Source organism: Triticum urartu, chromosome 2, assembly GCF_003073215.2.
Source record: "Triticum urartu cultivar G1812 chromosome 2, Tu2.1, whole genome shotgun sequence".
Lineage (NCBI taxonomy): Eukaryota > Viridiplantae > Streptophyta > Magnoliopsida > Poales > Poaceae > Triticum > Triticum urartu.
This window is the reverse complement of record NC_053023.1, coordinates 297,280,867-297,352,955: the sequence shown is the minus strand read 5'-3', so window position 1 is coordinate 297,352,955 and position 72,089 is coordinate 297,280,867. Positions and strand designations below refer to the sequence as shown.

The window sequence follows — 72,089 nt, the reverse complement described above, 5'->3', positions numbered from 1 at the left end:
TACTCTCCATAAGACCCATATGATCTCTTTTATTTTCTTTTTATTTCTTCTCTTTTCTTTTATTCCCTCAAGATCATAGCAAGATAATCAAGCCCTGGACTCAAAACTAATCTTTATTATATATAGCTCACGAACTCGATTACATAGAAGGATCATAAAGCAAAACTCACAACTAGATAATACTAAGAACTTTTATTCTACTAGATCAAAATATTATCAAAAGGATCGAACTAAGAAAAGCGGTAAAGATAAAAGTGACGGTGATACGATACCGGGGCACTCCCCCAAGCTTGGCAGTTGCCAAGGGGTGTGCCCATACCAGATGCTCAATTCTTCTTTGTTGGTGGAGAGGGTGGAGTTTTTGATGGTGTAGTATTCTTCCTTAATTTGCGCTTGAGGACAGAATTTTGATCCCTCAGGTCATCAATCTCCTGCTCTAGGCTTAATATCCTTTTGCATAATTCCTGCTTGTTTTCCTGCAAGAGGCGAAAAGGGATAAACTTGATCTTAAGTTTCTTTGCTCTATCAGGGAGGCTTGACTTTTTGAACTCCACATGCATGTCCCCAGGTTGAGGTAATGGGACTTCATCTTCATCTGAGCTCGTCTCTTCCTTTCCCTTGGGCTCATAGTCCTCTTCTTCTTCCGTGGTCCAACCACGATGCTCCACATCCCCATAGACTTTGGGATCTGCAAGGTAATCAGCCACATAGCTCTCTCCTTTCGAATCCTGGGACGACATGTTGCTCAAATCTGCAGCAGGACAACTCGAAACAAAGACAGGAGATATCTGCGTGATAAGGGAGTCAAAACCTCCGGGAGATTATATAATGAATTTTTACCAACCCAAATATGTGTTATGTAAGAAAACGGAGTCCGGAAAGCACACAGGTGCCCACGAGGTAGGGGGGCGCACCTAGGGGGTAGGGCGCGCCCTCCACCCTCGTGGAGGCCTCGTGTCCTTCTCGGACTGCTTCTTATTTTTCTATTTTTCTAAATATTCCAAAACGGATGAAAATTGCCATTAGAACTGTTTTGGAGTCGGTTTACTTACCGTACCACATACCTATTCCTTTTCGGAGTCCGAAACATTCCCGAAAGTGTCCCTTATGTATTCCTCCGGGGTTACGGTTTCAATAACATTGGTTTCAACATTTATAGGATTACCTGAGATATAATGTTTAATTCTTTGACCGTTCACCACCTTCGGATTTGTGCCTTCGAAGTTGTTCATTTTTATGGCACCGGAATGATAGACCTCCTCGATAACGTAAGGACCTTCCCATTTAGAGAGAAGTTTTCCTGCAAAAAATCTTAAACGAGAGTTGTATAATAATACATAATCACCTACATTAAACTGACGTTTTTGTATTTTTTTGTCATGCCATCTTTTAACTTTTTCTTTAAATAATTTGGCATTCTCATAGGCTTGGGTTCTCCATTCATCAAGTCAGCTAATATCAAATAACCTCTTCTCTCCGGCATGTTTGAAATCATAATTGACCTCTTTAATAGCCCAATAAGCCTTATGTTCTAGTTTGAGAGGTAAGTGACATGCTTTTCCATAAACCATTTTATACGGAGACATACCGATAGGATTTTTATATGCAGTTCTATAGGCCCATAATGCATCATCAAGTTTCTTGGACCAATTCTTTCTAGTTCTATTAACAGTCTTTTGCAAAATTAATTTGAGTTCTCTATTACTTAATTCTACTTGACCACTAGACTGAGGGTGATAAGGATATGCAATTCTATGATTAACATCATACTTAGCAAGCATTTTATGGAAAGCACCATGAATAAAATGTGAACCACCATCAGTCATTAAATATCTAGGGACTCCAAACCTTGGAAAAATAACTTCTTTAAGCATCTTAATAGAGGTGTTATGATCAGCACTACTAGTTGGAATAGCTTCTACCCACTTAGTAACGTAATCAATAGCAACTAAAATATGTGTATATCCATTGGAGGCAGGAAAAGTTCCCATATAATCAAAGCCCAAAACATCAAATTGTTCAATAACAAGTGAATAATTCATAGGCATTTCTTGACGTCTACTAATATTACCAATTCTTCGACATTCATCACAACACAAGACAAACTTACGGGCATCCTTGAAGAGAGTAGGCCAATAAAAACCGGATTGCAATACCTTATGTGCAGTTCTATCTCCAGCGTGGTGTCCTCCATAAGTTTCAGAGTGACACTTGCGTAGGATATGTTCCTGTTCATGCTCAGGTACACAACATCTAATAACACCATCTACTCCTTCTTTATAAAGATGTGGGTCATCCCAAAAGTAATGTCTCAAATCATAGAAGAACTTTTTCTTTTGCTGGTATGTGAAACTAGGTGGTATAAATTTAGCAACAATGTAATTAGCATAATCAGCATACCATGGAGTAGTATGAGAAGCATTTATGACATTTAATTGTTCATCGGGAAAGCTATCATCAATAGGTAGCGGGTCATCAAGCACATTTTCTAACCTAGAAAAGTTGTCTGCAACGGGGTTCTCAGCTCCCTTTCTATCAATAATATGCAAATCAAATTCTTGTAGCAAGAGAAACCATCTAACAAGTCTAGGTTTAGCATCTTGCTTTTCCATAAGATATTTAATAGCAGCATGATCCGTGTGAATAGTTACTTTAGCATCAACAATATAAGGTCTGAACTTATCACAAGCAAATACAACCGCTAAGAATTCTTTTTCAGTAGTAGCATAATTTCTCTGAGCATTGTCTAGAGTTTTACTAGCATATTGAATAACATTTAATTTATATCAACTCTTTGCCCTAGAACAACACCTACAGGATAATCACTAGCATCACACATAATTTCAAAGGGTAAATTCCAGTTAGGTGGCTGAACAATCGATGTAGAGATCAATGCTTTCTTAAGTATTTCAAATGCTTCTACGCAATCATCATAATAAACAAATGGTGTATCTTTTTGCAATAAATTAGTCAGAGGCCAAGAAATTTTTGAGAAGTCCTTAGTTAACCTCCTATAAAAACCGGCATGACCGAGGAAACTTCTTATACCTTTGATGTCCTTGGGCACGACATCTTTTCAATAGCATCAACCTTGGCTTTATCAACTTCAATACCTCTTTCAGAAAATTTATGCCCCAAGACAATACCTTCATTAACCATAAAGTGGCACTTTTCCCAATTCAAGACAAGATTAGTTTCTTCACATCTCTGCAAAACTCGATAAAGATTGCTTAAGCAATCATCACAAGATGATCCATAGATGGAAAATTCGTCCATGAAAACCTCACAAATCTTTTCACAAAAGTTAGAGAGTATAGCCATCATGCATCTTTGAAAGGTAGTAGGTGCATTACATAAACCAAAAGGCATACGTCTATAAGCAAAAGTACCAAAAGGGCAAGTAAAAGTAGTCTTTGATTAATCATTGGCTGACACAGGTATTTGAGAGAAACCAGAATAACCATCCAGAAAGCAAAAATGTGTAATTTTGGATAATATTTCTAGCATTTGATCGATAAAAGGTAAGGGGTAATGATCTTTTTTAGTAGCTTTATTTAATTTGCAGAAATCAATTACCATCCTATAACCTGTAATAATTCTTTGCGGGATCAACTCGTCTTTATCATTAGGAACGACAGTAATACCTCCCTTCTTAGGGACACAATGGACATGACTTACCCACTGACTATCAGCAATGGAATAAATTATACCTGCCTCAAGAAGCTTTAGTATTTCCTTCCTTACTACTTCCTTCATCTTAGGATTCAGCCGTTGTTGATGATCATGAACTGGTTTGGCATCTTCCTCCAAATTTATTTTGTGTTGACACAAACTGGGACTAATGCCCTTAAGATCATCAAGAGTATATCCAATAGCACCACGGTGCTTCTTCAAAGTTTTCAATAATCTTTCTTCTTCATGCTCTGAAAATTTAGCACTAATAATAACATGATATATCTTTTTCTCATCAAGATAAGCATATTTAAGAGTATCAGGTAAAGGTTTAAGCTCAAACACGGGATCACCCTTGGGTGGAGGAGGATCCCCTAGGATTTCAACAGGCAAATTGTGTTTCAGGATGGGTTCCTGTTTAAAGAATACTTCATTTATTTCCCTTCTTTTATTCATAAACATATCATTTTCATGGTCCAGCAAATATTGTTCTAAAGGATCGCTAGGAGGTACGGCAATAGAAGCAAGACCAATAATTTCATCTTTACTAGGCAATTCCTCTTCACGGTGTTGTCTATTAAATTTAGAGGAATTAAATTCATGATACATATCACCTAAACCAATAGTAACAACATCATTTTTGCAATCTATCTTAGCATTAACTGTGTTCAAGAAGGGTCTACCAAATATAATGGGACAAAAGCTATCTTGTGGGAACCAAGAACAAGAAAATCAGCAAGATATTTAGTTTTCCCACACAAGACTTCAACATCTCTAACAATTCCCATTGGTGAAATAGTATCTCTATTGGCAAGTTTAATTGTGACATCAATATCTTCTATCTCAGCAGGTGCAATATCATGCATAATTTCTTTGTATAAGTCTTAAGGTATTGCACTAGCACTAGCACCCATATCACATAAGTCTTAAGGTCTGTTTTTATCTTTAGCACAAGGTTTAGCAATTCTAGCAGTCTCATCAAGGAAATGGATAACATGCCCATCAATATTATTAGACAAGAGATCTTTAACAATAGCAATATTAGGTTCAACTTTAATTTGCTCAGGAGGTGTATAAGTTCTAATATTGCTTTTACGAACCAGAGTTGAAGCTTTAGCATGATCCTGTATCCTAACAGGGAAAGGTGGTTTCTCAATATAAGAGGTTGGAACAATAGGATCATTATAAGTGACAGTCTTTTCTTCAACTTTAATAGGTGCAGCTACTTTTACTTCTATGGGAGGATGATATTTAAACTTCTCCCTAGGGAGATCAACATGAGTAGCAAAAGATTCATAGAAAGAAGCTACTATCTCAGAGTCAAGTCCATATTTAGTGCTAAATTTACAGAAAACATCGGTATCCATAAAAGATTTAACAGAATCAAACTTAGGTGTCATACCTGACTACTTACCCTTGTCGAGGTCCCAATCTTCAGAGTTGCGTTTAATTCTTTCCAATAAATCCCATTTGAATTCATTAGTCTTTGTCATAAAAGAGCCAACACAAGAAGTATCGAGCATGGTGCGATTGTTATTAGAAAGCCGAGCACATAAATTTTAAATAATCATTTCTCTCGAGAGCTCATGATTGGGGCATGAAGATAACATTGATTTAAGCCTCCCCGAAGCTTGAGCAATGCTTTCTCCTTCGTGAGGCCAAAAATTATATATATAATTGCGATCACGATGAACAAGATGCATAGGATAAAACTTCTGATGAAATTCCAATTTCAATCGTTTGTAGTTCCATATCATCACATAGCCTATACCATGTCGATGCATCTCCCTTCAAAGATAAAGGGAAGACCTTCTTCTTAATAACATCTCTGGGCACACCTGCAACCTTAAATAATCCACAAACTTCATCCACATATATTAGGTGCTCATCAGGATGCTTTGTTCCATCTCCTGCAAAAGGATTAGCTAGTAGTTTTTCTAACATACCCGAAGGAATTTTGAAGCAGACATTTTCATTCTCAGTAGGTTCAGTAGGTTTAGGAGCAACTCTTTGCTCTACTGGTCGGGGTGAAGATACCCCGAACAAGCCCCTCAGATGATTACTTTCCATAGTAATAGGACTGAACGGCGGACTCAAAGGGGAACTCCTTGCCGAAGTCCATATCTAGCAGGCTCACCCCTCGGATAGCCATTGGAGTCTCTTCGAGTGAACGAGTGTGTAGGCGGCGGCAACAGTTCGTTTTTCAGCTCTTGGGGAACTGGATTCAACAGTAAGCTGAGTGTGTACAGGCGACAACAGTTACTACCCCTCCCTCGTCTGCTGCACGCCCGGCAGAAGATGCACCCTCAGCCACACGTCGGTTCACAAGCGGGTCTGTATTGGTACTGTAATAACAGGAGTTAGTGGTCACTTTACTTAAATTTAATTAGCTTTAATAGAAATTTATACTTAAACAAAGAAATGCATTAGCTCATTCTATCAGTGCCACGGGATCAACATGCACAACAATTAGAATTATTATTCTCAGGACGCACACGATCTGCACATTTGTCGCACTTACACAAAGATAATACTACCAAGTTTGAACTGTTTGTTATGGTTGTTGTCCTCTGCATCATCATGCCGTGTTTCCCAGCTTGCAAAATTCAGAACCAACAAATAAGATCCAAATAATAAGTACAACAAAGATGCCTACACATCTCATTAATTCCCAGCTTGCAAGATTCAGAACCAACAAATAAGATCCAAATAATAAGTACAACAAATATGCCTACACATCTCATTGATTCCCAGCTTGCAAGATTCAGAACCAACAAATAAGATTCAAATAATAAGTACAACAAAGATGCCTACACATCTCACTGATTCCCAGCTTGCAAGATTCAGAACCAACCCATTAGAGCCTTTTGATAAAATGAATATCGGGATTAAATCCATCTTTGCTAGCCATGTCATACAATCGAAGAACTTGGCGAATGCTCTTGACCGTCACAACATCTGTAGTTGAGTATTCCTGTTTGCACAACATGTTTGCATAGCACAAACAAGGAGACAGGAGAGCATGATTTCGCTTTAATAGCGGCCTCCTTGAACTCAACCTCCAGCTCTACTTGGATGAGGTCTTCCTGGAGTTCCATGATTCAATTCATGCACCTTTTTCTGCAGTTCACCTGAAATGAAGCAAAGATTGCATCATTCAGCTAGCAAGAAGTACTTGCTCTTGTGAGATGGTAGGTTCTTCTTTAGTAGTTGCACTAAAATTGAGGAACATTAAGGTTGGCTGTTCGGCTCATGTAAGGTGCAACTATAATTTTCTTATCCTTTTATGCAGTTCCACCAAAATAAAGTGCCATTGTGGTGACAGTGACGGCTCCATCGTGCAAAGGCTAATAAAATGTAGCACGAGATTACCAGCAGAACTTGACAGAGATTTTGGAAACTCCAATCACCATTTTGTGCAGTTCCACCAAAATTGAGAGATGTTGCCCACATGACATTTTAGTTGAACTCTACAAGACACTCATTCCAAAAAAAGTGTTTTGTGTAGTTCAGCAAAAGGTCACAATAGCAACAAGGTGAAATGGATATCCCTATCTGCACAAAAAGATAGAATGTAAACAGTTGCTGGTGAATAAGAATATACGAAACATATACAAAATGAAAAGAAGCATTTTAATTATGTTCATGGAAATCACGCAAGGACAGTAGAAATTTTAAAACGTCAGCAATGCTTCATGTTACCAGAAGCATTATGATCAACAATGAGATTCCTCAAATATGGGATTACTTTAATGGTGGCATTGCTTGTTTACCAAACACAATAAATCAACAACAGCTAAAGAGTTGGTTTAAGGGCATGGGACCATGGGGACACTAGGACACTCAGCAGCGTAAAGGAGCAACTTATCATATTGGGGAAAACAACAGGAGTGCCATTTGTAACACAGTTTAATTGCATCTTATCACTGGAGGAATTAGATTAACAATAACATTGGTTGGACATGTCCCTAAGGTAACAGGGTGATCGCTTCATTTTACTTGCGCCCTTACATTAACAACAACAAAAGGTTGGTATATGGACATGCGACAGTGGATGCATCAGCACAATGTACCTACAAGGAGGCATAAAGTGGTGATGCCGAATTTGTTCATGCTATGTGAGGGCAGCAAATCTAATCTTGGAGACCTTGTACTATGTGAGGGCAGCAAATCTAATCTTGGGGACCTTTTACTATGTGAGGGCAGCAAATCGAATCTTGGAGACCTTTTACTATGTGAGGGCAGCAAATCTAATCCCGGAGACCTTTTACTATGTGAGGGCAGCAAATCTAATCCTGAGACCTTTTACTATGTAAGGGCAGCAAATCTAATCATGAGACCTTTTACTATGTGAGGGAAGCAAATCTAATCCTGGAGACCTTTTACTATGTGAGGGCAGCAAATCTAATCCTGGACATACTCTGTTGACTTGTCCACCAGCCGCCACTTTCTATCCTTTTTTCAACCAATAATAGATCTGTTCCTTATCCACTTTGTACTGCGTTTTCCCATTATTTCCCTTTTCAACCAAGAGACCGGTTCGGTATCCGGTCTGTACTACTTTCACCATATTATTTCCTCTTTGAATCAAGTCCTATATTCATGCTACAACTTTCCCCCTTTCTCCGTTGTTTGAACAAAGCCCTAGATTCGAATGCATGAAGTAGCTTTACCTCTAATAATACTAAAAATATAGGTGGCTTTGGAAGAGCTGATGGGAGTAGAAAAAGATGCACATGCAGACACATGGGGAGTTGGGGCAGTAGAGCAAGGCCGCTTTCGAAGAACTTATACCTGAGGGTCGCCGGGATGTCGGCGGCGGCAAGTCGGATCTGCGGACAATACGGCAGGGAGGAAGAAGGGTCGGAGGACCTCCCAAGCCGGCGCTGTGTCGGAGAGAACGACACGGGCAGAGGATCGGGCCCCTCTGGCAGCTGTGGGTTTCCTCCCTCGATGACAATGATCACGTGAATGATGCCTGCGGTCGCCAGCACCGTTTGGGAACGTTGCGTGGTGCGGGGCCGGCGCCTTGGATGATTTGGCACAGCCGACTGCCGCTCGCGTCGATCGCCTCCATAGGTGCTTGTGGCTTCTGGTCACATGGTCTTGGAGTGGAGTGGGCAGTGTTGAGCAGAGACTAAGGAGTAGATGGATTGGAGCAGTGGGGCTATACTAGCAAGTAGTTGTACGTATGTAATGCCCCAGATGTAACTTTCCCTATTTGTACTCCAACTCTTGCCGTTTCCGGCGTTAAGTTATATTTATTTCTCGGGTTCAGGTCTTTGTCTCCGTGTGTTGTTTTCGTTTTCATGCATCTCATATCATGTCATCATGTGCATTGCATTTGCATACATGTTCATCTCATGCATTCGAGCATTTTCCCCGTTGTCCGTTTTGCATTCCGGCGCTTCGTTCTCCTCCGGTGGCCATTTCTAGCTTTCTTTCATGTGTGGGGATTAAACATTTCCGTATTGGACCGAGACTTGCCAAGCGGCCTTGGTTTACTACCGGTAGACCGCCTGTCAAGTTTTGTATCATTTGGACTTCGTTTGATACTCCAACGGTTAACCGAGGGACCGAAAAGGCCTCGTGTGTGTTGCAGCCCAACACCCCTCAAATTTGGCCCAAAACCCACCAAACTCTGCTCCATGTCCTAGAGCATTCGATCACGATCGCGTGGCCGAAAACCGCACCTCATTTGGACTCTCCTAGCTCTACTTATGCCTATATATACCCCCTCCATTTTCGGATCTCGTCTTCCCCCTCGAAACCCTAGTTCTAAAAAAAAAGAAGATCCTCGCACCGACGGACACGTCCGCCCCCGGCCGGACGCGTCCGCCCGCCGCCGCTATCCAGTCAGCCGCCGCCACGTGTCCCTGGGGGACCGCATCGCCGCCGCCACCGACGCGGGCCCGCAGGCCCAGCGCCGGCCCCTTCCTCCTCCACCCGGGCCCGCGGCCATCTCCCCACGCCGCCTTCGTCTTCCCCGCGACCGGCCGCCGCCCGTCGCCGACCACCGCACCACCGTGCCCCAACGCCGGAGCCCGCCGCCCGACCACCTAATCCGGCAGCCGCAGACGCCAGCGCCCCGCGCCACCTTCCCTCGGGGCCCGGTCGCCCCTCGCCGCCCCGCGCCGCCCCGGGCCGGCACCACCTCGCCGCCACCGGACCCGGCCGCCTCGGCCACCACCTCGCCGGAGCCGGTTCAAGCTCGCCGGAGCACCTCGGTTCGCGCGCCCGATGAACAGTGCCCGTTCCAGATCTGAGATCGAAAATTCCTAGGGTTCACTTTTTCCCTCTCCCCCGTAAGTTTTTATGCCTACTTTGACCGCCCGTAACTTTGCATCCGTAGCTCCTATTTGGGCATTTAATATATCAAAATGTTCGCCTCGATGAGTACATCATTTCATTCCATTGCATCATTTTCATTTGAGTTCATCTTGATGCCCAAAATGCTATTAGAAGGAGGCTTCGTGAGTTAATTGTCAGATCTGCTAGTTCATCTTAGACTTTTGTCATTTTTGCCATGATTATTGTGTGCATGCTATGCCTGTGAGTCCTTCATATGTTTTGTTAAGGATTTTGTCTTCTTTTCAGAGGTGCAACCGATGCATTTTTAGGATGTGTGTGGTGACTTGTGCAAGCTTGCAAAGTGAGGCACCCGGGAAATCTGTTTTCAGGGACTTAGTTGTTTTCTCTGTCTGGGATATTTTAGTTCATGATGCCATATGTTCAGCTTGTTTCCTAATGATCCGTGCCTCTTTTGAAGATGATCAGTAAGGGACTTTTGTTATCATGTTATTCTCTATCCATCAATGTCTTTGTTCGCAATTATGGAGCGCCATAGCTTGAGTCAATCGAGCTCTACTTTTGCTTCATGGTGAATCTGGGCAGATCGTCAACTCGTTTGCGATTTTACCGGCGTTGTTGTAGTTGATCCGTGCATGCTATGCCATTGTTCTTGCCATGTCTAGCTTGTATTTTGTGCCTTCTTAATGGATGTATGTCTTCCTTGCCATGACTTGCACCGTGGTGAGTGCATCAAGCTCGTTTACATGCCTTCGTGAGTTATATTTCAGCATGTCTCAGTTTTCACTGAGTCTGAAAACTGATTGTGTTTTAGCTATGTTCGTGTGCCCGTTACAATATTTTGTGAATCCTTTTGGCCCCAGGTCACTTTGGGTCTTTTGTTAATCTTGTTGAGTAGCTCCAGGCCAAGTTCTTGCTTGTCTTAATCAGGTCATCTATCATGTTGTTTTGCTGCTCCGAAGAGGGCTTCGTGATCTGAAATTTCAGACTAGTGTTAATTTCACAAAGTCTGGAATCTGTTTTGCATTTGCGTTTTTGCCATGCTTGTTTGAACGTCTTAATGGATGAATTGGCCGTGGCTCAGTGCTAGTCTTTTGTTAAGCATCTTGTGTGCATCCCTGCCATGTATTTTGTTCTCATGATTGGTGGCTGTAGCATGTTCATTTCGTTGCGTTTAGATGCCTACTTGCTGTAAATCGCAGACCGGTGTCATTTCTTAAAACGCTTGCCATTTCCAAACCGTAACTCCGATTCCAATGATCTTTATATCGTTTTCAAGCGATTTCATCCCCTCTATCCAGTGGCACCCTTGGAATTCCATGTTGAGGCCAGATTCATGCATTTCCTGTGATATCTTGTATTTTGCATCCCGCATCGCATCTCGCATAGCATATCATCATTTCATCATATTGCTTGGTCTTGCACGTGGTTGATTGTATCCTTGTAGTTTGTTTGTCTTGTTTGGGTAGAGCCGGGAGACGAGTTCCCTACCGAGGATCCCGTTGAGTTTGCTTGTGAGGATCTAGTCAACTCTGACAACTTTGCAGGCAAGATGATCATACCCTCGAAATCACTACTATCTTTGCTATGCTAGTTTGCTCGCTCTTGCTATGCCAATGCTACGATGCCTACCTTTTGCTTGTCAGCCTCCTAATTTCCATGTCAACCTCTAACCCACCATATCCTAGCAAACCGTTGATTGGCTATGTTACCGCTTTGCTCAGCCCCTCTTATAGCGTTGCTAGTTGCAGGTGAAGATTGGAGGCCGTTCCTTGTTGGAACATCATTTATTTACTTGTTGGGGATATCATTATATTGCCATGTTATCTTAATGCATCTATATACTTGGTAAAGGGTGGAAGGCTCGGCCTCTCGCCTAGTGTTTTGTTCCACTCTTGCCGCCCTAGTTTCCGTCATATCGGTGTTATGTTCCCGGATTTTGCGTTCCTTACACGGTTGGGTTATAATGGGAACCCCTTGATAGTTCGCCTTGATTAAAGCTTTTCCAGCAATGCCCAACATTGGTCTTACCATTTGCCACCTAGCCTTTTCTTTCCCTTGGGTTCTGCAGACTCAAGGGTCATCTTATTTTAAACCCCCGGCCAGTGCTCCTCTGAGTGTTGGTCCAAACGAGAGCACCGTGCGGGGCCGTCCCTTGGAAACTTGGGTTACGTTGGCTCCCGTATGCTTAGCTTATCCGGTGTGCCCTGAGAACAAGATATGTGCAGCTCCTATCGGGATTTGTCGGCACAGCGGGTGGTCTTGCTGGTCTTGTTTTACCATTGTCGAGATGTCTTGTAACCGGGATTCCAAGTCTGATCGGGTCGTCCGGGGAGAAGGAATATCCTTCGTTGACCGTGAGAGCTTGTGATGGGCTAAGTTGGGACACCCCTGCAGGGTTTTGAACTTTCAAAAGCCGTGCCCGCGGTTATGGGCAGATGGGAATTTTTTAATATCCAGTTGAAGAAAACCTGACACTTAACTTAATTTAAAATGAAACAACCGTGTGTGTAGTCGTGATGGTCTCTTTTCGGCGGAGTCCGGGAAGAGAACACGGTCTCGTGTTATGCTTGAACGTAAGCAGTTTCAGGATCACTTCTTGATCTTTATTGTTTCTCGGCCGTGCTTTGCTTCTCTTCTCGCTCTCATTTGCGCAAGTTAGCCACCGTATATGCTAGTGCTTGCTGCAGATCCATCTCACTACCTTTTCCTACCCATAAGCTTAAATAGTCTTGATCGCGAGGGTGTGAGATTGCTGAGCCCCCGTGACTCACAGATTACTTCCAAAACCAGATGCAGGTGCCGACGATGCCAGTGCAGGGGACGCGACCGAACTCAAGTGGGAGTTCGACGTGGATTCAGGACGTTACTATGTGTCTTTTCTGGACGATCAGTAGTGGAGCCTAGTTTGGATGATCAGGGATCTATGCATTTGGGGTTGTCTTTATTTTGGTTCCGTAGTCGGACCTTGATTGTATTCTTGATGATGTAATGCTATATTTATGTATTTTGTGATGTGGCGATTGTAAGCCAACTCTTTATCTCTTTCTTATTCAGTACATGGGATGTGTAAAGATTTCCCCTCTTGCGACATGCCTACTATGCGGTCATGCTCCGACACGTGGGAGATATAGCCGCATCGTGGGTGTTACAAGTTTGTAATTAGAGCCTTCCCCGACTAAGGATCCCCCTGCTTGATCGAATCACTGGCGTTGGTGAGTCTAGAAAAATATTTTGAGTCTTATAGGATTATATATATCAGAGAGTACGATTCTTTTTACTCCTCAGTCCCTTCATCGCTCTGGCAAGGCTTCCTTACATAGAGTTTTGACTTTTCTCTTCTCAAATTTCACGAAAAAAATTAGGATCACGCGGGTATCTTGGAATCATTCCGATGGTTTTGTGACGAGAACATTGTTCTTGGTGCCTCCTAACATTTAGGGGTTGTGGCAGTGTCCCGGGGAGTTGAGCTCCGAGGTGTTGTCATCACAATTTTATCGTTGCAGTTCTAGAATACCTGAGTTCGCCGACATCGAAAATCTCCTTTATGCAGTTGTTGGTGTGATAACCTCGACGCCACCCAGTACTAGGGCGGGAGTTCGGGAGTATTGCCATAACTCGTATAATGGATGCTTTTCGAAGGTTGAGGTAAATAATTTCCGAGGGTTTCTTGGTTATGTGTTGAAGGATGGATACAACTAGATGTAGGATTTGCTAGTTTTGGGTGAGATATTATGCTTCCCCTGTATCCCCAGCACGTGATTGCATAACTGGAAATTTCGGGAGTTACATAGGTCGGAATTCTTATAGCTCTAGTATTTCTTCCCGCAGATATTTGGTTTGTGATTGGGTAATCCTTACCAATTATTTGCTCATATCCGTACCTTGTTGCATTATTCATCTACCTCTATCTAAGTGGCTTCTCAATTTATGGAAGTGTGATGATTTAGTTTGGATTTCATTCCTTCATTCTTGTTCGGATGTTAAGGCTATATGTTGCAATTTTGATCCATTGATTCAGCTTGAATATATGTCTTTCAAGATGCTAACGGATTTCAACCTCTTCAGGATGGCTCCTCCAACGCGTCAGAATCCGGAACCTCCACCACCACCTCCACCTCCAGAGGCATGGCAAGCTCTCATGGCCGCCACCAACGCCAACACACAGATGCTTTTGCAACTCTTGCAAGAGTGCAACCAAGGAAATCAAGGCCAAGGAAACAATCAAGCTCAGTTTGCTACCCTCAACCAGTTCCTCGCAAACCAGCCGAAGTCCTTCAGTAACCGTGTCGAGGCCACAGATGCTGACGATTGGCTCGTGGATATCCGCAAACATTTTGAGTGTAGCAATGTCAGGCCTGAGGACTTTCTCAAGTTTGCTTCGTTCCAACTCAAAGACCAAGCTGCTGAGTGGTATCAACAATACAAAGATTCTAGAGGAGGTCGTGCGATTACTTGGGATGATTTCCGCCGGGACCTCAAAGCTCACCACATTCCTCAAAGTGTTGCTGAGAGTAAGCGCGAGGAGTTCCGCAATCTGAAGAAAGGTAGTATGTCTGTTTACCAATACAACATCCTGTTCCAGAGGCTCGCTCGCTTCGCCAAACAAGACGTCCCTGATGAGAAGAGCATGATTTATCAATTCAGAGGTGGCCTCAGAGAAGATCTGCAACTAGCTCTCGTGCTTTTTGAGCCGACCAAGTATGATGATTTCTACTACATGCACTAAAGCAAGAAGCTGCTCAGATCAAGTGCGATGCTTCCAAGAAGAGAGTCAGGGATGCAACTCCTTCTACTTCTTCAACTCAAGTGGCAGCTAAGCAGCAAAAGTTTTGGTTGCCTCCTCCTCCATTCCGTCAGCCTTACCACCAGAAGATTAAAGGTGGCAATGGATCTTACCATCCACCCAACCCAGGCTATCAGAACAAAGCTCCGCCTCATGCCCCATGGTTAAGTGCTCCTTATCACCGTCCGCTCTTAGAGGTTACGTGCAACAAGTGTCAGCAGAAAGGGCACTATGCGAACAAATGCTTCAACCAAAGGCGCCTTCCGCCTCCTCCTCCTGTGAGATCTGCTAGCAATGCAGTGGTCAAGTATAATCCCAAGTTTGCAAAGGTCAACATGATGAACGCAGCTCAGGCAGAGGACTCTTCAGAAGTGATCATGGGTAACTTTCCAGTTAACTCTACTCCTGCAAAAGTCCTTTTTTATACTGGTGCATCGCATTATTTCATGTCAAGATCGTTTGTTTCAAAGCGTGACATCGTTTCGGAAATGTTGGGTAAACCCATGGCAGGGGTTTCTCCGGCCAGGTCTATGAGGCTACCACGATGATCCCGAATGTTTCTATCGAGGTGGGTGATTGCAAATTTCTCTCTTCTCCGGTGGTTCTTGGTAACTCGGATATTGATCTTATTCTCGGAATGGATTGGCTTTCTAAGCACAAGGCTCAGCTTGATTGTGCTGCCAGGCAGATTCAATTGACACACTCGTCGGAGGATGTGATCATCTATGCAGCTCGTGATGATACCATTCGACTGTTTTCTCTCAATGAGAAGGGCGAGTTGAATGCCATCTCTCAGATTCCAGTCGTTTGTGAATATCAAGACGTCTTTCCAGAAGAGCTTCCAGGAATGCCTCCTCACCGGCCAGTTGAATTCGTCATCGATCTTGAGCCTGGCACGGAACCTGTTTGCAAACGTCCTTACAAGCTTGGACCAGAAGAGTTGAAGGAGCTGAAGAAACAACTCGATGAACAAGAGCGTATGGGTCTGATCCAACCGTGTTCTTCTCCATCGGGTTGTGGTGTTCTTTTTGTCAAGAAGAACGATGGCACGGACCGACTTTGTGTCGACTACCGCCCATTGAACAAGAAGACCATAAAGAACAAGTACCCACTTCCCAACATCAACGAGCTTTTTGAACAACTCAAAGGTGCTCAAGTATTCTCCAAGCTTGACCTCCGTATGGGTTATCATCAGATTTGCATTCGTGAACAAGATATCCCCGAGACAGCATTCAGAACAAGCTTTGGTTCCTATGAATACACTGTCATGTCTTTTGGCCTCGCCAACGCTCCTCCGACGTTCTCTCGCATGATGAACTTCATCTTCAACGCCTACACCAATGACTTCGTTTTGGTCTATCTCAACGACATTCTGGTTTTCTCCAAGAACAAGGAAGATCATGCCAAGCACTTGCGTTTGGTTCTCGATAAGCTCAGGGAACATCAGTTCTACGCCAAGTTCTCCAAGTGTGAATTTTGGCTCGATGAGGTTCTTTATCTTGGTCATATCATCTCTGCCAAGGGCATTTCCGTGAATCCCGAGAAGGTTTCCGCAATTGTGAATTGGGAACCTCCTCAGAATGTGAAGAAACTCCGCAGTTTTCTCGGTCTCGCAAGCTATTGCTGAAGATTCGTTGAAAACTTTTCTAAGATCGCGAAGCCTCTCTCAAATCTTCTTCAGAAGCACGTCAAGTATGTTTGGTCTCCGGAGTGTGATATTGCTTTCAACACTTTGAAAGAGAAATTGATCACTGCTCCAGTTCTGACTCCACCTGATGAATCCAAGCCGTACGAGGTCTTTTGTGATGCCTCTCTCCAAGGTCTTGGCGCCGTTTTGATGCAAGAGAAGAAAGTGGTTGCTTATACATCTCGCCAGTTGAAGCCTAATGAGAAGAACTACCCCACTCATGATCTCGAGTTGGCGGCAGTTGTGCATGCTCTTTTGACTTGGAGACATCTTCTATTGGGAAGAAAAGTGGACATTTTCACTGATCACAAGAGTCTCAAGTACATCTTCACTCAGCCTAATCTCAACCTAAGGAAAACTCGATGGGTTGAAATGATTCAAGAATATAATCCGAGTATCGAGTATACTCCAGGCAAGGCTAATGTGATTGCTGACGCTTTGAGCAGAAAGGCCTACTGCAATAGTCTGATTCTCAAGCCTTATCAACCCGAGCTTTGTGAAGCTTTCCGCAAACTTAATCTGCAAGTTGTTGCTCAAGGTTTCCTCGCCAACCTTCAAGTCTCTCCTACCTTAGAAGACCAGATTCGCCAAGCCCAGCTTCTTGATGCTATGGTGAAAAAGGTGAAGATTGGGATTGCCAAGAGTCAGTCCAAGTACAAGTGCTACCGCCTTGATGACAAGGACACTCTCTTCTTCGAGGATCGTATTGTTGTGCCCAAAGGTGAACTTCGTAAAGTGATCATGAACGAGGCTCACAATTCTCTCCTCTCCATCCACCCTGGGAGCATGAAGATGTATCAGGACCTTAAGAAAGCATATTGGTGGACTCGAATGAAGCGCGAGATCGCTCAATTCGTGAATGAATGTGATGTCTGTAGAAGAGTGAAGGCAGAACACCAAAGGCCAGCTGGTCTCCTCCAACCTCTTGCCATTCCAGAATGGAAGTTTGACCACATTGAAATGGACTTCGTGACTGGGTTTCCAAAGTCCAAGCGTGGCAATGATGCTATATTTGTTGTCATCGACAAGCTCACCAAAGTGGCTCACTTTCTGCCTATCAAAGAGTCGATCGCTGCAGCTCAATTGGCGGAACTCTATACCTCTCGCATTGTCTCTCTGCACGGTATTCCTCAAGTGATCTCTTCAGACCGTGGCAGCATCTTTACCTCGAAGTTTTGGGATTCTTTTCAGAAGGCCATGGGCACTAACATCCGCTTCAGCACTGCTTTCCATCCTCAAACAAGCGGTCAAGTCGAGTGTGTCAACCAGATTCTTGAAGATATGCTCAGGGCTTGTGTGATCTCCTTCGGCATGAAGTGGGAGGATTGTCTTCCTTATGCTGAATTCTCATACAACAACAGTTTTCAAGCAAGTTCGGGCAAGGCCCCTTTTGAAATCCTGTATGGCAGGAAGTGTCGTACCCCTATCAACTGGTCTGAAACCGGTGAACGTCAGCTGCTGGGTAATGACTTAATCACAGAAGCAGAAGAAATGTGCAAAGTCATTCGTGATAACCTCAAAGCAGCCCAATCCCGCCAGAAGAGCTACTATGATAGTAAGCACCGTGATTTGGTTTTCGAGATTGGAGATCATGTTTACCTCCGTGTCTCTCCTATGAAAGGTACTCGTCGCTTCGGTATCAAAGGGAAGCTTGCCCCTAGATACGTGGGACCTTTCAAGATTGTCAGCAAGAGAGGCGACCTCGCCTATCAACTCGAGCTTCCTTCAAACTTTGCAAATGTTCATGATGTGTTCCACATCTCTCAGCTTCGGAAGTGCTTCAAGACTCCTGACCGCACCGTCAACTTCGAGGACATTGAGGTCCAAGAAGATCTCTCCTATCGTGAGCACCCAGTTGCTATTCTTGAAGAGACTGAACGCAAGACTCGCAACAAGTCAATCTAATTTCTCAAAGTCAAGTGGTCTCACCATTCCGACGGTGAAGCTACCTGGGAACGCGAGGATCACCTCCGTTCTGAGTACCCGGAGTTCTTTCAGTCCTAGATCTCGGGACGAGATCTTTTTGTAGTGGTGGAGTGTTGTAACGCCCCAGATGTAACTTTCCCTATTTGTACTCCAACTCTTGCCGTTTCCGGCGTTAAGTTATATTTATTTCTCGGGTTTGGGTCTTTGTCTCCGTGTGTTGTTTTCGTTTTCATGCATCTCATATCATGTCATCATGTGCATTACATTTGCATACGTCTTCATCTCATGCATTCGAGCATTTTCCCCGTTGTCTGTTTTGCATTCCGGCGCTTCGTTCTCCTCCGGTGGCCATTTCTAGCTTTCTTTCATGTGTGGGGATTAAACATTTCCGGATTGGCCCGAGACTTGCCAAGCGGCCTTGGTTTACTACCGGTAGACCGCCTGTCAAGTTTCGTATCATTTGGACTTCGTTTGATACTCCAACGGTTAACCGAGGGACCGAAAAGGCCTCGTGTGTGTTGCAGCCCAACACCCCTCAAATTTGGCCCAAAACCCACCAAACTCTGCTGCATGTCCTAGAGCGTTCGATCACGATCGTGTGGCCGAAAACCGCACCTCATTTGGACTCTCCTAGGTCTACTTATGCCTATATATACCCCCTCCATTTTCGGATCTCGTCTTCCCCCTCGAAACCCTAGTTCTAAAAAAAAGAAGATCCTCGCACCGACGGACACGTCCGCCCCCGGCCGGACGCGTCCGCCCGCCGCCGCTATCCAGTCAGCCGCAGCCACGTGTCCCTGGGGGACCGCATCGCCGCCGCCACCGACGCGGGCCCGTAGGCCCAGCGCCGGCCCCCTTCCTCCTCCACCCGGGCCCGAGGCCATCTCCCCGCGCCGCCTTCGTCTTCCCCGCGACCGGCCGCCGCCCGTCGCCGACCACCGCACCACCGCGTCCCAACGCCGGAGCCCGCCGCCCGACCACCTAATCCGGCAGCCACCGACGCCGGCGCCCCGCGCCACCTTCCCTCGGGGCCCGGTCGCCCCTCGCCGCCCCGCGCCGCCCCGGGCCGGCGCCACCTCGCCGCCACCGGACCCGGCCGCCTCGGCCACCACCTCGCCGGAGCCGGTTCGAGCTCGCTGGAGCACCTCGGTTCGCGCGCCCGATGAACAGTGCCCGTTCCAGATCTGAGATCCAAAATTCCTAGGGTTCACTTTTTCCCTCTCCCCCCTAAGTTTTTATGCCTACTTTTACCGCCTGTAACTTTGCATCCATAGCTCCGATTTCGGCGTTTAATATTTCAAAATGTTCGCCTCGACGAGTACATCATTTCATTCCATTGCTTCATTTTCATTTGAGTTCATCTTGATGCTCAAAATGCTGTTAGAAGGAGGCTTCGTGAGTTAATTGTCAGATCTGCTAGTTCATCTTAGACTTTTGTCATTTTTGCCATGATTATTGTGTGCATGCTATGCCTGTGAGTCCTTCATATGTTTTGTTAAGGATTTTGTCTTATTTCCATATGTGCAACCCATGCATTTTTAGGATGTGTGTGGTGACTTGTGCAAGCTTGCAAAGTGAGGCACCCGGGAAATCTGTTTTCAGGGACTTAGTTCTTTTCACTAAGTCTGGGATATTTTAGTTCATGATGCCATATGTTCAGCTTGTTTCCTAATGATCCGTGCCTCTTTTGAGGATGATCAGTAAGGGACTTTTGTTATTCATGTTATTCTCTATCCATCCATGTCTTTGTTCGCAATTATGGAGCACCATAGCTTGACTCAATCTTGCTCTACTTTTGCTTCGTGGTGAATCTGGGCAGATCGTCAACTCATTTGCGATTTTGCCGGCGTTGTTGTAGTTGACCCGTGCACGCTATGCCATTGTTCTTGCCATTTCTAGCTTGTATTTTGTGCCTTCTTAATGGATGTATGCCTGCCTTGCCATTACTTGCACCGTGGTGAGTGCATCAAGCTCGTTTACATGCCTTCGTGAGTTATATTTCAGCATGTCTCAGTTTTCACTAAGTCTGAAAACTGATTGTGTTTTAGCTATGTTCGTGTGCCCGTTACTATATTTTGTGAACCCTTTTGGCCCCAGATCACTTCGGGTATTTTGTTAAGCTTGTTGAGTAGCTCCAGGCCATGTTCTTATTTGTCTTAATCAGGTCATGTATCATGTTGTTTTGCTGCTCCGAAGAGGGCTTCGTGATCTGAAATTTCAGACTAGTGTTAATTTCACAAAGTCTGGAATCTGTTTTGCATTTGCGTTTTTACCATGCTTGTTTGAACCTCTTAATGGATGAATTGGCCGTGGCTCAGTGCTAGTCTTTTGTTAAGCATCTTGTGTGAATCGCTGCCATGTATTTTTTTGTCATGATTGGTGGCTGTAGCATGTTCATTTCGTTGCGTTTAGATGCCTACTTGCTGTAAATCGCAGACCGGTGTCATATCTTAAAACGCTTGCCATTTCCAAACCGTAACTCCGATTCCAATGATCTTTATATCGTTTTCAAGCGATTTCATCCCCTCTATCCAGTGGCACCCTTGGAATTCCAAGTTGAGGCCAGGTTCATGCATTTCCTGTCATATCTTGCATTTTGCATCCCGCATCGCATCCCGCATAGCATATCATCATTTCATCAGATTGCTTGGTCTTGCACGTGGTTTATTGTATCCTTGTTGTTTGTTTGTCTTGTTTGGGTAGAGCCAGGAGACGAGTTCGCTACCGAGGAGCCCATTGAGTTTGCTTGTGAGGATCCAGTCAACTCTGACAACTTCGCAGGCAAGATGATCATACCCTCGAAATCACTACTATCTTTGCTATGCTAGTTTGCTCGCTCTTGCTATGCCAATGCTACGATGCCTACCTTTTGCTTGTCAGCCTCCTAATTGCCATGTCAACCTCTAACCCACCATGTCCTAGCAAACCGTTGATTGGCTATGTTACCGCTTTGCTCAGCCCCTCTTATAGCGTTGCTAGTTGCAGGTGAAGATTGGAGGCCGTTCCTTGTTGGAACATCATTTATTTACACTTTGGGGATATGGGGATATCATTATATTGCTATGTTATCTTAATGCATCTATACACTTGGTGAAGGGTGGAAGGCTCGGCCTCTCGCCTAGTGTTTTGTTCCACTCTTGCCGCCCTAGTTTCCGTCATATCGGTGTTATGTTCCCGGATGTTGCGTTCCTTACCGGTTGGGTTATAATGGAAACCCCTTGATATTTCGCCTTGATTAAAGCTTTTCCAGCAATGCCCAACCTTGGTTTTACCATTTGCCACCTAGCCTTTTCTTTCCCTTGGGTTCTGCAGAACTCAAGGGTCATCTTATTTTAACCCCCCCCGGGCCAGTGCTCCTCTGAGTGTTGGTCCCACTGAGCGATGTCCGAGGCTACCAGGGGCAACTCTGGGCTGGCTTACCCGACGTCTGGCTCATCTGAGTGTGCCCTGAGAAAGAGATATGTGCAGCTCCTATCGGGATTTGTCGGCACATTCGGGCGGTGTTGCTGGTCTTGTTTTAACCTGTCGAATGTCTTGTTGTACCGGGATACCGAGTCTGATCGGGTGTCTCGGGTGGAGGTCTATTCCTTCGTTGACCGTGAGAGCTTGTCATGGGCTAAGTTGGGACTCCCCTGCAGGGATTGAACTTTCGAAAGCCGTGCCCGCGGTTATGGGCAGATGGGAATTTGTTAATGTCCGGTTGTAGATAACTATGAACCTTAATTAATTAAAATGAATCAACTGAGTGTGTTACCGTGATGGCCTCTTCTCGGCGGAGTCCGGGAAGTGGACACGTGTTGGAGTAATGTTTGCGCAGGTTGCTCTTCTAGTTTCTCGCTCGCGCTTTGCCTCCTCTTCTCGCTCTCTTTTGCGAAAGTTAGCCACCATATATGCTAGTCGCCTGCTGCAGCTCCACATATATTTTGCTATCCTTCCTATAAGCTTAAATAGTCTTGATCGCGAGGGTGCGAGATTGCTGAGTCCCTGTGGCTCACAGATACTATAACTCCAGATGCAGGCAGATGCAGGACCAGGTGATTCCGCTCCAGGTGACGAGTACGAGCTCAAGTGGGAGTTCGATGAGGACTCTCAGCGTTATTATGTTTTCTTTCCCGATGATTAGTAGTGGTGCCTAGTTGGGGTTCGATTCTGGGCCTTGTCGCATGTTGGGTTCTTTTCTATTTTGGCGCCGTAGTCGGGCCATGAGAGATTGTTTGATGGATGTTATTTATGTACTCTGATGTGACGTGGCGAGTGTAAGCCAACTATGTATCCCCCCCTTTTATTATGTACTACATGGGATGTTGTAATGATTGCCTGACTTGCGACATTGCTTTCAATGCGGTTATGTCTCTAAGTTGTGCCTCGACACGTGGGAGCTATAGCCGCATCGAGGGCGTTACAAGTTGGTAATCAGAGCCTTCCCCGACCTTAGGAGCCCCATTGCTTGATCGTTTTTAGTAGCCGAGTTGTGTCTAGAAAAATGTTTTGAGTCTTTAGGAATTATATATCGGAGAGTTAGGAATTCTTTTACTTCCTAGTCTCCTCATCGCTCTGGTAAGGCATCCTGACGTAGAGTTTTGACTCTTCTCTTCTCAAATTTCACTAAATTTTTTTTAGGATCACGCGAGTATCTTGGATTTGTTCCGATGGCTTATGATGAGAATACTGTCTTTGTGCCTCCTGTCAGGGGTTTAGTGGAAGTGTCCCGTGGAGTTGAGCTCTGAGGTGTTGTCATCATAATTTTATCGTTGCAATTCTGGAATACTTGGGATATGTTCGCCGACATCGAAAATCTCTTTTATGCAGTTCGTTGGTGAGATAACCTCGACGCCACCCAGTACTGGGGCGGGAGTTCGGGAGTATCGCCATAACTTGTATAACGGATGCTTTTCGAAGGTTGAGGTAGATGGTTTCCGAAGTTTTCTTGCTTATGTGTTGAAGGATGGATACAGCTGGATGTAGGATTTGCTAGTTTGGGTGAGATATTATGCTTCCCCTGTATCCCCAACACCTGATTGCATAACCGGAATGGTTCGGGAGTTTCATAGGTGGGAATTCTAGTAGCTCTAGTTCTTCTTCCATGGATATTGGTTTGAGATTGGGATTTCTTACCGATTATTCGTTCTTGATCCGTACCTTGTTGATTTATTTCTCTACCTTAATTCTACGTGGCTTCTCAATTTATGGATATGTGACCATTTGAAGAGGAATGCATTCGTTCATTTTGTTCGGATGTGAAGACTATATGTTGCAATTTTCATTCCGTTGGATTCAGCTTCAATATTTATCTGTCATGTGCTAACGGTGGTCAACCTCTTCAGGATGGCTCCCGCTAAGAGCACCAGTCAGAACCAGAATCAAGATCTGCCACCGCCTCCACCTCCTCCAGAGGCATGGCAAGCTGTGATGGCCGCAACTAATGCAAACACTTAGCTGATCATGCAAATTCTCCAAGAGTGCAATCAAGGCAGTCAAGGGAATCAAGGCAGCAGTCAGAGTCGCTTTGCTACACTCAACCAGTTCCTTGCTAACGGGCCAAAGACTTTCAACAATTGTGTTGAGGCAACCGATGCTGACGATTGGCTTGTGGATCTGTGTAAGCATTTCGAGTGCAGCAACGTCAGGCCTGAGGACTTTGTGAAGTTCGCTTCTTTCCAACTCAAAGATCAGGCAGCAGAATGGTTCCAGCAGTACAAGGATTCCAGAGGTGGACGTGTTATCACTTGGGATGATTTTCGTCGAGATTTCCGAGCTCACTATATTCCGCAGAGCGTGGTTGAAAGCAAGCGTGAGGAATTCCGCAATCTGAAGCAAGGTTCTTTGTCTGTCTATGACTACAACAAGTTGTTCCACAAGCTTGCCCGCTTTGCCAAGCAGGACGTGCCTGATGAGAAGAGCATGATATATCAGTTCAGGGGTGGTCTTAGAGAAAATATTCAGCTCACTCTTGTCCTCTTCGAGCCCTTGAGATACGATGAGTTCTACAACATGGCACTGAAGCAAGAGGCTGCTCAGTTGAGGTGTGATGCTTCCAGGAAGCGAGTCAGAGATGTTACTCCTTCTTCCTCTACTCAAGTGGCCAAGCAGCAGAAGTTTTGGCTTCCTCCTCCTCCGTTCCGTCAGCCGTATCAGCAGAAGAGCAAAGGTGGCAGTGGTTCTTCCCACCTACCCAACCCAGGCTTTCAGAACAAGGCTTCGTCTCAAGCTCCAAGATCGAGTGCTCCGTATCACCGTCCGCTTTCAGAGGTCACGTGCAACAAGTGCCAACAGAAGGGTCACTATGCCAACAAGTGTTTCAACCAGAGGCGTCTTCCTCCTCCTCCTCCTCCTGTCAGATCGGCAAGTACAGCTGTGGTCAAGCATAACCCCAAGCATGCCAAGGTCAATTTGATGAATGCAGCTCAGGCAGAGGACTCGTCAGATGTGATCATGGGTAACCTTCCTGTTAATGACATTCCTGCAAAATTTCTTTTTGACATGGGTGCATCACATTGTTTCATCTCGAGGCCATTTGTTTCTAAGCATGAGTTGCCTTTGCAAGATTTGCCTAGACAGTTATCTGTGGTTTCTCCGGGTAAATTTATGAATGCAAGCGCGTTTGTCCCAGATGTTTCTATCACATTGGGCGATTGCAAATTTCTCTCTTCTCCGGTGGTTCTTGGTAACTCGGATATTGATCTTATTCTCGGAATGGATTGGCTTTCTAAGCACAAGGCACATCTTGATTGTGCGGCCAGACAGATTCAATTGACTCATTCGTCTGAGGACGTAATTATCTTTGCCGCTCGGGATAATACTATCCGTCTGTTTTCTCTCAATGAGAAGGGTGAATTGGATGCCATCTCTCAAATTCCAGTGGTTTGCGAATATCAAGACGTCTTTCCATAAGAGCTCCCAGGAATGCCTCCGCACCGGCCAGTTGAATTCGTTATTGAACTTGAGCCTGGCATGGAACCTGTGTGCAAACGTCCCTACAAGCTCGAACCTGAAGAGTGGAAGGAGCTGAAGAAGCAACTCGATGAGCAAGAAAGAATGGGTCTCATCCGGCCTAGTACTTCTCCGTGGGGTTGTGGTGTTCTTTTTGTGAAGAAGAAGGATGGAACGGACAGACTTTGTGTTGATTACCGTCCGGTGAACAAGAAGACCATCAAGAACAAATACCCACTTCCCAACATCAATGAGCTGTTCGAACAACTCAAAGGTGCCCAAGTATTCTCCAAGCTTGATCTCCGTATGGGTTATCACCAGATTCGCATTCGTGAAGAAGATATTCCCAAGACAGCATTCAGAACAAGCTTTGGTTCATATGAATACACTGTCATGTCTTTTGGCCTCGCCAACGCTCCTCCGACGTTCTCTCGCATGATGAACTTCATCTTCAACGCCTACACCAATGACTTCGTTTTGGTCTATCTCAACGACATTCTGGTTTTCTCCAAGAACAAGGAAGATCATGCCAAGCACTTGCGTTTGGTTCTCGATAAGCTCAGGGAACATCAGTTCTACGCCAAGTTCTCCAAGTGTGAATTTTGGCTCGATGAGGTTCTTTATCTTGGTCATATCATCTCTGCCAAGGGCATTTCCGTGAATCCCGAGAAGGTTTCCGCAATTGTGAATTGGGAACCTCCTCAGAATGTGAAGAAACTCCGCAGTTTTCTCGGTCTCGCAAGCTATTGCTGAAGATTCGTTGAAAACTTTTCTAAGATCGCGAAGCCTCTCTCAAATCTTCTTCAGAAGCACGTCAAGTATGTTTGGTCTCCGGAGTGTGATATTGCTTTCAACACTTTGAAAGAGAAATTGATCACTGCTCCAGTTCTGACTCCACCTGATGAATCCAAGCCGTACGAGGTCTTTTGTGATGCCTCTCTCCAAGGTCTTGGCGCAGTTTTGATGCAAGAGAAGAAAGTGGTTGCTTATACATCTCGCCAGTTGAAGCCTAATGAGAAGAACTACCCCACTCATGATCTCGAGTTGGCGGCAGTTGTGCATGCTCTTTTGACTTGGAGACATCTTCTATTGGGAAGAAAAGTGGACATTTTCACTGATCACAAGAGTCTCAAGTACATCTTCACTCAGCCTAATCTCAACCTAAGGAAAACTCGATGGGTTGAAATGATTCAAGAATATAATCCGAGTATCGAGTATACTCCAGGCAAGGCTAATGTGATTGCTGACGCTTTGAGCAGAAAGGCCTACTGCAATAGTCTGATTCTCAAGCCTTATCAACCCGAGCTTTGTGAAGCTTTCCGCAAACTTAATCTGCAAGTTGTTGCTCAAGGTTTCCTCGCCAACCTTCAAGTCTCTCCTACCTTAGAAGACCAGATTCGCCAAGCCCAGCTTCTTGATGCTATGGTGAAAAAGGTGAAGATTGGGATTGCCAAGAGTCAGTCCAAGTACAAGTGCTACCGCCTTGATGACAAGGACACTCTCTTCTTCGAGGATCGTATTGTTGTGCCCAAAGGTGAACTTCGTAAAGTGATCATGAACGAGGCTCACAATTCTCTCCTCTCCATCCACCCTGGGAGCATGAAGATGTATCAGGACCTTAAGAAAGCATATTGGTGGACTCGAATGAAGCGCGAGATCGCTCAATTCGTGAATGAATGTGATGTCTGTAGAAGAGTGAAGGCAGAACACCAAAGGCCAGCTGGTCTCCTCCAACCTCTTGCCATTCCAGAATGGAAGTTTGACCACATTGAAATGGACTTCGTGACTGGGTTTCCAAAGTCCAAGCGTGGCAATGATGCTATATTTGTTGTCATCGACAAGCTCACCAAAGTGGCTCACTTTCTGCCTATCAAAGAGTCGATCGCTGCAGCTCAATTGGCGGAACTCTATACCTCTCGCATTGTCTCTCTGCACGGTATTCCTCAAGTGATCTCTTCAGACCGTGGCAGCATCTTTACCTCGAAGTTTTGGGATTCTTTTCAGAAGGCCATGGGCACTAACATCCGCTTCAGCACTGCTTTCCATCCTCAAACAAGCGGTCAAGTCGAGTGTGTCAACCAGATTCTTGAAGATATGCTCAGGGCTTGTGTGATCTCCTTCGGCATGAAGTGGGAGGATTGTCTTCCTTATGCTGAATTCTCATACAACAACAGTTTTCAAGCAAGTTCGGGCAAGGCCCCTTTTGAAATCCTGTATGGCAGGAAGTGTCGTACCCCTATCAACTGGTCTGAAACCGGTGAACGTCAGCTGCTGGGTAATGACTTAATCACAGAAGCAGAAGAAATGTGCAAAGTCATTCGTGATAACCTCAAAGCAGCCCAATCCCGCCAGAAGAGCTACTATGATAGTAAGCACCGTGATTTGGTTTTCGAGATTGGAGATCATGTTTACCTCCGTGTCTCTCCTATGAAAGGTACTCGTCGCTTCGGTATCAAAGGGAAGCTTGCCCCTAGATACGTGGGACCTTTCAAGATTGTCAGCAAGAGAGGCGACCTCGCCTATCAACTCGAGCTTCCTTCAAACTTTGCAAATGTTCATGATGTGTTCCACATCTCTCAGCTTCGGAAGTGCTTCAAGACTCCTGACCGCACCGTCAACTTCGAGGACATTGAGGTCCAAGAAGATCTCTCCTATCGTGAGCACCCAGTTGCTATTCTTGAAGAGACTGAACGCAAGACTCGCAACAAGTCAATCTAATTTCTCAAAGTCAAGTGGTCTCACCATTCCGACGGTGAAGCTACCTGGGAACGCGAGGATCACCTCCGTTCTGAGTACCCGGAGTTCTTTCAGTCCTAGATCTCGGGACGAGATCTTTTTGTAGTGGTGGAGTGTTGTAACGCCCCAGATGTAACTTTCCCTATTTGTACTCCAACTCTTGCCGTTTCCGGCGTTAAGTTATATTTATTTCTCGGGTTTGGGTCTTTGTCTCCGTGTGTTGTTTTCGTTTTCATGCATCTCATATCATGTCATCATGTGCATTACATTTGCATACGTCTTCATCTCATGCATTCGAGCATTTTCCCCGTTGTCTGTTTTGCATTCCGGCGCTTCGTTCTCCTCCGGTGGCCATTTCTAGCTTTCTTTCATGTGTGGGGATTAAACATTTCCGGATTGGCCCGAGACTTGCCAAGCGGCCTTGGTTTACTACCGGTAGACCGCCTGTCAAGTTTCGTATCATTTGGACTTCGTTTGATACTCCAACGGTTAACCGAGGGACCGAAAAGGCCTCGTGTGTGTTGCAGCCCAACACCCCTCAAATTTGGCCCAAAACCCACCAAACTCTGCTGCATGTCCTAGAGCGTTCGATCACGATCGTGTGGCCGAAAACCGCACCTCATTTGGACTCTCCTAGGTCTACTTATGCCTATATATACCCCCTCCATTTTCGGATCTCGTCTTCCCCCTCGAAACCCTAGTTCTAAAAAAAAGAAGATCCTCGCACCGACGGACACGTCCGCCCCCGGCCGGACGCGTCCGCCCGCCGCCGCTATCCAGTCAGCCGCAGCCACGTGTCCCTGGGGGACCGCATCGCCGCCGCCACCGACGCGGGCCCGTAGGCCCAGCGCCGGCCCCCTTCCTCCTCCACCCGGGCCCGAGGCCATCTCCCCGCGCCGCCTTCGTCTTCCCCGCGACCGGCCGCCGCCCGTCGCCGACCACCGCACCACCGCGTCCCAACGCCGGAGCCCGCCGCCCGACCACCTAATCCGGCAGCCACCGACGCCGGCGCCCCGCGCCACCTTCCCTCGGGGCCCGGTCGCCCCTCGCCGCCCCGCGCCGCCCCGGGCCGGCGCCACCTCGCCGCCACCGGACCCGGCCGCCTCGGCCACCACCTCGCCGGAGCCGGTTCGAGCTCGCTGGAGCACCTCGGTTCGCGCGCCCGATGAACAGTGCCCGTTCCAGATCTGAGATCCAAAATTCCTAGGGTTCACTTTTTCCCTCTCCCCCCTAAGTTTTTATGCCTACTTTTACCGCCTGTAACTTTGCATCCATAGCTCCGATTTCGGCGTTTAATATTTCAAAATGTTCGCCTCGACGAGTACATCATTTCATTCCATTGCTTCATTTTCATTTGAGTTCATCTTGATGCTCAAAATGCTGTTAGAAGGAGGCTTCGTGAGTTAATTGTCAGATCTGCTAGTTCATCTTAGACTTTTGTCATTTTTGCCATGATTATTGTGTGCATGCTATGCCTGTGAGTCCTTCATATGTTTTGTTAAGGATTTTGTCTTATTTCCATATGTGCAACCCATGCATTTTTAGGATGTGTGTGGTGACTTGTGCAAGCTTGCAAAGTGAGGCACCCGGGAAATCTGTTTTCAGGGACTTAGTTCTTTTCACTAAGTCTGGGATATTTTAGTTCATGATGCCATATGTTCAGCTTGTTTCCTAATGATCCGTGCCTCTTTTGAGGATGATCAGTAAGGGACTTTTGTTATTCATGTTATTCTCTATCCATCCATGTCTTTGTTCGCAATTATGGAGCACCATAGCTTGACTCAATCTTGCTCTACTTTTGCTTCGTGGTGAATCTGGGCAGATCGTCAACTCATTTGCGATTTTGCCGGCGTTGTTGTAGTTGACCCGTGCACGCTATGCCATTGTTCTTGCCATTTCTAGCTTGTATTTTGTGCCTTCTTAATGGATGTATGCCTGCCTTGCCATTACTTGCACCGTGGTGAGTGCATCAAGCTCGTTTACATGCCTTCGTGAGTTATATTTCAGCATGTCTCAGTTTTCACTAAGTCTGAAAACTGATTGTGTTTTAGCTATGTTCGTGTGCCCGTTACTATATTTTGTGAACCCTTTTGGCCCCAGATCACTTCGGGTATTTTGTTAAGCTTGTTGAGTAGCTCCAGGCCATGTTCTTACTTGTCATAATCAGGTCATGTATCATGTTGTTTTGCTGCTCCGAAGAGGGCTTCGTGATCTGAAATTTCAGACTAGTGTTAATTTCACAAAGTCTGGAATCTGTTTTGCATTTGCGTTTTTACCATGCTTGTTTGAACCTCTTAATGGATGAATTGGCCGTGGCTCAGTGCTAGTCTTTTGTTAAGCATCTTGTGTGAATCGCTGCCATGTATTTTTTTGTCATGATTGGTGGCTGTAGCATGTTCATTTCGTTGCGTTTAGATGCCTACTTGCTGTAAATCGCAGACCGGTGTCATATCTTAAAACGCTTGCCATTTCCAAACCGTAACTCCGATTCCAATGATCTTTATATCGTTTTCAAGCGATTTCATCCCCTCTATCCAGTGGCACCCTTGGAATTCCAAGTTGAGGCCAGGTTCATGCATTTCCTGTCATATCTTGCATTTTGCATCCCGCATCGCATCCCGCATAGCATATCATCATTTCATCAGATTGCTTGGTCTTGCACGTGGTTTATTGTATCCTTGTTGTTTGTTTGTCTTGTTTGGGTAGAGCCAGGAGACGAGTTCGCTACCGAGGAGCCCATTGAGTTTGCTTGTGAGGATCCAGTCAACTCTGACAACTTCGCAGGCAAGATGATCATACCCTCGAAATCACTACTATCTTTGCTATGCTAGTTTGCTCGCTCTTGCTATGCCAATGCTACGATGCCTACCTTTTGCTTGTCAGCCTCCCAATTGCCATGTCAACCTCTAACCCACCATGTCCTAGCAAACCGTTGATTGGCTATGTTACCGCTTTGCTCAGCCCCTCTTATAGCGTTGCTAGTTGCAGGTGAAGATTGGAGGCCGTTCCTTGTTGGAACATCATTTATTTACACTTTGGGGATATCATTATATTGCCATGTTATCTTAATGCATCTATATACTTGGTAATGGGTGGAAGGCTCGGCCTCTCGCCTAGTGTTTTGTTCCACTCTTGCCGCCCTAGTTTCCGTCATATCGGTGTTATGTTCCCGGATTTTGCGTTCCTTACGCGGTTGGGTTATAATGGGAACCCCTTGATAGTTCGCCTTGATTAAAGCTTTTCCAGCAATGCCCAACATTGGTCTTACCATTTGCCACCTAGCCTTTTCTTTCCCTTGGGTTCTGCAGACTCAAGGGTCATCTTATTTTAACCCCCCCCCCGGGCCAGTGCTCCTCTGAGTGTTGGTCCCACTGAGCGATGTCCGAGGCTACCAGGGGCAACTCTGGGCTGGCTTACCCGACGTCTGGCTCATCTGAGTGTGCCCTGAGAAAGAGATATGTGCAGCTCCTATCGGGATTTGTCGGCACATTCGGGCGGTGTTGCTGGTCTTGTTTTAACCTGTCGAATTGTCTTGTTGTACCGGGTTACCGAGTCTGATCGGTGTGTCTCGGGTGGAGGTCTATTCCTTCGTTGACCGTGAGAGCTTGTCATGGGCTAAGTTGGGACTCCCCTGCAGGGATTGAACTTTCGAAAGCCGTGCCCGCGGTTATGGGCAGATGGGAATTTGTTAATGTCCGGTTGTAGATAACTTGAACCTTAATTAATTAAAATGAATCAACTGAGTGTGTTACCGTGATGGCCTCTTCTCGGCGGAGTTCGGGAAGTGGAGACGGTGTTGGAGTAATGCTTGCGCAGGTTGTTCTTATAGCTTCTCGCTCGTGCTTTGCCTCCTCTTCTCGCTCTCTTTTGCGTATAAGATAGCCACCACATATGCTAGTCGCTTCCTGCAGCTCCACATATATTTGCCTTATCCATTCCTATTAGCTTAAATAGTCTTGATCGCGAGGGTGCAAGATTGCTGAGTCCCTGTGGCTCATAGATACTATAATTCCAGATGCAGGACCAGTTGATTCCGCTCCAGGTGACGAGTACGAGCTCAAGTGGGAGTTCGACGAGGACTCTCAGCGTTATTATGTTTCCTTTCCCGATGATCAGTAGTGGTGCCTAGTTGGGGTTCGATTCAGGGCCTTGTCGCATGTTGGGTTCTTTTCTATTTGGGCGCCGTAGTCGGGCCATGAGTGATTGTTTGATGGATGTTATTTATGTACTCTGATGTGACGTGGCGAGTGTAAGCCAACTATGTATCTCCCCCTTTTATTATGTACTACATGGGATGTTGTAATGATTGCCTGACTTGCGAGATTGCTTTCAATGCGGTTATGTCTCTAAGTCATGCCTCGACACGTGGGAGCTATAGCCGCATCGAGGGCGTTACAACGTACTAGTACAATAGTGGGCTCACATAGCAATTTTGTCTCATGCAAGAGCCTGGCTATATGCGTGCTCCAATGTTCGCAACTGCAACGTTTGGTTTGCGCTTGGCTCTTCGCCTCTTCGAGAAGACGAACAATGATGTTACTACTACTGTTTCTACAGTGTCGAATCCACTGCTGCATGTCCGTCCTGCGCGAGCGGGACGGATAGCTTGTTGTAGAAGTACTACTAAGCAAAAGCCTGTCCTCGTTTGTGAGCAACGGCGCGCATGGGTGAGGGAAAAGGCATGTAGTAAAATCAAGCTTCTCCTCATTGTACGAGTTGACGCGACACATGATAGCACTGGCCCCACATGCTTGCCTCTAAACTTGGCTGAAAGGCCCGAAGTGTACAGTATATTTGCTGCAACCTCTAACATTTACCCACCACAAATTAAAATATATGTGGCCGTATGCATCGTTCTGATGCAGAGGCCGGGGAGTCCCCCCCTTTTCGAAAAAAACAAATTAAAATATATATTCCTGTCTTGACCAGATAAGCGTGCAAACTACAATCACCAGGGTGTCAGATAGGGCCAGAAGACTATTTTTTTACAAAAACTTCGAGATGGCCACATAGCATGGAGCCGACCCCAATGATTTTAAGCTTACAGGCACGGTACACGCTATCCTAGACTACTCTACACATGAAACTGCCACACGAGCATCCGGGCTGCTCTTGGCTCTTCGCCTCTTCGGGAAGTCGAACAATGATGGAGTACTACTGCACTGGAGGAGTACTGCAGTACGCTTCTGGCCATCTGACACCGATTGTACTGGTGCATGTCCACCACGTGCGGGAGGGGGAGCGTGTAGCGAAAGCTTCTCCTAGTCTTGGCAACCACCACACTCATGGGCGAGGGAGGGACGCTCATGCCTTTGCGTATATGATAGGTGGGCCCGACAGGCGTGTGGCCAACCTGTCATACAGCCAAAGGCAGGTGTAGTTAAGTCCGCGAGGGAGAGGATAATCAAACTTCTCGTTGATGTACGAGTTGACGCGACACATCAAAGCACTGCACTCGATATATTTCAATAATTTGCGTTTACCGATGCATTAATTACAACGCATGCATGCATGCCGTGACTCTCCTTTTGATACTCCCTCCGATCCTTTTTACTCTGCATATTAGGTTTGTCTGAAGTCAATCTCATCCAAATTTGACCAAATTTATACAAAAAATTATTAACATTCACATAACAACATATTTATTATTAGATCCATCTCGAAATATATTTTCATATTATATGTATTAGATCTTATAGATGTTAATATTTTTTAATATAAATTTGGTCAAACTTAGCAAACTTTGATTTCAGACAAAGCTAATGTGCGGAGTAAAAATGACCGGAGGGAGTACTTGCATGTGTTGATTTAATGCACCTTGAAGTAGTATAAAATATGTGATGGTAAAGCTTTGTAATACCCCGGCCCAAGTCGAGAGATGGTTGTGCACGAGGAGGGCAAGATCATGCAGACCGAACAGGACCCGATGATGGAGCTCTCTAAGATCTCGATGGACCTCACCGTGCTCTACTGCCCCTTGTGCCTCCGCCCCTTGACGCCTCCAGTGTATGAGGTTCGAATACACCTCGTCCGTTCGGCTGATTGAGCAAGGTGCAGGTTTCTTGATTGATGTGTTGTTCGATTGATTTCTGCAGTGCAAGGGAGGGCACCTGGCCTGCGCGGACTGCCGCGTCGAGCGCCCCGGGAACCAGCGGCAGTGCCAGAAGTGTGAGCGCGGTGGTGGCTTCGACGTGCGGAACACGGCGGTGGACTCCGTCCTTTCGTCGGTGAGGGTGGAGTGCCCGCACGAAGGCTGTGGGCTCTAGGTCACTTACCACAAGCTCGCCGATCACCAGAGCGTGTGTCCGCTCGCGCCCTGCAAAATGCCCCGTGCCCGTCTGTGGCTATGAAGGCCCGCCGCCGGCGCTCTACCACGACATCAGCACCGCGCATCCCATGCCCGTGCACATGATCCTGTACGGCAAGGTGCTCCAGCTGCAAGTGCCACTGTCGGAGCCACGACTCTTGCTGTTCGCGGAGGAGGACCTCCGCGCGTTTTTCTTGGTCGGCGGCGTGCTCGACATCGGTGCTCCTATCGCCGTGTCGGTCGTCTGCATCAAAGCAGGGGCATCCCCACTGCTTCACTATGTGGCCAAGCTGTGGGCGAACGGCCCACCGGGGGAGCCCAAAGGCACAACCGACGCCGTCAAGGTGGAAATGGAGGTGACAAGCAGCAAGGATCCCAGCAAAATCGACATGCAGGAGCTGACCTTCTTAATAGTTCCGCCCAAGCTGCTGGCCGGGGCTAAGCTTGTGTCCCTCCACATTCAGATTGACAAGCTCACGTCCTAAATGTTTCTACAATGCCTTCTGTTTATCTTAGTAATATGCTAATATAGGGATTACCTTTGTCTACTTTAGCTTAAGAAATGGTGAGTTTTGGTGGCGATGCAGCAATTACTTCGACATCAGATCAGTAATTTCCAACAGTCGAACGGATAAGTACTACTTGTCATCAAAATGGATAAAAGGAGATGTATGCAGACGTATTTTAGTTCTAGATACGTCCCTTTTTATCCATTTTGATGACAAGCACTCCCTCCATTCCACAATACATGCCTTCCATTTGTCAAAATATAGATGTATCTAGACATGTTTTAGTATATAGGTACATCCATGATAGAGCCAATCGGATGGTTGAGAACACTACAATTCATAGCTACAGATGCATGTGTGACTCCCAGATGTAGAGGCCGGGGGTCATCATCCTCCTTTTCGAGAAAAAACAGACGCGTGTGTGAGAGGACGAGTGCGTGCGTGCACCTCTTCTCTTCCTGTATAACGTACTACTAAACTCAGAGTACCAGTTTTTGTGGGTGGCACGATGGTGCATGCGAGAAGTCCCGAGAGATAGGTTTAATGCGTCTGAAAAAAAGACTAGCCTAGAGCTCGCCACACAGCTATTCCTGTCGAAGGCCCCATGAACCGTAAGATATGTATACGACGGTGCGAGTTATTGGACGTACACAGCAATACTCCCTCCTTTCCGGTTTATATGGCTTAATTCAAAAATCTCACCAACCAAGATGGTGAGTAGTGGAATATTTTTTGTAGTTTGCAAAAGCACCTAATTAATGCTCTTGTTTTTCTCAAAAAATTATGTTTTTCGATGCATTAATTGCAATGCATGCATGCATAAAGTACATGCATTGGTCAATTTTCTCTTAATACTTGCATGCAATGATTTAGTGCATCTTGGAATCTGAACATGTGTTGGGGAACAACCAAATTGAGCCTTATAAAATGGAAAAACTAAAATTTGAATTGCAAATTACTCCACGCTATATTGAATTGCAAACCTGTTCACACCGATCACAACCTAAACGGTTTCCCACTTAGGAGCGTATTAGTACCAAGCTATATTGAATTGCAAACCCGTTCACACCGATCACAACCTAAACGGTTTCCCACTTAGAAGCGTATTAGTACCACGCTACTCCCTCCGCCCGGGATTATTAGGCCTAAAGACAATTTCTCTTAGACCAAGACACATAGTAATTTTCTCACATTAATTCTTTCATTTCACTCCCAATGCACTCTCTCACATGCATGCAGCCAATGAAAAAGCACGCATCAAGTATATTAATTTTTCAGCCATGGCACCAACAACAATGGCTTTGAATGCAACGAATGAAATGGTTGCATGCATGCACCTTTCCAAAGCGGGGCCTTACAAAAGGGGAGTATATTGAATTGCAAACATGTTCACACTGATCACAACCAAAACGGTTTCCCACTTAGGAGCGTATTAGTACTCGGTTATAAATACTAGTATGCCAAGATGACTGCACATTCCTCCTCAACTCCTCATCGACAAAAAGAAAAAAGTCATTCAGCATCCTTCTCTTGCGTCTGCCATGGCCAGCGTGAGTTCTGGGTCGAGAGATTGCCACCAAGGAGAGGCAAGCATGGAAGAGGAAGCACGAGAGATGTCCCGCCTCGCTGCGAGAGCAGCCGACATGTCCCGCCGCACGAAAGTGGCATCACAGAGGTCCCGCTGCGGCGCGGCGGCCTGGGAAAATTTCCCGCAGGCAGGCGACGACTGTTACAGGCACATGCATGCGATCGTCCATAGCCAGATGGATCAGATCTCCGGCTCGGAGAGGTTGCAGGACAACATGATAGCCTCGCTTGAACAGGCTACCGGCGTCATCCGACAACTAAGGGAGGGCAATGAGAGGCTCCGGGCCGAGCGCGACCTGCTGAGGGAGAACATCATCCGAAGTGCAGACCAGCAGGAGGAGACCTGTGCCTTGTTGGAGAGGACCGACATCATCGTCAAGAAACTTATGGACAAGAATGACATGCTCCGCAATGAGCGCCAAAGGCTGGTGGAGGAATCCGTGGATGTTCTCAAGTAACGTCTTGAGGACACGAAAGAGCTGAGGGAGAAGATCGTCCGAACTAGTTTCCTGGTTTCTTTTGATGTAATAATCGGTTTAGGATGTGGATTGTGTCGTCGGTTGTGAAAAGTTGGGTTCTAGCGCGGATGTTTGGCCTTTGTTGGCCTCTTGGGATGTTGCGATTTCAATCTGGTAGCTTTTAGTCCTTCGTCTTAGACTGGAGTAGTGCTGAACTTCTTGTGAATTGTGGTGGTTTTTAGTAATGAAAATCGGAAGGGGCAAGCCCTTCTTTGATCAAAAAAATAAATAATCGTCCTTATATATTCATCAGTCTTGCTATAAGTCACAGTAGATGCTATATAGGTCCGTCGGATCTTACATCAAGATCCGTGCTTTCAGATTTTCTTTTTCTCTCTTAAATCTCAGTCGAGTGAGACATAGCCACGCCATTAAACAGAGGCTCTGCGCCATTAATGGAGACCTTGGGAGAGAGGTGGACGGCAGATGGAGGTCAAAGGGATCTCCTCCCGATAGGCACGCGCAGGGGTCTGATCACACGCCTCTCGTACTCAAATAGCTACATGCACGGCGCCTCCTAGCTAATAAAAAATGGGGACGCGTGGCAGCACGTAAATGGTACTAGTAAGTAGAACGCCCACGGTTTCAATAATACTTGTGTTTCCGATTGTAACGTGATAGCACTTGTTCCAAAATGACTTTGTTGATTGTTAATGTGTGCTCCTTCGCAAATCAGACTGCAAATTTACCACAGCATGTTGGTGCCATGTCATGGCACCAAGCCAAGTTTCATTATTTTCATGCGTGTTTTGGATTTATAGGAATTAAAAAACTAAGTTTCTCAATGTTTCCAACCCAGCCACGATGCCCAGAATTTTGAATTTCATTCCCATTTCTTGCATGGAACCTAGAAATTTACCCGAGGACACACATGTGATTTTTCAACCAACTTTGGTGCACTGGAACATGTGCTTGTATTTCAAATTTGAATTATGCACACAAAGGTGACACGTTCCCTCCCAGAACCACGAGCCTTCTTGAGAGAAGCTCCAATTTGCAAGAAGCTTATACCAAAATTTGTTCCTATTCGGCCAATTTTTTTACCACGGCATGGTACTACCATGACATGACACGATGCCAAGTTTCATGATTTTAAAACCAAGCTTCTCAATGTTCTCGACCGAGCCACGATGCCCAGATGTTTGAATTTTATTCTCATTTTTTTCATGGGACCTACTCCCTCCTTCCATATATATAGGGCCTAATGTGTTTTTCAAGACAGCCTTTGACTATTGACAAGATTAATAGCACATGAGATGTATACTATGAAAATTATATTATTGGAAGCTCCTTTGACATACAAATTTGAAGGTATGCTTTGCGTAAGTTGCATGTCATATAGTATTGCTCTAACGTTTGGTCAAAGTTAGCCTCAAAAAACGCATTAGGACCTATATAGATGGAAGGAGGGAGTAGAAATTCACCCGAGGACACAAATGTGATTTTTCAACCAACTTTGGTGCACGGGAGCATGTGCTTGTAGTTCAAATTTGAATTATGCACATTAAATGGCCAAAACTCAATTAATGTGTAAATAAGGCCAAACGAAGCCGGAATAATTCCAAAATTTAACAGGGCACTCATGTAATTCTATGTTTCCTTTGTAAATAAACTCAAGGGGGACAACGTATATCATTTCACACTCAAAGGTGGCACGTTCCCTCTCAGAACCACGAGCCTTCTTGAGAGAAGCTTTGGTTTGCAAGAAGCTTATACCAAAATATGTTCCTATTCGGCCAAATTTTTTACCCCAACATGGTAGTACCATGACATGACATCCATGCCAAGTTTCATGATTTTCAGACGTGTTTTGGATTTACAAGAATTTTAAAACCAAGTTTCTCAATGTTCTCAGCCGAGCCACGATGCCCAGATGTTTTAATTTTATTCTCATTTCTTGCATGAGACCTAGAAATTCACCCGAGGACACAAATGTGATTTTTCAACCAACTTTGGTGCACGAGAGCATGTGCTTGTAGTTCAAATTTGACTTATGCACATTAAATGACCAGAAACTCAATTAATGTATAAAAATGACAAACGAACCCGGAATAATTCCAAAATTTAACACGACACTAATGTAGTTCTATGTTGCCTTTGTTAAGAAACTCAAGGGGGGCAGCGTATATCGTTTCACACTCAAAGGTGGCACGTTCCCTCTTAGAACCACGAGCTTCCAAATCGGCCCAATTTTTTACCACAACATGTTAGTGCCATGACATGACACCATGCCAAGTTTCATGATTTCCAGGCGAGTTTTGGATTTACATGAATTTAAAATCAAAGTTACTCGATGTTCTCGGCTGAGTCATGACGCCCAGATGTTTGAATTTCATTCTGATTTCTTCCATGGGACCTAGAAATTCAACCAAGGACACATATGTGATTTTTCAACCCACTTTGGTGCACCGGAGCATCTGCATGCAATTCATATTTAGATTATGCACATTAAAAGTCCAGAAACTCAATTAATGTATAAAAAGGCCAAATGAACCCGAAATAATTCCGAAATTTAATAGGGCACTCATATAGTTCTATGTTGCCTCTGTAAATAAAATCAGGGGGGAGTCAGCGTATATCATTTCGCACACAAAGGTGACACGTTCCCTCTCGGAACCACGAGGCTTGTTGAGAGAATCTCCGGTTTTGCAAGAGGCTTATACCAAAACTTGTCCCAATTCAGCCAAAAATTATACGTATGAAAACAGGGTTTAGATTATCCCAAACATCTCGCTACCTAGAGCAATAATGTACTATGATTTGAATTCAACATAAAATGGATACAAATATTTGAATTGGAGAGCGTATGGTACATGTAGTTCATAGTGAAATATGATCACTGCTATATGTATGTTTTTTGTTATCAAGATAATATTTTAATTATTGTATAACTTGACAACAATCATATTCAAATAAGGAAAATTGATTCAAATTTAGTCCATATGATAGATGACAATATATATGTTCACATGGTGGAGTAAAATGTTCATATATGATGGAAGATCAAAATGTACGACTACAACAATTATAAACCGCAAGGTCACCTAACGATATATTCAAATTCAACATGACGTGGATTCAAAAATTGAAATTTGAGATCATGGCATCTGTAATCATATAAAAAGGGATATTACTCTTTCTTTGGTGGGAATTGATTTGTTTTTGTTGTTGTTGAGGGAAGTGCGAATCGATTTGGTACTGTGCAGGGTAATCTTGTTCTCCCGTTTTTTTACATTTTTCTTGTAGTTTTTTCTATGGCATCTATAGCAATATAGTAAAAGGGGATATGACTCTCTTGTGTCTTGTATGAATTGTTTTTTTACATGTTAAGTTTGTTCTGCCGAACAAGGAATCCGCACCTTGTTATCCCAAAATTTTCAAGCTCGAGTATCTTTTGTCTCACCTGCTTTGAAACTCCCGCTTCTTCAACCCGCGCCGCGCCTTGTTATCCCAAAATTTGGAGATGCGCAAGAACTCCCTCCTCATCCGAAATCGCTCCCGCAGCCCAGACACACGAAATCCCCCTACTACCCCTCAGCCGGAAATGAAGCTCCACGTCGCGGTGTCAAAACCGGTGGAGCTACGCTGGTAACTTACCCTACATTTCAGACAAGCGCGTCCCTAAGCTTGGCTCCCCCCTCCCCCTTCGCCCCCATTCGTACACCGACGCCGCCAAAACCCGCGAAACCCCAGGCCCCTCCATCGGCCTCCCGACCGCCGCCCAGCCGGAGACTCTTCCCCGACTACGTCGTCCACCGCAACAGCTTGTCGTCCCTCATCCACCGCACTGGATGAGGATTCGTTGTCGATCTCGTTGTCCCGCCAGATCAGCCGCCCCGTCCTCCACCTCCAAGGAGCTGCCCCGATGTTCGCCTCATCTATCGCGCCACCTCAATCTCCATAGCGCCGTCTTGACCTGCCCCACCGGAACCGCAGCACCCTCACCAATTCCTCCGATGAAGCCGAGGCCAACTCGGTGCCACCAAGGAGGTTCTGCACTCACCGCTGCATTTTATCTTTTATTTGATCTCACGGGGCTGCCGGTGCTCGATACCGAGCACACATGGCGTGTCTCCATCGACGGCGCCATCGTCGGCCACATCAAACACGGCGTCTCCCCCCATGTCATGGCTTCCTCGGCGGTGACTTCCACAACAACACTAGCTACAGCTGCTCCAGCTCTCGATCGCGCTGTGGCTCTGTTCTTGCTGTCGGTCGCGCTGTTGCACTGCTCCTGCTTTCGTTCGTGCTGCTGCTTTGCTCTTGCTCTCTCTTGCGCTGCTGCTGCTGCACGACCTCCGGCAGCTACAGGAGTTGCTGCTTTAGCACTCGCTTGTAGTGTTACTGCATGACTTGCTCTCTACTAGTGTGTTCCTTGCCCGAGCGTCTGCTGATTTAGATCACTGCTTCTCTGCTACTAGTGCTCGAACGCCCTAAACATCTATTGAAATGCTCTGTTAGTATTTCAATCAGTTTCGACAGTAAAGTTTAGTTTCAACTGTGAAGTTCATTTTCTTTAGTTAAGTTCAGAGTTAACAGTACTTACAGCATCTGTCGGAGCGGCCGTGGCGGGGCTGATGCGTTTTACATCTAGCACTTTTTGGTGATGTATTTTACATCATCTATTGCAGATGATATTAGGGTCCCACTTCAGATTAACGTTGTCTGTCTTGTCATCCTTCAGCCTCGTCGCCGTACACGTTAGCGGAGCTGCTCCAACGACGGAACCGTCCATCACAGCAGAGCAGTACCCTTGGCGCCATTTCCAGAGGCCTCGGATCTTCTTCCCCGCCTCCGACAGTCACACCAGCATCATCACCATCCTCCATGTCCAACCCAATGATGCTGAGGTCCACATGGCTATGCCAAAGAGGTTGTACACTTGTCGCATCACTTTGTTTCTCCATTCCTCTGTTCTTCCAATTCATGTGAGCCAAACACCTAGGTTGACTGAAATCCTATGTTTCCAAATGCTCTGTTTTGCACGTGCATTCCTATCCTATTCCTGTGTTTTTCCTGTCCCTGCGTTTATAGAATCCTCCAATTCTAAGGAGCCCTTACAGATTTACTTCATTTTCAGATAGGCATCAAAGAAAACTCTGTGTGTTATGTCCTACTCCTGCCGTGCCGTCATCCACCCCACCTGAGGTGCACTGACGGTGTCCTGGACTAGGGGGTACTCATCACGTCGTCTCCCGATCAGTTGGATTGGGCTGAGGACCCCCATGGTCGTATACTCATGGGCCCGTCCGAATAGCTGCCGCATACAAGGAAGATTCCACAAGACTTGGTGATCAAGACAAGGACTCCTCCCCCACCGGCGTATTTGGCTAGGACTCTTGTTATCCTGGACCTCTGGTGCATTATATAAACAGGGCCAGGCTAGTCGATAGATCATATATACAAACAATCATACCATAGGCTAGCTTCTAGGGTTTTAGCCTTTACGATCTCGTGGTAGATCAACTCTTATAATACTCATATCATCAATATCAATCAAGCAGGACGTAGGGTATTACCTCCATCAAGAGGACCCGAAGCTGGGTAAACATCATGTCCGCTGCCTCCTGCTACCATCGATCTTAGACGCACAGTTCGGGACCCCCTACCCGAGATTCTCCGGTTTTGGCACCGACATTGGTGCTTTCATTGAGAGTTCCGCTGTGTGATCGGCAAAAGGATCAATCGCTCACCCGCAGGTCAAGTGCGACGCCGGCTCGACTGGTCACCTTGGCTCGACCGAGGACCGTGCTCCATCTCTGATCGTCATGTTCGGACGGGGGCCTTCTTCAACATCAACTCTGATCTCTATCATGATAATAGAGGAGTCATCCATGGAGCTCGAGGGCTCAACGTCAACATTACCCTCGGGCGGCCGTGCTCTTTTTATGGATAGCGAACTTGTATTCGCCGTCACCACCTCCTCGAGCGTCGGTTTGCCGATTGCTTTGGTGGAATAGTGCAGAATTACATCTACAACAGCCATGCAAAATTTCATCGAGTTCCGATGGAGAAATATCCGACAATCTACGATATATCAGAGCCCTGTCAAATATGGACGAGTTTATGGCGTGGTCTCCAGAGCCCACCTCGGAGGTCCTTTGGAAGATCCAACCGTTCATCTACTGCAGAATTTCCATATCTACCACCCCTCCAAATTTCAGCTCGATCCGACGGTTCAACCTCCGGGAACCTTCCGATGAGTGGACCAATTTTCTTATCCGTTTTCTGTGCGAATACGGATCCGACCCGAATTCATGTTTCTTTGTGAACGTGATATTGGACAGCCTTTTTAGAGGAATTCTCTTCTAGGGTATTGTGCATTGTTTTTAAACACGTGCCCGTAAATTTTTAAGCCTCCCCTGAGGTCATCTTCATCATCACGTTGGTGTCAAACCAGTCCGGCAATATTGCTCCAAGGCTGCCGACCTGCGCTAGACATGTCATCACTTTGTTGAGCCGAGCTCAACTTCTTCGGATAATCATCTCGGCAAGCCGAACAAGAGTCCGGCATCGCGAAGGATAAATCATCACCAACATCGCCGCCCTACGGATTACACGGAGCGGGCATACCGGCATCGCCACACGGTCACTTCATTAAGCCGGCATCGACCACGTCACGACCTGGATCGGCAGGGCCGCACTATTGCTTCTTCAAGCTGGTGTCCATCACGCCGACCTACTTCGACTCATCGGCTTACATCGAGGCTTCGACATCTCGGCTAGACCGGGGGCTTTGCCATCTCTTCATCAACCTACTCCAGAGACTTCGGTGTCACTAGTCGACCAGCTCCGTCACGTTAGCTGGACTGAGGGCTTTGCCTCGGCGAGCCAACCTTTGCCAACATCGCCATACTGTCGCTTTATCGCCCATCAAGAAATGGGTATGTGAATCGAGTCCAAATTTTCGGGATCACCTTTCTTCGGATTGCTACAACAAATAAACCAGGTGCTATTAATCCTAGTATTTTTTGCTTGTTTGGGTTCATTTTTCCCAATGAATTATTACTCTGGTTTGTCCATCATATGTACGCAGGTCTATCAAATGGTGGCAGCATTAACGACGATCGCATGGTGGTTCAGTCAGTTTCCGTACATAGTCCGGCGAACGCTGCATCCGGAACTCGGACCGACCTGTGAATTCAGGCTTTGCCACGCCTTTACCACATCACGCTGACGGCCTGCATCGACATTGACTTCGGCGCCAGGCCATATTTCTTTTATTACTCACTTTGCATAAATTATTTATTATGCAACGATTTTATTATTATTATTATCTCCGGTTTGCACTATTTTTTGGGCACAGGAAAATGATTCAGCCGGACTATATCCTTTGGCGTCACCTCGACTAGACGGGGGGCTTCGTCAACACTTCATTACCCCATGCCGGGGAATTTGGCATCACTCTGCCGGCTTGCATTGACCGTGCTATGTCACCACTTCAGAGTGCCGAGCTCTTTGCTCCGCCACCTCGGGACCGGCATGGGGGATGGAACCTTGTCCCGCATCAAGCTCGGACCGCGTCGTCAATACCGAACACATTAACCAGCTAAGTTGCCTTCATGCTCCAAGTTTTAAATTTTTAACTTGTGTTCGGTTCAACCAAGCATTATACCCAGTTGCTTGTAAAAAATTTCCTTGTCCAAACTTTGTTTGTGACGCACAAATTCAAATACCCAGTTCACTTGGGGGCTTCCTTCATGAAGCATTTCCTCTTGCATATGATTACACTTGTACGGCTTCGTTCCTTGTTCGTGTATTACGCCACAATATGCACCATATTGACTTAAGCGATTTGCAAGCTGGGTTGCCTCGCTCCTGTGTTTACCCCTACGTTCCCGATTGTTCGGCTAGGGAGTAAAGGGAGCACCTCTATGATTGTCACGATCGGGTCAGCCGAGCCGGACCTCAGACTGGGTGAAGCCGAAAGCTAGCACTCTTATAGTTTTCAATGATGGTCGGCACACAACGGAACTCATGAGTACAAAAAATCTATTGCACAAGTCTCATAGTAACAATGAACACCGAAGAAAGGTATCGGTGGGGGTACTATTTTCTTCGAAGATGCTTCTTACACTTCGCAGTAATATAGCATAAGTTCCCTGAGCGCACTTTGTCTGTTACAGCCTTATGGCCTGATTGCCTGGTTATTGGAAACACCGTCGATATTCTCGACAGGTGGAGTACATAACACTTTTTGGTCCTTGACCGAAGAGGGAGAAGCCGACGGTCGGTTAAGACGCGTTTAAAGTTCGGGTGAACATAGATATGATATAAGTACTTCAGTACATGCAATCATTCTTTTACCCAAGTCACTTGGGGGCTCTTAAGTTTATTTGAGCCGTTTTATAATAAGTGTTTTTCGTCTTTTTTTGACACAAGTATGTCGTCACTAGCTGAGGAGCCTAATTTCTCTCTCGAAACCGCTAGATTTTAGTTTGCTAAACTGGCCTAATGAGAAGTACTCCGACTTCGGGATAGGAGGTTGAAGCCATAGGCTGACCCGCTTGAAGTCTTGAGATAGGATGTGTCATGTTAAAGCACGGCAGAAGCACTTTTTTTTCAAGTCCAATTTTCGGATTGGCACCGAACACTTGATCTAGTTGGGACATTAAACTTTTGAATAAGTTTTTTGGCTTTTCGAGCCGATGGCACTTTTAAACTATTTGTGCGTTTCCAGCATTAGTCTCGCAGTGCAACGCCGGACACCTTTAGGGATTCGGCAAAAACATTCTCTGATATTGCTATATATGCATCGGTTTCGAATTGTGTCTTCGGTCAATAGTTGGGTTGGCCGGCTCCTGTGCTTTCCTCCTACGTTCCGCTTTGTTCGGCTAGGTGTGCAAAGGGAGAACCACTGAGATTGTGCTTCCATCTCGCATGATCAAGCACCTAAGTGGAGAAAGCCGAAAACTGACTGTCACAATAGGCGTAAACTGGTCAGCGATCCGATGACTATGTTAAATGATGGGCCGTTCATAACATTGGCCAAAGTGTTTACGGCTTGACCTCTGATGTCGCCGAACAGTAACCGGGGGCTCATAGCTAGCTTCCCTGTTTAAAGCTCCTATGACTAAGCGAAAGTTTTTAAGCCTGCATATCTGATTGCCTCGTTTCCGCTAACACAACCGCCTTCGGGCACCGAGATGTCGGCTAAGGGTTGATTTGTTATTGTGGAAACACCCTCCGTAGTATCTACCAAGGGGTAGAAGCCGACGATGGGCCACTTTCAACTCATAAACGGTCACAATGGAGTCAAAATAATGATGAAAAGTACTTGGATACATAGAATCATTACACATAATCTGTGATTTTACTCTGGATATCGATCCTTAATTCGGCCACCCGTGCCCACATTAAGGCTCGGGGGCTACTGGGCTTTGCGCTCATTATTTACAAATATTAAAGGGGCACATCGATCCCCTGATTTGGTGTTGCCACCCGACCAGTGTCTCAGGGCTTACTGCATTGCCTATTCAATGCAGAAAATTCAAAGGGCTCATTGTTTGGCTTGATCGAACTATGGGAAGCGCATCTTTGGACAGCAATAAGTACCATCTGGACCTATCTGGCATCAAGCTATATATCACGGCGACTTCTCACGACCCGCTCTTAGGGGGCTGTTCGCCGATCACTATTATCTCTTATATATTACACTATGTTTTTATTCCTAGGTATGCTGCCAAGCTAGGAGTTGATCCTCAGGCTGATTTCGCGCATCGACCTGAGTCTCAGGGGCTACTAGGAACAGCGGTTCTATTCTTGCCTTCAGGTGCATCTCGGGTTTTAGACTGATACACACCATGAGGGCTACTGGATATACATCAGCAGAGAATAAACTGCACCAGTTAAAAATATATTTGTTTAACTGCACCAGTTAAAACTATAAACAAGAGAAAGTTAATAAGCTTGTTAAGCATCTTGCCAGAATTATGGGTACCCAGGATATTGTTTCTTGAACTCTTCTGAAGTGGTTTCAGTTCTGGAGTTGTTTTGTTGTGGCGTTTATATGCTGCTTTGTTCCCTATATTTGCACTGGTGGTGAACTTTGATGCCCCGTGGATGTAATATGTCTAATAGCCGTGATATCCTAGCATAAGTTGCTTGCTTATTTATTTCCTTGTTGTCTTGTTTATTTGTTTGCTTGTAGTCAGTGCAGTTCTTTTTCCGCGGTTTGCTAGTGGCTGCAATAACCTATTTTTTAAAACTAGGCCACAATAACCATGGGCTAATATTTACTATAGTGACACTGGGCCTCCTACGGGCCGTAGAAGCAGTGGGCCTTCTACGGGCCGTAGAAACAATGGCCTTCTACGAGTTGTAGAAACAATGGGCCTTCTACGGGCCATAGAAACAATGGGCCTTCTACGGGCCGTATCATCAATGGGTCTTATACGGGCCGTATGACCGATTGGCCAAACATGGGCCAATAACAGGCCGCATTATGGCCATAAACGGGCTAGAGTTGGAATCGTCCGTTCATGGGCCGACCATAACGGGCCATCGTTAATAGGCCGTATTTGATGACGCTATGAAAACGGCCCAACGTATTAACGGACGACAAACGGGCCGACTGTAACCACGGGTTGAATTTGGCCCACAAGCAGAAAATGACAGTAATGGGCCGTAAGTAAATGAATGCTGGAAATGAGCCCAAGAATAAATGGGCTCTGAGAAGGCCGGAAGATAACATGGGTTGGAAATGGCCCAACGGAATAACGGGCCATTAATGCGTATAAAGTGATACACTGTTCATTACGGGCCAGTTTCACCACGGGCCATTAATGGGCGTAAAGTGATACACTATTCATTACAGGCCAGTTTCACCACGGGCCGTTAATAGGCCAAGAGTTACATAGGGCCTCATATGGGCCGAAAGACGTCATGGGCCATACATGGGCAGAAGTGAAAACGGGATGGAATCATATTGGATGGCCCAGATGACGCTACTTGGCCTAATTCGGATAGGGCATAACGGGCCTTGGGTTAGCGGGCTGTAAATGGGCTATATGCGAACAGGTCATTAACAGGCTTAACATGGGCCAGCCCACTACCTTTGGACCAAGTCAAACGGGCCGGCCTTTTCACAGGAATGGGCCTCTGTTGGGCAGTGCCACATGTCGACGTATCATAGGCGCCTTCTGTCCAATGAGTGGATGACATCTGTCCCAACAATGAGCCGACACGTGTTTCCTCCAGCCAATGATGATTTTACACGCGGAAAATCCCCATTGGTCAGGGCTGTTAATGGTTTATCGGATCCAAAACCCGACCCGATAGCTTAACAACATTCCGTTATGGTGGATGCCACATGTTGGTCACCCTTGACGAAAGCACTTTTGTGACACACGATTTATCGTCATGGAAGTGCACACTTCCATGATGATAATTTTGGTAATGTCATGGAACACTTCTACGACAGCACAAGTATGACTATCTTGATTCTATCATAAAATCGTCATGGATGTACATGCATGACAAAAAACGTGACCTACTGTGACAAACACGTATCATCACGGAAGTGTATTTTTTTTGTAGTGCGCTCCCCCTTGCAGTACTACCGCAAGGCAGGGATAGTCCAGATACGGGAAGGCACGAACATATAAAAATACATCTGTGGCAACTTCCGCTGAGTTGGGATCTATGCAAAAATCCGACACGGTAGTACCGCAAGCCTAGAGCGGTACTACTGCGTAGGGCGCGGATGTAAAAAATTACATCCGCCCCTACTTCCACTCATGTTGTTGTGCCAGGCCAGGGTTCATGGTACTACCGCACCCAGGTGGCGGTACTACCGCGTAGGACGCGGATGTAAAAAATTACATCCGCCCCTACAACCGCTGGAGCGGCTGAGCCTGGCCTGAGGGCACGGTACTACCGCTCCCAAGAAGCGGTACTACCGTGAGAACCTGTGGTACTACCGTGCCTACGGCTAGTACTACCGCGAGGACCCGTGGTGCTACCGCTCCAAAGAGCAGTACTACCGCGAGCCTCAGAGCAACAACACTAGAACTCCTTCATTTCGCAGAGATACTAATAAACGGAGGATGCTCCAAAGAGCCAAAGGAAAGGGGGTGCAAAAGGATTAGACGTGTACATGATGATTCCACCCAAACCTTTCCGACGTGGATCCCCTCTTAATAGTACGGCTTTCCTATGACTCAAATCCACCGAAAAGAAACGTAGAGGAACACCATCTTCAACAGTCTTCGAGGGGCATCAAATTGTCTTGTGCCTAGTCATGATATGTCTGAACTACTCAGTGCACACGATTAGTCCACAATCACATTGTCTTCAATCACCAAAACAACTAAGGGATTAATATGCGCATACATCGGTCGTGGTGTTCACATCGCACTTGTATCGCACACGGTTTAGATATTATACCCCATGTCCGTTGAGGATCATCAGTCTTTGCTGCAAAATATAACATTAGGGAGGGTCAAAAGACAGCCACACCTGCATGTGGCCCAAATATATATGAGTGAAAAAGGTGGTATGTGATTTTCAAATTTCCAATACACAACTTTGACCCCACGGGCCCACGGTTGGGCGCGTCATTGAAGATCGATGAGACGGGCCAGAAGTCAAGAACCACCTGGAAGTGGCCAAATATATGTACGAATATTGGGGATGTTTAAAACTTTAAATACACAATGCATAACTTTGGTGGCACCTGCCTCGCAAACCCGAAAGCACCCTAACAACCACCTAGCTAGGATATATATAATGACATAATGTCGTACCTAGATATGATGCTTGGCCCACCACCTCCCACTTCGTGTCAGTGGGGCGGATGCACGTAATGATCGATACTTTGGTCATACATGCATGTTGACATGACCTACCATAAGACGGACCAATGAATCTTTCGTTTGGTCAAATGACAGGTGTTGTTGTCGATAAACCGCTTGGGCCAATAGATTCAACCATCGTAAACATCTCACAAGAGGGACCACAAAACCAGCACCTCTTGCATGTGGCCAAAAATGATGTACGTTGGGGAGGGGTGATGTGTGTTTTCAATATAGAATAATGTACAATTTAGATGTGATGCCTACCTCTCGATACAGACAACAACCATGAAGGAAAGGTAGTTAAGGACGAGATACACACGCAGGGTTTGATGTAGGTCGAACCGAGAATCCGAGCATCTAGGAGGGAATCCTGACAACGCATGAGCTCGAGTTTTGGTTGACCGACATTTGACGGTGACCGGCCCTAACATGAACTAGGAGGAATCCATTCATGGCAAACACATACCCCTTGTTATCGGTCAAAGGGATGATATATATACACTCGGGGAGCCCAGATATATCCGCGTCATCACAAAAAACCGCACAAGGGAGACATGGTCGATCAGAAGACCCCGTATACACTGCATGCGGCCCGAAAATATGTATGGGTACGATGGTGTATGATGTGTTTAAATCCCAAATGCACAACGTCGATGGGCGATGCCAAGTACATTACAAACCGAACAACGTACCCAACTACAAGCTTGGTTCAATACCTATGATGTCAGTTTCCCAACTTCGAGGCGGCAGCGGGAGGGGGGGGGAGGGGTCATCCCACGCATGCACTCAAACTTTATTTTGTCTAGCATGGGACACATCTATATATATATATATATCTATACATCTATACATCTATACATCTATACACATATATAGTGTGCGAATAACTATGAAAGTTGCTCGTTGGATGAAGCCAATCCGACGGTACAGAGATGGCAAATCCGAGCACTACTGGCCGTTGGATATCATCTACATTCCACCAGATTCTGCCACATGTACAATCTAGAAGACTCCATGGTTGAACTTAAGCATAATGCACAAACCTCTAAACACAAGCACTTCTCCTTTGTTCTCTAGAATCTTCCATATCTTAATTGCCCAAACCTTTTTTTAAATGAATTATCACTACTTGTTTTTACCTTTACAATGCACAATTCCATGAATCTTAAAATGGTTTTTTTTACAAAACTAATTGATTTTGGATGAGATGAACTATAAAAATTAAACGAACATCTGCATCATGCATATCTGGGAGAAGAGGCGGGAAACCGATGAGAGGAGTGGCGAGAAACGGTAGGCTGTTTTGAGTGAAAACCTAGTAGAGAAGGAAGCGTGAGCTACATGACGCATGCGCACAGTGCTTACCCATGTACTGTATCTTCTTTTGAAAGGGCTCAGGGTTGCCGTTCGATCTGGGAGCACCCAACGGTGCACACGTACGATCTGTGGGGTTTGGGTTCTGGCCAGTCAGAATGCAGGACTCAGATCATGCGCGCAGCGGGGGGGATATCATACGGAAACCAACATTTAGTGGAAACCGGTGAAAACTACAACAAAAAGATGTTTTGAAGTTTCAAAAAAATGCGGGATGTTAAGACGATCGTCTGTTGATAAAGTCGTATCTTCTTCCAGAGTTTTTCCTTCAGCAAGGGTGTGCTTGCTTCTTGGCAGGTCCTGGGGCCTGTGGGTTATGACCCATCTCATCACTTGTAAATCTTGAACTCATCATCGGGGCAACTGATCATTATTCCAACATCCAGCTTCCTAGCATTCTTAAATCCATCCAATTGTCTCTCTTCCTTCTATTGGCACCAAACTAAAGACGTGATTACTCAGACTCCTCATGGAGTTACAATTGCTCCATATTACCAACACCATACCTCCTCTATATCCAATAGTACTTCATCCCTTCATACTCTTGGGATATCACGAATATCGAGATAAAACTCATACTTATTTTGTCCAAAGTCCACTTCGTGGAATAACGTTATCTTCCACAGGGGTCAAGTGTCCTCACAGGGTACTACCACTCTTGAAATGCACCAATTCATCCATAGACCATATTTCTCATATCCTCGAAAATGGTCAAAATCTTTCTTTATAGAGTAACAACTCATAAAATCCAAATCAGTACCCACGATAATAACTTTATTAATTCTCAAAGTATTACAATCTCCTGCACTTCCATTACATGCCTCAACTCAACACCTCAATATAAAATAAATGTTCTCACAACTGCTACTATACTTCTCGCAGACACAATTAATTATCACAAGTCTCCTTCTCCTTGGTACAATCTCTGGCAAAGTTCCCTGCTTCATTACAACAAAAACATATTACTTCTAACAAGTCTCGAGGTTTTCTTTTTGGGCAACTGCTGAAGTAGTGCCCTGACTCCTTGCACCTAAAATAGGTGATATAACTCAGGTCCTTCCTGGAATCCAATCTATTTCTCTTCCTGGACTTTTCCTTTCCAATCAGGGCTTCTCTTTCCTATGGATCATACTCTACTTCCTCTATTAGGAATTCTACTAGATCCCCATTAAGACAATTCTAGGAGATGTGTCCTTTTTCTCCACATGATTAGCAAGACTTGGGGTAAGTTCTAATTGGTTCTTCTTTAGGTGTGTCCTCCACCTCTTCCTTCATCACGGGTTCTTCTAAAATTTCCATGAGGGCTCCTTTCATTGCTTCTTTCTTCTGGGGTATGGTTCTTTGTACCATGGGATAAATGTGACACTAAGCAGGGTAGTGGGTAGTCCCTTCACACAAGAAACAAGTGATCTGCCTAGTTGGGCATTCTTCAGCTGTGTGACTTCCTTCACAGTTAGGGCATTCATCCTTGTGTTCTTTATGGGTGTGTCCTATTTCTCCATAGATTTTGCATGCACCAGGTTTCCTCATATCATTTCCATAAGGCTTCAACTTTTGGGACACAACCCGAGACTTTGGCAAAGTTAACTTAAATTCTTTCCAAGTGGTTACTCCTTGCCATCCGTTGATGGTTTGGTACATCCTCCACCAAGTAGTAGCACCTCTTTCAAAACACTGAAGAGGATTCTGGGCCATATCCTTTCCAACTATAGGGCTATTCCTCATGTGATCCTCCATGTTCTGAATCCATCAGTCCGTCTCCAATTGACTTATCGGTCCCGGAAATATGAGTTCATCTCCATTCATCCTCTATTGGGTCCATGGGTTTTGGGGGGAGATAAGAGATAAACGGAGGGATACACACAATACAAACAAAAGTTTTGAAAAGACAGATTTTATTTCTGGTTGTGGAAAAACATCAAACAAATGACAGGTCACAACCGTCACATCTAACGTAGGTACATAACAGGGGTTTGGTCTTCTAAAGGTGAATAAATCTTCAATGTCGCCAAACTTTTCAAGTCTTGTTCATGTCTCCGATGGGTTTCTTCTGATCGTTCTTGTCCTTCTGAAGTTCTTTTTCCAGATCATCTCTGTTGACGCGAACTCTCTCATGACATCCTTTAACATTTCTAGAGTTGCGTTCCAAAATTCTGGGTTTCAACATCCTTGGCATGAACCACGGTCCTACTCTCCTTCAGTTCCTGACAAATCTCCGGTATCTCGAGGTTTTAGCTCCTCCAGCTTGGCTACTTCAGCTTCTGGGTCCTAAGTTCTTTACGAAATCCTTCCTTGTCAAGATATGGCTTCCTGAAGGTCCATCTTAAAATTCCTGATGTAATTCTCCAGATCCTGGTGATACACCAGCTAAGGTTAAAACTTCTCCTTTTGCTGCTGGATCCTCCATCAGCCTTCTACCATCCAATCCTTCCATGCATAAGCATGCTTAACTCAGCACGGTGATAATAGCATAAGTGGGCAATAACATCATGGATAGCCATGTTTCAGCCCTTGTCATTGCCATGAGCTATTTTCCATAATTGATATCTTTGCCTTAGGGTTTTGTTGACAAAAACTTCAAGTTTTTACTCTCCATGTTCTGGTCTTTCTCCAATACGCCTTCATCTTAGGTATTCGACAACTTCAATAGTCTGACAAATTTCATAAGGCTGGATGATAGGAAAAGACTGCATAGTGGTGTCTTTGGTTCAGGGTGAAGCTCTTCATCTAAAATATGTAAGCCAGGTGTTCTTCGGTGAAGAAATTGAGAAGGGCATGAGAATAACTTCAGATCCTATTCAGAGCCTTCCAAGTCACTTCACTCTGGGAATTCTTTGGAACCTTCAAATTCTCCTAGTCTTCGGAGTCTTCAACCGGTGTAGGTTCAATTATTCAGATGCACAGGAAAATCCTCTTCGTTCCGAAGTGTACTTCTTGGAGTGGTCTCATCAATCGAATCTTCGTGTGGTGAAAAAGGGAAAGGGGTATGGTCTCACTAGAAAGGAATATTTGAATAAGCTCAGAAGAGAAGAGAGGTAAAAGATCTTTTTGAAAAGAAAGCTGTAGAGAAAAATCATTCCTATGGGCTTGCCAGTTTCTAGAGGTCACGTCCTACAGTCAACATGTGCTCTGATACCAATTTGTAGTGACCCGACCTCAGACAGTCAAGTCTCTGTGCTTAAGTGTCATCCCTGGATCGGTATGCTGACACACACAGTACTCGAGGATTTATAATAGAGGTAAATCACATGTATAAAGTAATGTAAATACTATTACCTCAATTCAAATAGCGGAAGTAACAACAAGGTTGTGGACTCCCATCAACACCAACGACAAAGTTGAGTGTAGAAATCATAACCCCAAAGATTCCTACAACATGAGACATTGCAGCCACAAAGGGTCAGTACATTGAATGTACTGGCAAATTCACACCATAGAGCAATGACGAATAATGGCTATCACTACATGCATATATGGCTGGTGGAGGCTCTATGGTTATAATGTTTTTGCGAAAAGCCAATTTTTCCCTACTGCGAAGGAATATATTTTATTTAACTACAAAGTTTTTTTGAAAAACATTGAGAATGGTACCCCCATCTCAATCCCAATTAAAAGTAATTAGCATCCCAACAAATTAATTTAGAGTGATGAGATCCATACGATAATCCAAGAACCAGATACTCAAGATGACCATAACCGGGGACACGGCTAACCATGATTAGTTTGTACACTTTGCAGAGGTTTGTGCACTTTTCCCCACAAGACTCGATCTCCTCCATAGGATTTCTCGCACTACATGGTGTTTGAGAAACGAATGACTGAGACACAGATTTTCAGAAGCATTAATTCTAACCCCGGGTACAGAGTACCAACCTAGACCCCCTGCATCTGCTAGCTTACCACTGGAAGAGGTCATGCAACATACTCAACTATGCTAGAGCCCATAATAGCTTGTGGCTGCACACAGAAGTTTCTAGCATGAATAATCTTATGATCCCTTTTGAGCCTGGGTGGCGAACCATAGGATGATCACACGGTATATCCCCGGGATCTCCTAGGACAACACTGGTATATTGCCAGGTGTCCGGGCAAGTCCAATGGTATATCCCTAGGGTGCCCCTACCAATCCACCCAGATGTGTATTAAGTACCCACCTTAAGTTAACCATTAAATAATAACTCTCACATCTGTCATGAATCACTCAACCAATCCACTTCTACGAGCATAGCATAACAGTGTAAGCATAACGTAGTAGTAACTACCAAGGTTTTGTAACATTCCAAATTTTCAATTTGGAATGTTATACACTAGATCATCATTGTATATCATTTTTATTGCATTTTGGTTGATCCTAGAAATTTCACGCAACTCAAGGACCCTCGGAGAGAGTTGGGGATTTCGTTAATTTCATATTTGAGTTTTCTCAAATTTTGAAAATAGGATCATTTGATTTTATTTATTTTATCTTCAATTATTTCTATTATAAAAATGTGAGATAGGGAATAAAATGAATTTCCCAAAATAAAGAAATATTGGGTATTTAATAGTAAAATCAAACAAGATTTTATTTTGGTTTTATTTGCTAGTTTATTTGAATTTAGGAAAAATGCGCGTTTTTCAGAATTGCATTTAGGCCCCAAATAAATGTTCATCATGTGCGGCTTGATTTTTGAAGCCGGGGAAAATTTATTTCGGGATTTTTGGAGTCCGTTTAGTATTCCTTTTGTTTTTTCTGAGCATAACTATTTTAAAAAAACGCAACTGACCTAACGGGCCGTGTCCGACCCGGACACTAGGCCCATCCGTCTTTATAAGCCGGGAAGGCCCAGCTAGACCCCCCCTCAAACCCTAGCCGCCTAGCCCGCCGCCTTCACCGCCGCCGCCGCCTAGCGCCGCCGCCGCCGCGCCGCCCCACGCCGCCCGCACCGCCGCCCGCCGGATCCGTCTCCAGAGGTAGACCTCGCTGCCGCCGGTTTTTCCGACGGTTTTGTTTTTTTTTAGTTTCGGTTTTTTAAATAGATCTGTTTTTCCGGTTTATTTAATTAGCGAGCGTTCATCCGTTCATTCGTTTTAATGAATGTTCGTTGTTTTTCTTTTTCTCGGATTAAATCCGCGATTTTTCAGATCGCGATTTCTGATCCGATTTTTGTTTTAGTCTAACTTTTTGCTCGTTTATCAAAATCAGGAGATTCAAGCGCCTGGAGTTTCGTCTCGAAATCCTCTTTCCGTTTAACTAACTTAAACAAGTTTTTGCCACTGTAAAAATTGCCCTAGATCCAGAATAGTAAACAAAACCTTTTCGTTTGTCGTTTGTCTTTCGTTGCTTCGTTCGATTTGATTCTTTTTGCCAACCGGAGTTCTTAAGTTGAACTTTCTGGTTAGATGTCTTATTTGAGTTTTACCTGTGCATTAGTTGAGTACTTATTGTATGCTTGTTTGTTTGCGATAGAGTACCCGGAGTGCGTCGCTTACTACTTCGAATCGCTAGGTTTCCCGCATCATCAGCAAGGCAAGTAACACTTTGATCATGTTTTCCCTCTACCCAGTTTTATTGCATTAGATCAATCCTCAAACATTGCATGATTAGGATTTAACTAAATTGTGGGTTTGGGAAGTAGATGAGGTAGAACCTATTACCTGTTGTTATCAAACCCTGGGAGTTACTTTTACATTATGCTTATACTGCTATGCTATGCTCGTAGACGTGGATTGGGTTTGAGAGTATCCATGACATATGTGAGATTGTTAATTAATGTTTACTTAAGGTGGCAACTTAAACACACATCTAGGTGGATTGAGGCACCTGGGTATTCCAGGATTGCCTGTTTTTTCTATGGACCGCCACCCATGCTCAAAGCGATCATGAGATTATTCATGCTAGAAACTTCCGTGTGCATCCACAAGCTATTATGGGCTATAGCATAGTTGACTAAGTTGTGCGAACTCTTACAATGGTAGACTAGCAGATGTAGGGGAAAGTAGGTGTAACGGTCTACCCGATCGTAAGGTGCTAGTGCTTCTGAAAGACTATGTCTCGGTCATCCGTCTTCTCAAACACCATGCAGTGCGAGAAACCAAACGGTGGCGATCGGGTCTTGTGGGGAAAAGTGCGCAAACCTCTGCAGAGTGTATAAACTAATCGTGATTAGCCGTGTCCCCGGTTATGTACATCTTGAGTATCTAGTTCCTGGATTATCATGTGAATCTCAACATGTTACTATAAAAATTAATTTTGATGGGTTTTGATTAATGATGATGCTTAATTGGGATTGAGAATGCTGTGAACCATTCTCAATGTTTGACAACTACCATGATAGTTAAATAAAATTTATTTCCTTTGCAGTAGGGAAAAATTGGCTTTACGCAAAACTCTAACCATAGATCTTTCTACCAGCCAAACATGCATATAGAATAGCCTATTTCATTCCATTACTCTCCATGTGTTACTTTGCCAGCATATTCCATGTGCTGACCCGTTTTGGGCTGCAACATTAATGTTGCAGACTTTTCAGACGATGATTAAGGAGTTTTTAGGTCGTGGTTCTATACTCAGTGATGCCATTGGAGTTGATGGACTCACTTATCTTCCAAGCCTTCCGTTGTTATTGTTATTAGATGGCCTTAAGCCATATTTATTGTAATAAGTTCTCTTTTGAGACACTCGATGTAATAAGTGTGTGATTGCTACTCTGTTATAAATCCTTCAAGTACTGTGTTGTGTCAGCATTACTGATCCAGGGATGACACCTGAGCACAGAGATTGGACCGTTTGACGCCTGGTCGCTACAGGTTTGAATACAGGGCAATAGGTTCCTACCTCATCAACTACTTCCCAATACCCACATGTTATCCAATCCTAACCATGCAATGTTTGAGGGTTGAAACTAATGCATAAAAACTGGGTAATGAAAAGTATGATCAAAGTGTGAACTTGCCTCGTACTGTTGATGAAGAAGATTCACACTCATAATTCTTGATAGTTCTACTCGTCACACTCCGGTCAATCTATCGTGAGCAAGCAACAGTAACCACACATAAGCAATCAAGCCAAAGAATCGAAGAAAAGATCTCGGAAAACTTCAAAAACAAGCAATTTACTCTTGCAACATAAAACAATTTCTAACCGTACCAAAATTAAGTGAATTTGGCCTTATCATAAAGTTTAGGTCAAGAGCTTCGATTTGCAAAAATAATCAACGCAAACGGAGTTATAAAACTCAAGTTATGATCAAACTAAATTCAACTACAAATCTGTTTGAATTCAAATTTTAACTATCAAAAACATGTTTAAGTTGTTTTACGGGATAGACGAGATCGTAACGAAGAAGTGGGCGCTGGTTTCATTGGATTTGGAAAAACGAGCGAAAACTAGTGATCAATTGAAGTACAGGGACTAATCTATGAAGAAAATTGTATCACGAATCGGCCCCTGACCAAAATTAAAACAGAAAAAGCAAAAGACTAAATAACAAACGTTCGTTTCCGATCGGTAACGAACAAAAACTATTCACTGAGACGGAAAGCATTCGTTAAATAACAAAAACGAAACGGTTTATTTAAAAAACGATCTCGAGGATAAACCGACTAAATAAAATAAAACCGGGCGGTTTATTCGGTTTTACCGGCTTGGGCGAAATAAACCGGCGGCGGGGGCGGTTCCCGGTGACGACGGCGACGGCGAGACGAAAGGAGGCGGTGGCTTCGGCTTCGGACATGGGGCAAGGCGCCAACGGCTCCGGTGCGCAGCACGGAAGCTGCGGCAGCGGTGGTAGGCGGCGGAGTGGGCGTCGGCGGCGAGTGGCATGGCGGCGCAAGAGCAGGGTGGCGGCGACTCTGGCGGCTTCGGGGCGGCGAGCTCGGCGATGGGGAGGTGAGAGAGAGCCAAGGCGCGGCTTTATAGGAGGGAGGTGGGGCGGTGGCGTGCGGGAGGGGCAAGGCGGCTTGGTATCCGGGACCGACACAGCGTCGCTAGCGAGATGCGTGCAGCGGCCGGTCTCCTGGCTGGAGCTTAGGGACGAGGTGGAGCGAGGCTGGGCCGCGGCCTGGCTAGGAGCTGGGCCGGCCCAGCCGGCGGGAGTTTTTTTAAATGACAGACAAAAGAATAAAACAAAAAGAAAGTAAAAATATTATGTAGGCATATAATATATCAAAAAATTTCAGAAAAAGATTTCCTACAACCTGAACATTTACTAGCGCCAAATAAAATCTGTGAAAATTCAAATAAAGAAAAGCGTGCTACTGATGCAATAAAACCTCATAAAAAATCATTTTAAAAATACCAAAATGATTTCAAATTTATTCCTCTCCAATTTTCTGATGTAAGGAATCATTTATCCTACTTTCCATATATTTTATTTTTGGAGGAAAATAATTTGAATAAAAACCAGAATAACTCCAAATTGAAAAATGATTTCAAAGGGACGTTAAATTGGGTTTTCTTTGAAACTTCCAACTCATATTTCATGTAATTTGAAGAAGTCATTTTATCTTCTCTCATGAAAATCAGTGAGTTTCTTAAAGTTTCTGAATTGGAAATATTTTCCAAATGAAATTCTAATATTTTCGAAACCTTTTTCATTTATTTAAATGGAAGAAGTCATGTCATCTTCTCTCCAGGGTTTCATGATGAAAATTATTTGAATTCAAGGAGATCATAAATGCAAGATGAAAGTTTGGGAAAGTGCTTTTATTCCCTCTCATTTAACTTTCAAAAAGTTTCGAATTTCACTCAATTTTACACAATCAATCAAACAATCGATCAAATCTATCTATTTAATATAACATTCCAAAATTTAGAATTTTGGGATGTTACAATTTGAAAGGAGGAAAGAGATATGATCTGCACCAAAAGCTTGAATTGAGTCCACCGGGAGAATATGAGAATGAAGAATGATAAACTTGAAGCTCCTACATCTTCATTAGAATCACCGGACAAAACATTGAATGAAAAGAATGAAGAGACTTCTCATGAATAAAATGGATACTTGATTAAGAAATCTGAGTCCTTGAAGAAAAGGTTGGGATGGTGAGAAAAACAAATGCAACCTGGGACGGGTGAAACAAATATCATTGGGAAAACTGAGAAGTGATCTTGCGAATGGGGAAAATGATAGGATCATCTTGACGAGAAGCACGCTGGTTGGAAAAGAATTGACATGACCATCTCGATGATCAAGAAGGATTAGCACTCCCACAGAAACATGAGAACACCATTTAGGAAAGGTATGGAATCAACACTTGACTTTGAAGCAACTCGAACACAAGAACCAAAACAAAACAAAGGATTGGGCTTGCGGAAATAAGCCGGAAACAAATACATAACCCCTCATGAATTTGTGGAAGGATAAAAACTCCCGAAACTTTCTGGTTATTCAATCTGGTGTTGGGGATACAGAGAGGCACAAATATGTCACAAAACTAACAAATTTTACACTCCAACTATATCCATCCGTCAACACATAACCAAGAAAAACTCAGAAATCATGTACCTTAGACCTTCGAAAACATCCGATATCCATCCGACAATACATCTGATCCCTCTCCCCAGTACTGGGTGTCATCAAACTACTCTCACCACAAAGAGTATAGAAGCTTTTTCGATGTCGGCGACCTCTGGTATTCCGGAACTGAAACGATAAGCAATGTGGCAAAAACACCTTGGAGCTCAACTTCCCGAGACAGTGCCATAACCGCTAAATGTCAGGTCGCACCAAGACAGAATTTCCTGTTACAATGATATCGGACCGATTCCAAGATACCCACGTGATCCTAAAAAATTTTGAGTGAAAAAGAGGAGAGTGAAGTCAAAACATCTACGTTAGGAGTCCTCACACGAGCGACGAAGGGGATAAGGAGTAAAAAGAATTCCTACTCTTCGATATATAACTAGGCTCAAAATAGTTTTTTCTAGACTCAACAATGTGTAACATCCCAAATTTTCAATTTGGAATGTTATACATTAGGTCATCATGCATATCATATTTTATTTTGCTTTTGGTTTTGATCCTAGAAAATCCTAAGCAACTCAAGGACCCACGGAGAGAGTTGGGGATTTCGTTATTTACGTATTTGAGTTTTCTCAAATTATGTAAACAGGATCATTTGATTTTATTTATTTTATCATCAATTATTTCTATTACAAAAATATGAGAGAGGGAATAAAATGACTTTCCCAAAATATAGAAATATTGAGGATTTAATAAAAAATCAAATAAGATTTATTTCGGAGTTTTTTTGGTATTTTTATTTGAATTTAGGAAAAATGCGCGTTTTTCAAAGTTGTAGTTTGGGCCCAGATAAATGTTCACTTTATCTGGCTTGATTTTAGGAACCCGGCAAAATTTATTTCGTGATTTTTGGAGTCCGTTTAGTATTTCTTTTTATTTTTCTTCCGAGCGGATTTATAAAAAAAAAAACTGGAACCGACTACGGGCCGTACCCGGCCAGGAAACCTCCGCCCGGGGGCCTTTATATAGCGCCCGAGGGAGAGAGCCAGCCCACCGAACCGAACCCTAACCCTAGCCACAGGCCGCCGCCGCCGCCGCCCGCCGCCGCCGACTCGCCGGAGCGCGCGCTTTTCGAGGTTCGCCGCCGCCTCGTTTTCCGTGCAGTTTTTTTTTTGAAAAAAAAAAATATATATTTTTTCTCTTTTTCTGTTCGTCGTTTTTCTTTTTCGTTGGATTTTCCGCGGTTATTTTCTGATCGCGATTACTGATCCGATTTTCGTTTTAGTATAACTTTTCGCTCGTTTATCGGAATCAGGCGATTCAAGCGCCTGGAGTTTCGTCTCGAAACCCTCTTTCCGAATAATCAACTGAAACAAGTTTTTGCTACTGTAAAATTTGCCCAAGATCCAGATTACTAGAACGAAGTTGTTTTCTTTCGCCGTTTGATTTCTTTTGCTTCGTTCGATTTGATTCTTTTTGCCAACCGGAGTTCTTAAGTTGAACTTTCTGGTTAGATCTTCTATTTGAGTTTTACCTGTGCATTAGATGAGTACTTATTGTATGCTTGTTGTTTGTCTGTGATAGAATACCCGGAGTGCGCCGCCTGTTACTTCGAATCTCTAGGTTACGCGGATCATCAGCAATGCAAGTAACACTTTGATCATACCTTTTCTACAACCCAGTTTTATTGCATTAGATCAATCCTCACACATTGCATGATTAGGATCTAATTAAATTGTGGGATGGGAAGTAGATGAGGTAGTACCTATTACCTGTTTATTATCAAACCTTTGGGAGTTACTTCTACGTTTGCTTATTATGCCATGCTATGCTAGTAGACGTGGATTGGGTGAGTGATATCCATGACAGATGTGAGATTGAAAATTAAGGGTTTATCTAAGGTGGCAACCTAACACACATCTGGGTGGATTGAGGCACCTGGGGTTACCAGGACTTGCCTGTTTTTCTTTGGACCGCCACCCAGGCCCAAAGGGATCATGAGATTATTCATACTAGAAACTTCCGTGTGCAGCCACAAGCCATTATGGGCTCTGGCATAGTTGAGTAAGTCGTGCGAACTCTTACAGTGGTAGACTAGCAGATGTAGGGGAAAGTAGGTGTACCGGTCTACCCGTCGTAAGGTGCTAGCGCTTCTGAAAGACTGTGTCTCAGTCATCCGTCTTCTCAAACACCCTGCAGTGCGAGAAACCAAACGGAGGCGATCGAGTCTTGTGGGGAAAAGTGCGCAAACCTCTGCAGAGTGTAATAAACTAATCATGATTAGCCGTGTCCCCGGTTATGGACATCTTGAGTATCTAGTACTTGGATTATCATGTGAATCTCAACATGTTACTCTAAATTAATTTTGATGGGTTTTAAAGATGTTACTTAATTGGGATTGAGAATGCTGTCAACCATTCTCAATGTTTCACAACCACCATGATAGTAATTAAATCTATTCCTTGGAAGTAGGGAAAATTGGCTTTACGCAAAAACAGTAACCATAGAGCTTTCCACCAGCCAAATATGCATATAGTATAGCTGTTGCATTCCATTACTCTCTATGTGTTACCTTGCCAGCATATTCCATGTGCTGACCCGTTTTCGGGCTGCAACGTTAATGTTGCATACTTTTCAGACGACGATTAAGGAGTTTTTAGGTCGTGGTTCTATACTCAGTGATGCCGTTGGAGTTGATGGACTCACTTATCTTCCAAGCCTTCCGCTGTTACCGACACTAGATGGCCTTAAGCCATATTTATTGTAATAAGTTCTCTTTTGAGACACTCGATGTAATAAGTGTGTGATTGCTACTCTGCTATAAATCCTCCGAGTACTGTGTGGTGTCAGCATTACTGATCCAGGGATGACACCGGAGCACAGAGATTAGACTGTTTGAGGTCTGGTCGCTACACAATGGCAGGGGTTCGACCAATCAAGGGGGCTCCTAAGGTCGGTAAGGCTCTGATACCAACTTGTAGCACCCAATATGCAATTCTATCCCAATCACGTGATGAAGTCATGATTGGGGAACAACCGCATTTCGAGCGCATAGCAAGGTGGATATTGTTACAACATACCATGTACTGAATAGATGAGAATACAAGATGAAGGCTTACACTCGCCACAAGTTACGAAATTCATACAACAATACATCAATTCATAGCAATCATCATACAGACGAGCAGGATCCAACTATGGATGAAATCAAATGAAAAACAAGAACGACATCCACCGTGCTAATCTCAGGTTCCCCGACCCGGAACCTATCCCTTGATCGAAGAAGAAGAACTACAAAAGCAAGCAAGCATCGCTCTCACGTCAAAGCTTCGCATAACCTGTACCTGCAATTGTTGTTGTAGTAATCTGTGAGCCACGAGGACTCAGCAATCCCATTACCACGGGTATCAAGACTAGCAAAGCTTAAAGGTTATGGAATGGATAAGTGGTGAGGTAGCAGCAGCACTAAGCGTTGTATGGTGGCCAACTTACGAGTACAAGAGTAAGATGAGAAACTACGCAAACGGTCGCCAACTAGTAATGATCAAGAAGTGATCCTGAACTACTTACGTTCAAACATAACCCAACCGTGTTCTCTTCTCAAACGCACCCAAAAAGAGACAGTCACAGTTACGCATGCGGTTGGTGTATTTTTATTTGTGTTTAGTTAAAGTTCACTACAACCAGATATTAACAAATTCCCATATGACATGTAACTGTGGGCACAACTCTCGAAAGTTCAAGCCCTGCAGGGGTGTCCCAACTTAGCCCATGAGAAGCTCACGATCCACGGAGATAATCCTCCATCGTGGGACATCCGATCAAACTCAGGATCCCGGTGCACAAGACATTTCGACAATGATAAAACAAAACCAGCAAGACCACCCGGTGCATCGATACCCCGATAGGAGCCGCTCGTGTCTCATTCTCAGGACAACACCGTCTATGCTAAGTAGACGACAACCAAAGACCTCGAGTTGCCCCGAGGTGGCACCGCCGACTGCTAAGTAGGTGGACCAACACTCATGAGGAGCACTAGCCCGGGGGGTTGATTAAGAGACATCGGGTGCCGGCGGGTCCCTATGCGAGTTTTAGTTGTTATTAGGCAAATGGTAAAAGCAATGTTGGGCCTTGCTGGAAGAGTTTTATTCAAAGAGAACTGTCAAGAGGGCCCCAGAACCCTCATCATGTTAGGGATGCAAAATCAAGGAATATAACACTGGTATGACAGAAACTAGGGCAGCAAGACTAGAACAAAACACCGGGCAAAAGGCCGAGCCTTCCACCCTTTACCAACTATATAGATGCATTAATTAAATAAGAGATATTGTGATATCCCATGATATCCATGATATCCATGTCCCAACATGGAACAACCTGCAACTGCACCTGCAACTAGCAACACTATAAGAGAGGCCGAGCAAAACGGTAACATAGCCAAACAACGGTTTGCTGGGATGGTGAAAAGGTTAGAGGTAGTCATGGCAATTTGGGAGGATTGATAAACTGGTGGTAGGTAGTGCAACATAGCGATAGCATCGAGACAACTAGCAAAGCAAAGATAGTAGTGAGATCCAAGGTGACGGTCATCTTGCCTAAAATCTCCCTAGGAAAAATACCGAATCCATGAAGAAGACGAACCAACGTGGTCGAGCGGATCCTCACAATCACAACGTAACTGGAACTATCAGGGAGAAGCGCAATCGGAAAGAAGAAAATGACATAGTAAACAAACAAGCATAAACATGGCACGATGCACAATCAAGTATGATGCATGTCCGGTTTAATGAGGCATGGCATGGCAAAGTGCAACAAAGAACACTACAAATTAAGTGGCGGTCAATATGTAACGAGTTGCATATTGAAGAAACACCACATTTAATTATTTAGCTCACTCTTGTTTAAGCTAATCATCAATATTAAATGTTGGTTAACATGGCAAGAGGTAAAGCATATGAAAACTACCTATTTAAGCAAGTTTAAATGAGGCCGGAAACAACAAACAACAATTCTGGAAAATCCCCATATGAGTATTTCGAATTTGGTATTATTCATCCCTAAACCATATGTTAGAGTTGTTAAACATGCAAAGTAATGCCACCATGTTAAACTATGCATTTTTTACCCCATTTACATATAAATATTATTAAATTCGGAGCTACAGTTATTTGTTATGAAACAAATCATTTAGCATGGCATTGTGCAAATTAAATTCAAACAACAAGTTAAACATTTTAAACACGGCTGAAAGTTGCAGAATATGAAAGTCCATGAAATTCTAAGCATTTTACATATATAATGATTTTACATATGATGCACGGTTGTCGAGTTATTAAATGCATGAACATTGAGGGTTTTTCTGCAAAACTGCAGTCTTTGGAAAAAGTCTAAATTTGCAAAATTGGGAAAAAAACATGATACGGGCCGCATCTTAACAGGAAGCCCAGCAGAGGAAAAGGCCAGAGCTGCTCACCCATGGGCCAAGCCCAGTTCAGGGGGAGGAGGCCGGTTGGGGGAGATGCTCACGGGGCGCGATTGTCGCTGGCCCACGCGACGGGTTAGCGAGGCAGGGACTTGTAGTGGCTGTGGGCCATGCAGGCAGATCGAGGCGAGCCGCGAGGTCAATGCAGGACGAAGTAGAGGTCTGGTGTTGCGCGACGCAGAGGTCTAGGCCTGGAGCTCGAATGAGACCGAGCCGATGGCGGAGGACGAACTTGGCGCGGGGGAGCATGGATCCTTAGCAGGGAACTCGAGGAGGACCTGATCTGGCCAGGGGGATGCCAGACCTAGCCAGTGGTGGCGAGGCGGAGGAGAACCGGCGGTGGAGCTCCATGGGCCGGGCTCCATGACTGCAATGAAAGGGGACTTGATGTCCGGGTCTTGAAGCTTGAAATAGTGAGCGCCATGCCAGGTCGTCCGAGACAACAGATCTCATCGGGAGGGTCACGGGTTCGCTGGAGCGGCGCGGTTCATTTGTGTCGGTGTCCTGGGAACCGGGGTACCCAGACTTGCCTGCCAGTAGCCCGTAGCGTGGCTCCATCAATGACTCGGTACGACCCATCTTTAGCAGCAACAACTCAAGACCCTCGTGAGGCGGACGACACCAAGTCCTCCCTAGGGGCAGCCTCACTAGGCTGGCTCCCGAGGAGTGGAGATATCTTTGCAAGGGGCAGCTCACGAGGTTTGCATGATGTGAGCCATGACGACCGAGGCCAGACGGGCGCCAGCGGCGCAGTATACCAGTTTCCTCTTTGGTGCTAAGGCAGCAAGCGCAAACGTGGTTTAACGTCCCAATTTTCAATTTGGATGTTATACATAGGTCATCATATGCATATCATATTTTATTTGCATTTCGGTTGTGATCCTGGAAACCTTAAGCAACTCAAGGACCCAAGGAGAGAGTTGGAGGTTTCACAAATTTTCATATTTGAATTTTATCAAATTTGAAAAGAGGATCAATTTGATTTTAATATTTTTCACCGCCGCAGCAAGCCGCCGCCCCCTCGCCCGCTCACCGGCGCAGCACGCGCCGCTGCCCGCTGCTACGGTCGCCGCCGCCGCCCACACGCCGTCGCTCGCCGTCGCCATCCCACGCTACCGCCGCCGCTTTGTCTCATCGGAGCTGCTGGATTTCCACCGCCGTCGTTTATGGCGACACCGTCATTGACCGGTATAAACCCGTCCTGATTCGCCAGTTCTTTTCCGTTTTTTTCGGTTCTCGGTTTTAGATCGGTTTTTTTAGGGTTCGCTAGCTAGCGAACATTTTCTGTTTAGTTCATTTTAACGAACGCGTTCGTTAGTTAGGTCTTCATAGCCAATGTTCGTTCGTTAGGTTTTTCTTTTTATTTTATTTTTGGCCAGGGACCTATTCGCAATTACTTTTATCACAAATTAGTCCCTGATCTTCAAACCCTCGTCACTTTTTGCTCGTTCGTCCAAATCCAGTGAAACCAACTCCAAAATCTTCGTCTTGTTCCCCTCTTTCCAAATAATCAACTTGAACATGGTTTTGAGCTGATTTGATTTCAAGCTGATTTGATTTCTAACTGCTTTTGATCGTCGTTTGAGTTTCGTAGCTCCGATTCCATTGATTCTTTTTCCCAATCGAATCTTTTTAGTTGAACTTTCAGTTTGGATCTTTTCACTTGAGTTTTACACTTGCATCTTATGCTTGAGTTCTTATATATGCTATTGTTTGTTTACGATAGAGTTTTCAGAGTGCGTAGCGTTCTAGTACGAGTCACTTGGGTTTTCAGATCGTCAGCAAGGCAAGTAACACTTTGATGATATTTTTCATACCCAGTTTTTATGCATTAGTTTCAACCCTCAAACATTCCATGAGTAGGATATGTTTAACATGTGGGTATTTGCGAAGTAGTTGATGAGGTAGAACCTATTGTCTTTATTTCAAACCCTCGGAGTTACTTCTACGTTATGCTTATACTGTTATGCTATGCTCGTAGATGTGGTTTGGGTTTGAGAGATCCATGAAAGATGTGAGAGTTTTAATTAATGGTTAAAATTAAGGTGGCTACTTAAATACACATATGGGTGGATTAGTTGAGGCACCCTGGAGCACCCAGTGGTGGTTTGGTCACCTGGAGTAATCCAGCGTTATCATGGGATATCCCGGAGTACCCGTGTGATCATCCTACGGTTTGCCACATAGGCTCAAAGAGATCATAAGATTATTCATGCTGGAAACTTCTGTGTGCAGCCACAAGGCATTATGGGTAGGTAGAGTAAGTTGTGTCACTTCTTTCAGTGGTAGGCTAGCAGATGTAGAGGAAGTAGGTGGTATTGTCTACCCAGAGTAAAGAGTTAATGCTTCTGAAAGACTGTGTCTTGGTCATCCGTTTCTCAAACACCATGTAGTGCGTTGTGACGCCCCGAGACCGATGCGCTAGGTGTCTTCCAGTTATTCGCTATTGTTGCCATGTCATTTGCTTGCGTGTTACATTTTATCATGTCATCATGTGCATTGCATCATCATGTTTTCAAAACTTGCATCTGTCCCGGTCTCCCAATTCCTTCCGTTGTCCGTTCTGAGCACAGACACACTTGCACGCGCCCGCGACATGTCCGAAATATTATTTTATAAGTGGCCGGAAAATGTTCTCAGAATGGGTTGAATGTTGGCATGCGGTGTTTTTATGTTGTAGGTAGGCCGCCTGCCAAGCTTCATCACATCCGGAGTTCGTTTGATAGCCCAACGGATAACTATAGCGGCAATATAGTCGGTCTAACGTCGGACATTTTCGGTCTCCGGAAACAGATGTCGGGCCCTCTCTCTCTCTTCTCCCCCTCGCAGTCTCGCCATGGCCCACCTAGTCCATCCCTCTTCGCTTCCGGAGTTGTCCGATGTGACCGCACGGTCCGAAACCCTCTTTGCTCAGAGCATCAAACCTCCTCGCGCGCGCATCTGAAAAGTTGTCCCGGACCCGACTCGGACTGTTGCCACCATTGTGTCCAGATCATCCCCAAACATCTACAAAACGTCATCATTTTCTTATTTGGGCTCCCTAGCTATTTTATTTGCGTTCATCCGATTGCGATCGGAGGGACGAGTTAGCCTCTACCCTAATCCCTTTGCAATATAAATAGTGGGCAACCCTAGAAATTAGGGATCTTGTCCCATCCTTCGCCGCCGCCAGCCCACTATCTCCTCCTCCTTGGGATCCCCTCCCGATCCAAACCACCAACCGAAGCCGTCACTTTCCTCCTCGTTTTCCAGATTGGGCCAACCACCTTCCCTGATACAACCATTGATCCAGCCCCATCGAGCTCCTCTGCTCGGCCCCGTCGTCATCCCGCAGCACCTCCCCTCCCTGTCACCTCTGCCTTCCTTGGCCACACCGACCGGAGCACCAGGTCTTGCTGCAGCTCCTCGTCGCCGTCCGACAGGTAACCGGACCAGGCCGCCCCTCTGCTCCCCTTCCTCCTTCCCGTTTCCTTCTCCTCCTCTCTCTCAACTCCCTCTCCGTCTCTGTACCAGGTACGAACAGGAGAAGCACCAACCTCGCCGGAGTCTTCTCCTCGCCGCTGCCTTCGCCAAGTCCCCGCGCCACCGGAGCCCTGCTTTGCACCATCTTCCCGTTGACTGCGAGCTCACGCTCGAGCTTTGCCTCTGCGAGCATCATCTGCGTTGCCCCTCGCCTTCCCCGCTCGCCCGTCCGCGTGCGTTGACCACTCCTGCGCCTCTGCCGCCCTGACATGTTCCTGGAGCCATGGCGCCCTGCTTGAGTCAAGCTGTTGCATCCACCGATGCAGTTCCGCCACACTACGCCCGTTCGTCGCCTCGTTGCCATCTCCGGCCTGTACCCGCCAGGTCCGCGTCGTTGCCTCCCCACCATGGCTGGCCGAACCTGAAGCCCCATCTCTGCCTCGCTCCATGCCTCGCCTTTGTCAGCAATCACAAGAGATCGTCGTGGCCCCGGAGCTCCTCTGTTGCCATCCCCGACCTGCCTCGGTCCACCGGGATTGCATTCCCATCCTCCTCCGCGCCGGATACGGCAAGCACCGGCCAGATCTTGCGCCGCCGCAAGCCCAGCTGCCGCCGCGCCTATCCCCTGTTTGTTTTCTTCAGAAACGCGCGGCGCACCCGCAGTCAGCGCCTTCGTTGCGCCCGCGTTGACCCGAGCCGCTGCGTTGGCCTGCCTCCCATCCACCACCTGAGACCCAGCGGACTGCCTCCAAGCCCAGCAACTACCAAGGCCTGCCTTGGCCTCTCCATCGACCGGGCTTGGCCCATGGTGCGAAATCCCCCCAGCTCCAATGCTCTGTTTAAGGCCCAGCGCATGGATTCGGCCCTGTTATGTTTTATTTCGTGCCGGGATGTTTTTTTTTAATTTAATCAGAGCATTGCAGATTTGCAGAAAAACCCTCATACATCATGCATATAATAACTTAACAACCGTGCATCGGTTTAAAATGATTTATATATGAAACTTGCTTAGAATTTCATCTAGTTTAATAATTTGCCACTTTCATCTATGTTTGAAATGCTTAAAATGATGTTTGGTTAAATTTACTCCTATGCCATGTTAAAATGCTTTAATTCATAGCTAAATAACAGTAGCTCCGAATTAAATAATCTTTATATGTAAATGGGGTAGAAAAATGCCTAGATTTACATGGTGCACTCATCTTGCATGTTTAACAACTCTAAAATAATGTTTAGGGCAGAACAGTACCAAATCCTTAAATTGCACATGGGGATTTTTCCGGACTTGTTGTTTGTTGTTCCGGCCTCATTTAAACTTGCCTAGATAGGTAGTTTTTCCTTTTGCTTCACCTCTTGCCATGCTAACCAACATTTAATATTGTTGAGTACCTAGACGAGAGAGAACTAAATAAGTCATGTGGTGTTTTCTTCAATATGCAACTCTGTTGCATAATGAGCTCCACTTAATTTGTAGGATTGTTTGTGCACTTTGCCATGCCATGCCTCATTAAACCGGACATGCATCATACTTGTTTGTGCATCGTGCCATGCTTATGAGGTGGTTGTTTACTATGTTGTTTGCTTTCTTTCCGGTGTACTTCTTCGGGTTGGTTCCCGTAACGTCGTGATTGTGAGGACCCGTTCGACTATGTTAGTTTGTCTTCTTCATGGACTCGTTCTTCTTCCTCGCGGGATCTCAGGCAAGATGACCATACCCTCGAAATCACTTCTATCTTTGCTTGCTAGTTGCTCGCTCTTTTGCTATGCCTATGCTGCGATACCTACCACTTGCTTGTCATGCCTCCCATATTGTTGAACCAAGCCTCTAACCCACCTCGTCCTAGCAAACCGTTGTTTGGCTATGTTACCTCTTTGCTCAGCCCCTCTTATAGCATTGTTAGTTGCAGGTGAAGATTGAAGTTTGTTCCTTGTTGGAACATGGAGATGTTGTTCCTTGTTGGAACATGTTTACTTGTTGGGATATCATAATATCTCTTATTAAATTAATGCATCTATATACTTGGTAAAGAGTGGAAGGCTCGGCCTTATGCTTGGTGTTTTGTTCCACTCTTGCCGCCCTAGTTTCCGTCATATCGGTGTTATGTTCCCGGATTTTGCATTCCTTACACGGTTGGGCAATAATGGGAACCCCTTGACAGTTTGCCTTGAATAAAACTCTTCCAGCAATGCCCAACTTTGGTTTTACCATTTGGCACCTAGCCTTTTTTTCCCTTGGGTTCTGCAGACTCAAGGGTCATCATTATTTTAACCCCCCCGGGCCAGTGCTCCTCTGAGTGTTGGTCCAACCTGTCAGCCGCCGGTGGCCACTAGGGGCAACTCTGGGCTGGCCTACCGGAAGTTTGGACAATCTGAGTGTGCCCTGAGAATGAGATATGTGCAGCTCCTATCGGGATTTGTCGGCACATTCAGGCGGTGTTGCTGGACCTGTTTTACCGTTGTCGAGATGTCTTGTAACCTGGATGCCGAGTCTGATGAGGACATGACTACCTTGGATACGACCAAAAATATTGCATACATGCATATTTGTCAGGTGATTTCTA

At 45.1% G+C, this 72,089-nt stretch overlaps 1 pseudogene; it reads left to right on the top strand.

The window, feature by feature from the left end:
* Positions 1–14,086: 14,086 nt before the first annotated feature.
* LOC125536344 lies at positions 14,087–67,251 on the top strand (annotated as a pseudogene).
* Positions 67,252–72,089: the final 4,838 nt, after the last annotated feature.